The sequence below is a fragment of the Muntiacus reevesi genome, chromosome 1 (assembly GCF_963930625.1).
Source record: "Muntiacus reevesi chromosome 1, mMunRee1.1, whole genome shotgun sequence".
Classification (NCBI taxonomy): Eukaryota; Metazoa; Chordata; class Mammalia; order Artiodactyla; family Cervidae; genus Muntiacus; species Muntiacus reevesi.
This window is the reverse complement of record NC_089249.1, coordinates 44,263,961-44,330,898: the sequence shown is the minus strand read 5'-3', so window position 1 is coordinate 44,330,898 and position 66,938 is coordinate 44,263,961. Positions and strand designations below refer to the sequence as shown.

Sequence of the window (66,938 nt, the reverse complement as noted above, 5' to 3'; positions counted from 1 at the left end):
TGTTTTTCTCTTTCTGACTTACTTTGATCTATATGATAGTCTTTAGAGACATGGATGGAATGAGAGTAATTTAGATGGCATGATCACCCAAGTACAGACATGGGCCAGTCATGTACCTCTTAACTTTCATTTTCTCATGTTTAAAAATATGGTAACACCCATCATATACCTCACAGTCCTACAACCTAAAATAAAACCTCAGAGCATTAATTATATCAGAAATGCCATGAAAGCAAGCACAATGTTGTTCCTAATTTTTATTCTATGCATTCAAGCATATGAAGCTCCTGGCTCATAAAAAGCAAAAATATTTGCTTCTCATTGTTTGAGACAATTCCTTAGAAAGCACAGCAATCAGTAAAACACTATACAAATATATAATTTCTATTCCAAGTCTACCTCTGGTAAGACTCAATAGCAATAATGTTCTGTCCAAGAGAAGAAAAAGTTTGCAAGAAAAAAATGGGACTTGAAAATGAGTAAATGCAAATTTCCCAGGCTAGTTGAACAGCAAGCACAAATACTTTATCTAGTTCTTTTCCTGACAGTCCTATGTTTGGTTTTTGCTGAGTAATTCATGCAATATTTATAGATATGTGGAGAGAGAGGCACCCTTTAACAGGATAACAGGCAAAATTTTCATCTCTTTTCAGAGTTTCTCTAAAGGTACTCTTTCCTCTTAAATTTGTGGTATTAAAATTTATGAGCATGATTCTCAAAATCTCAGCTAAGGTGCTTGTTAAAACATGCAGGAGTTCAAACGCAAATAGTTATGGTAGGCAGTGGGAAGGCTTAGAAGAAAGAGTCCCGTTTCTTGTTTTGTTTTATTGGAGAACACTTGCTTTACAATGTGGTATTAGTTTCTGCTGCACAGTGAAGTGAATTAGCTGTATGTATTCCCTCCCTCTTGAGCCTCCCTCCCATCCAGTTTCACTCATCTGTTATATGGAACAGAGAACTCAGCTTGGTGCTCTGTGATAACCCAGAGTCCTATGTTTTTAATAAGTGTTCCAACTTGATTCTGATACAAATATCCTTTAACACATCTTGAGAAACACTACTGTACAACTTATTCCCTGTCTGCCTTTTGATAAATTGGTTAGTCTCTTTAAAACTCAGTTTAATCATCCATGAAATGAGTTTAATATTATTACCCTACTTATAAGGTAATTGTGAGGATCACTTAACATAGTGTGTAAAGCATTGAGCAGAGTACCAAGCATATAATTAATACTCAACAAATATGTGTAAGTCTTATAGCGCTCACCACCGACATCCAAAGACACTTGACTGTTTTGCTTTAAACAATCAATAAACAAGCAGATTTGGCAGGGGGAGGGACACTGAGGAAAAAGAGAAATACTAAGGACTCTGCTGCTACTTCAAATATCTTGAGATTTGGCTTTGGAGCATAACGTAATTATTTTCCTCTTTTCACTTGTCCATTTAGAGAGTACAAATTGGAACTAATAATTTAGAAAACCAAATTATTAGTTCCAAAGATCAGCCACATCTCTGCAATTTAGTGTTTTATCTCTCCCCAATGGAAAAGCACAGATTTTATATCACTATATATGACTGAATTGTAAAGAATAATATTTTAGTGGATGGAAAAATTATAATTAAAAAATGTAAACCAATAAAACCATACCTACAAAGATTCTTTGTATCTGATACTCATACCACATTTATCTTTACATGAAGTCAGAATAGCTTGGATTTTAGTAGCACAGTTTCTGTGATCAGCTCACCTAGTTTATATACTAACTCTTCCACTTAATGCATGAATGAATTTGGGTAAATATTTTGACTTGTCCAAGCCTCTACTTGCAGTTTAGTTGCAACATACTAGTAATAGTAACTATTTCACAGAGCTGTTGTGAAAATCAAAGTAATGCATGTAAAAGACCTTCAAAACAGTACTTGGAACAATAAATAAGACAGTATGATTAAAAACATTAAAAGTAATAAAAGTAGCATATTAATCTTTGGTTAAGAGAGCCCAGTGTTTTTCCCAAAGAGATTTATCAGAGAATATACCATATTGGGAACAAACTAGATCTGATATTTAGTGAAGATAAAATTTGAGAGCCCCTGGAAATTAGTGTCTGTCACTGAAGTTTCATTTCTTCATTCCTGACATGACTCTTAATGCATATTTTTTATATTTATTGTTTCTTCCTCTTTGTTACCTCAAGATAGAAACTACCCCATTGAAAAGATGGAAGGGAGTTAAATCACATTATTTTCTATGTCAGAATCTCAGGTCACATAAAAATCATACGAAATATTTGGAGAATTTGCTGAATATTCTCCTTTTGCTCTGGAGATGCTCTTGGTCCCATCATACACCTTGGGAGGCAGAGCTCAAATATACAGTAATATCTGGGCGAACTTGGCCTCTGATTTACAGTTAATTCAACTTTTGGGAGGTACTAGCAATGTTCATCCCCATTCCAGTGTTATTGCCTGGAGAATCCCAGGGACGGGGGAAGCCTGGTGGGCAGCAGTCCATGGGGTTGCTAAGAGTCGGACACGACTGAGCGACTTCACTTTCACTTTTCACTTTCAATCATTGGGGAAGGAAATAGCAACCCACTCCAGTGTTCTTGCCTGGAGAATCCCAGGAACGGGGGAAGCCTGGTGGGTTGCCCTCTATGGGGTCGCACAGAGTCGGACTCGACCGAAGTGACTTAGCAGCAGCAATGTTCATGGGCTGAAAGGGGAGAATGATCCTGGTGTTTATTCCACTGGCTTTCTCCTATCATGCTGTGGTTTGGCAAAGGCTGCACATTCTATATCTTAGGCCGTGACCTTATCAGATAGGTCACAAAGTTCCAACAAACACCCTTTCCTTAATCTTTTGGGCCCAGGAATGATCATAACTCACCAATGTATATTTCACCCCCGTTTTTGGTTCCCTTGTTGCTGTGGTTTTTCAGCCACTAAATCGTGTCTGACTCTTTGCGATCCATGAACTGCAGCACTCCAGGCTTCCCAATCCTTCATTATCTCTCTGAGTTTGCTCAAACTCATGTCCATTGAGCCAGTGATGCCATCCAACCATCTCATCCTCTGTTGCCCTCTTCTCTTGCTTTCAGTCATTTCCAGGATCAGGGTCTTTTCTAATGAGTCCCTTAATCCTTCCCAAAACTTTATAAAAGTGTCCTTGCTAACTGCCCTTAGATGACCCCTGGAGTGTGCCCTTTAGTTTCTTCTGTTACAGAGATCAATGATTGATCCAGTGAGACACTGAAACAAAAGAGAATTTTGCAGATAGTTGGGATTTGCAGACTGTAAATTACTAAGACATGACTTTTGGCCATGAGGACAAATGGCCAATATACGAATGATGATGAAAGTATCAAGTTTCTCAATACCAATACTGTAGTCACAGGATGTGGCAGAAACAACCCTCCATCCATTAAATAATTCATGCTTCCCTTCTGCAATGAAGTTACTACAGAAATCTTGCCAGCCAGGCAAAAATTATGTTGATCTGGCCCAACCTTTAGAACCAAACACGGACATTATTAGTGGATGTGAATGTGATACCCAGTACTTCAAGGTCGTGACTTTTAAGAAGTGGTTGTACATTTTCCAGCTTCTCCTTTTCTATCCAATGGCTAGAAGTAGGACAGTTAAATCACTCACAAGATGGAAGGAGCAGGGCTACATTCAGAAGAAAACTACCCATTAACTAGGATTTGTCGTTGTTCGATCACTAAGTCGTGTCTGACTCTTTGTGATCCCATGGACTATAGTAACCAGGCTCCTCTGTCCATTGGGTTTTTCAGGTAAGAATACTGGATGGGTTGCCATTTTCTTCTGCAGGGGATCTTCCTGGATGAGGGGTCAAACCCGCATCTCCTGTGTCTCCTGCATTGGCAAGTGGGTTCTTTACCACTGAGTCACCTGGGAAGCCCATTAACCAGGATTACTGGAGCTAAAATTGCTACAGGGGAGATTTTACTCCATGCCAGATCTGTTATCTTTTACTTTAACCTTTGCTTCCTGTTGTTTTGTTCACTAAAAGGATACCTTTTTTTTTTTCCAAGAATAATGTATTCTCTTTCTCTGTTTCCCCCCACCCCTTTGCTGAATTTTTTTTTACTTTTTAAAATATTTAAAAAATTTTTATGATGTTGTGTTGGTTTCTGCCATACAACAATGCCAATCAACCATACACATATCTCCTCCTTCCCTAGCCTCCCTCTCCTCCACAGGGAAACAACTGAAATAGCACAATAGTAAATGCATATGTTTGTTGAGTCTAAGATTAAAATAGCAATGATCAAAGACAAAAAAAAGGATACTATTTTAGTAGGTAAAGTACTATTACCTACACATAATAACCTGCCTTGGGGAACCCTGCCCCTCTGCCTAAAAGTTAAACCAAAATACCTTTGTTCGGGACCCTGTCCACCTGTGAATGACTACAGGAAGGAAGAAATTAACACACCCCCCACGCTCACTCCACAGAGACTGGCCATTCCAGGAAATGTTTGTAAGATTGATGGCCTTTTCTATTTTACCTCCTCATCCCCATCCCATCTGTTCTATAAAATAACCTGGTATTAAGTCCCCATAAGATGGTTATTTTGAGACATTTGTCTGCCATCTTCTCCTATTCATTGCCTCGATACTTCATCTCTCATTTAATAGGCCTGTTGTGTGGTGAGCAGAGTGAGCTTGGACTAGGCAACAAAATATTATGTAAGTGAGAAGTAAACTTTGTGTTAAACAATAATTATTTTGAGGTTTACTTGTCACAGCAACTGCATCACCCCAACTAATATATAGTGTGTACATTTATTTTAGGGATTAAATCCCTTCCCAGCTTCCTTGTTTAAAAACATACAGTAATGTACAACTCTTTCCATGCTGGTTTGCCCAATGTGAGTTAACCTCATTCTTTGCTATCAAGGTCATCCTCATCTTCACATTCTAACCCAAATATAAGCTCATTCTCTGTCCTTTTCATCTTGACAATAATCCAGTACTATTACCTTCAACATCTGCTACATTGTAGAAACCAGAGCAATAATCTATTCTGTAACTGGCCATATTGGTTCAGTTTCTTTCTCATTTCCTTCTTTACCAAGTTATGCTTTGGCTAAAACTTCATAAACTTCTACTTTCTGAATGAAGATGCATCTATTCTATTCCTTAAACTCAACTTGTTTTCCCAAGGGTGTGAAAAGGTAGCTAATTTCAGTTCTTGCATTAATCTGCTCCTGACTACAAAACAAGAATTTATCTCAGCCTCTCATGTGGATTGCCTTATCCATCAAAGCATCCCAGACATGCAGGAGGATGAAACATACACCTCTCTTCAGTGGGATACTCCAACATCAAACCCTTATCAGAAACATTTGTCTTCCACCAAAAATTCAGGTAACCAGTTCTAACTATTTACACTAAGACTTTGTGGTTTATGGGTTTTCTTCTTTCCTGTTCTATGATGAGCCCAAGGTGATATTTATAATCTGAGATAACCCACTTAAAAGTATAATAATATGCAAAATATGCTAATATTAAAAATGATAAAAAGTGGAGGAGGATTAAGTAGAGTTGAAAAAGGAAAAGAGAAATGGACTTGACAAATATGTAGTACATTGGGTTTCTCTCTCTCTCCCTCTCTTGCTGGAAAGACAAAGAATTCCTGGGTTTGGAAAAGAAGTGAAAGAACTCACATAGTTTGTGTAATTTTAACTCCCACATAAAAAGCATCCTGTAAATTATCTGAATACTAAGAAATAAAAGAGAAAACATAGGTTGAGAAAAGTGGCAAACACTTATCAGTCTGGGTCAGCTCCGCCTTTAATATAAAATATTTATATCAGTTTCCTTTTGCTTAGGTAGTAAATTACCACAGATTTAGGGGCATAATACAACATAGCTTTATTTTCTTCTAGTCCTAGAGATCAGAAGTCCAAAGTGGATTCTGCTGGATTGAAACCAAGGTGTTGTGGGGCTACCTTCCATAGAGAGGCTCTAGGGGAGGGGTCCCCAAGTTCTAGGAACTAATGACTGATGATTTGAACTGGAGCTGATACAATAATAATAGAAATAAAGTGCACAACAAATGTAATGAACTTGAATCATCCCAAAACCATCCCCACTTTCTTGGTCCATGGAAAAACTGTTTTCCATGAAGCCAGTCCCTGGGGCCAAAAGATTGGGGAACACTACTACTCTAGGGGACAAACCATTTCCCGTCTTCTCCAATTTCTAGAGTTGCATCCTTGCTTTCCTTAACCTGTGGCTCCTTTTCCATCTTCAGCTACAGCGGCACATCTTCAAATGTGTCTTGGCTTCCTTTATTACATGGTAGTCTGTTCTTCTGATCTATGTCTCATTTATAAGGGCCAGATAAAATAGGATGATCTCCCCATTCAAAGATCCTTTACTTAATTATACATTTAAAGTCTCCTTCTCCTCATAAGGAAACATTTATCGGTTCCAGAGATTAGAATATAGGCATTTTGGGCATTTTGAGCAGAATCATTATTCAGCCTATGCCATTATCCAGAGGTAAATTGTATGCTTTTTTTCCTCTCACTAGCATTAAGAATATAACAAATCGCTCATTCATTTTCCCTCCCTGAATTGTTGCAAAATTAATTTTAAAACGTTCCTTATCCAAAATCATACGTTCAAAGGGAAATACCTTTGAATCAATCATGCTCAGATGACACCGACCAAAGATGAGGAGATTGGAGACAGCTTTTTAAAATTAATTACTTTATTTATTTATTTACTATCTGGTTTGGGTCTTCCTTGCTGCACGTGGACTTTGTCCCGCTGTGACGAGTGGGAGCTGCTTTCTCCTTGCGGTGTGCGGGCTTCTCACTGCAGTGGTTTCTCTTGTGGAGCCCGGGCTCTAGGGCACAGCCTCAGGAATTGCCGTGTGGAGTTTAGTTGCTCCGTGGCATGTGGGATCTTCCCAGACCAGGGGTCGAACCTGTGTCCCCTATATTGGCAAGAGGATGCTTAACCACTGAAATTGAAAGCATTAGTAGTTCAGTCGTGTTTGACTCTTTAAGACCCCATAGACTGTAGCCCACCAGGCTCCTCTGTCCAGGGAATTCTTCAGGCAAGAATACTGGAGGGGGTTGCCATTCCTTTCTCCAGAGGATCTTCCTGACCCAGCGATCGAATCTGGGCCTCCCGCATTTGCCTCTGAACCACCAGAGAAGCCCTCTGAACCCCTAAACTGCCAAGAAGTCCTGGAAACAGCCCTTTTACTGTCAAAAATTAAAGCCTACTGCCTAATTTGCCATCGTCTCTAAAAGACTGTTGGAAGAGAATCCATCTACCAAGGTACTGAGCTGGTGGTGTCATACAAGGATAAGAGAAGATGTCGTGAAAGCTGTCCAAGCTGGCATTTTTCCACGTTATGACTTGCATTTCAAAGAGTTTGAGTTCACCTTTTTCTGTTATACACATTTACAATGTTACCTCCTCATTTTACTCAGTTTAGTCCTTTCTTGACCCACTTCTTTCCCCTACTTTCTCTAAATCAATTTCATTGCCTCTATTCCTTGTTTAGGAGTATGGTGTCTTGTGATGGTGATCTTGTGTATATTCTGCATTGGCTCATTAGCAGCCTCCATTTTCTTGGGCATCAAATGTAAGTATAAAAAGATATCTTCAAAATAATCTATAGATAGATAAGTTACATACTACATGTAGCATTACATAGAAGTATGCATATCTTTTTAACTGGAACTTCATAACCTATAAATTGATAAATAAATCAATTAGAAATGCCTAAATGCACCAGCCCCTAACACCCTGTATCATGCATCGAGCCTGGACTGGTGATTCATTTCACATATGATAGTATACATGTTTCAATGCTGTTCTCCCAAATCACCCCACACTCACCCTCTCCCACAGAGTCCAAAAGACTGTTCTATACATCTCTGTCTCTTTTGCTGTCTCGCATACAGGGTTATTGTTACCATCTTTCTAAATTCCATATATATGCATTAGTATACCCTATTGGTGTTTTTCTTTCTGGCTTACTTCACTCTGTATAATGGGCTCCAGTTTCATCCACCTCGTTAGAACTGATTCAAATGTATTCTTTTTAATGGCTGAGTAACATTCCATTGTGTATATGTACCACAGCTTTCTTATCCATTCATCTGCTGATGGGTTGCTTCCAGGTCCTGGCTATTATAAACAATGCTGTGATGAACATTGGGGTGCACGTGTCTCTTTCAAGAGGGATGAGATGGGGAGGGAGGTGGGAGGGGGTTCAGGATGGGGAACACATGTACACCAGTTTCAAGTCAATGTATGGCAAAACCAATACAATATTGTAAAGTAACTAGCCTCCAATTAAAATAAATAAATTAAAAAAAAGAAACACCTAAATGAATATAAATGATATAAAATAATGACTTCCTTATTTAAGTTATGGAACATTCATTAGCTATAACTCTCTAAAGCACTCGGATGCCACTGATAACTTTTAACGTTCAACGGCAAGCTGTTTATCTCAAATCTAATACCATAGTTCTCTTTGGGAAAAACTATGCAAATAATTGCTTATATTATGATCCCATTTATGAATTATGTCAATATGCCAAAGCATGCAATTTGACGGTTTTCAGTACTATGCTCTTCCTTTTCTAATATACATTGATTCTAAATTATACAGATTATTTTATTATGAACTTTTCAGTTTATATTAGACAAGGTACAATGTAGTATGTTTAAGACAAATGTGACAACTTTACTTGGGCCAATATTTTGCCACATTTCTTTTTCTCTTTCAGTTCAAAGTGAAGATATGCTTTTATATACAGCAAATGAATTTTTTATAAAATGTAACAATTACAGAACCACAGGTTCCAGAAAAAAGACCAAGAACCTTTATTGTCACTTATGCTAGCACAAAGAATATACTTGGAAAGACAGTGATGAAGAGTAATTGTCTAGATAATTCTTATGTATTGTATGCCTTGTCAAATCATTTCTCCATCTAGGCGGAATTAGCTGGTGATGAACTAACTGCTGTAGCAAATGAACAGAACCCAGGAGGGAGTCATGAAAACTTCTGATTTGTAGCCAAATCAAAAAGAAGTCATGTTAACCTGGGGATCTACTACTTGCATTAGCATTTGAGGTGGGGAGCAGTCTTTGGGACTGAGCTCTCAACCTCTGGAAACTGACGCTATTTCAAGGAAGATAGTGTCAGAATTAAATCAAATTATAGGACACCCAACTGGTGTTGTGGAGCAGGGCAAGGGGGTGGGGTGGAATGGGAACAATAAATTTGGTGAACAGAAGTGTCAGAATTGTGAGTGTGGTAGTAATGTAAAAGTCAAGGAGATTCAAACATATGCAACTTGCATCAGGATACATGGAAGGCAATTTGGAAATATCTAATGCAATGTAAATGCACAAAACTTTGACCTATTAACTTATCTTAAAAATACACTTACACAAATGATAACAATCTTTTTACATGGTTTTTCGGTTTTCATTTGATCACTTAAAATGTATTTTTGACATGATACTATGTTAGTACATAAAGAGCTTTCTCATTTCTCATATATTTTTCTGTTTCTGACTATGTATAACTAAGGTTCCTCATTACAATATTTCTTTCTACAATAACAAAAGATTACAAAAAGACAATCAAGCACTATTAAAATAAATCATGATATATCCATATAATAGAATCCAATATAAAAAAGAATGAGAAAGCTCTTTATGTACTAACATAGAGTAGAAAAAATTACAATTTGTATGTAACTACAAAAGACCCTAAGTAGCCAAAGCAATCTTGAGAAGGAAAAATGGAGCTGGAGGAATCAGACTCCCTGACTTCAGACTGTACCACAAAGCTGCAGTCATCAATAGAGTATGGTACTGGCACAAAAACAGAAATATAGATCAATGGATAGAAAGCCCAGAGATAAACCCATGAACCTATGGTCACCTAATCTATGATAAAGGAGGCAAAAATATACACTAGAGAAAAGACAGTCTTTTCAATAAGTGGCACTGAGAAAACCAGACAGCTATGTGTAAAAGAATGAAATAAGAGCATACTCTAACACCATACACAAAAATAAACTCAAAATGGATTAAAGACCTAAATGTATGGCTGGACAATGTAAAACTTAGAGGAAGACATTGGCAAAAACAGTCTTTGACATAGACCATAAGATCTTTTTTGACCCACCTTCTAAAGTAATGAAAATAAAAACAAAAATAAACAGAGGAGATTTAAAAGCTTTTGCACAGCAAAGAAAGACATATATGAGACTAAAAGACAGCCCTAAGAATGGGAGAAAATATTTGCAAATCAAGCAACCAATAAGGGGATTGATCTTCAAAATATACAAATAGCTCACGTAGCTCAACATCAAAAAGTGAACAACACAATAAAAAATGGGCAGAACACCTAAATAGACATCCTTTGTAGCTTTTAATCATAAATATAATGAGTAATATGTAGTTCTCTTCAGTCTGCATTAAAGGTTTATTTTGTTATGTGTCAGTATTTTATCAGAAATGGTTGTTATTGTTTGAAGTGTTTCAGATGTCCACTACTATAATGAAGCAGCAAGAAAAGCTCATCCAACAGGAGAGAGCACTGCTCAACTTCACAGAGTGGAAGAGAAGCCCCAACCTACAGATGACATATTGCCAAACCTTAATGCAGAATTCTTTCAGTTCAGGTAATTGATATAAAATCAATTTTCCCTGTGCAGATACCAATGTATACACCAGTTCCTCAAAATAACAACAGCAAATCAAAAAACAAAAAACCTACACAACAGATATTTCTCTATAAATTATAGTCAAGATTTCATCAAAAACAGGAGAGAGATACTCTTGATCTGCTCTTCAGTTCAATGTCATTTATACATACATCAATGCTAAGTAACTTCAGTGGTGTCCAATTCTTTGTGACTGCATGGACTTTAGCCCGCCAGACTCCTCTGTCCATGGGATTCTTCAAGCAAGAATACTGGAGTGGGTTGCCATTCCCTCGTCCAGAGGAATCTTCCTGACTCAGGGTTTGAACTCACTTCTGCATCTGTTGCATTGTAGGCTAATTCTTTACCACTAACACCACCTGGGAAGCCCACATTACATTAATAGTATGTGGAAAATACTGAGGTTCCACGAAATAGAAAAAAAGGAAAATATACAGTCAAATGTCAAAACATAATGTGTGAGATGAATAGGAAAGATTAAACAAAAAAAGCAGCATTTTATGTTTCATCCAATCATTCAAATTTGTGTGAATCTCCAGTATTCTTGCCTGGAGAATTCTATGGACAGAGGAGCCTGGTGAGCTGCAGTCCATGGGTTCACAAAGAGTCGGGTACAACTGAACACACATTCTTACACCTACACATAAAATTTAGAAAATTAACTTCTCTGTAGTGGCTATCATTTTAGTAATTGTCAGTAAGCCAGGTAGTTCCTTCTAATTGAGATTTAGTCAAGTAAATGTTTTAAAAAAATGCAGCATTTTAGGGACTGCTGAAAGCACGGATTAGGCCCGCCTCTGAATCATCAACCTTACTTAATCAGCGTTGTTGTAGTGTAGTTGCTCAGTCACATGATCACTTAAATCAGTGACAAAATCCATTTTGGAGATTAATTCAAATCCAGCATGTTCTCAGCCTTTCAACTGCCATTGTCAGCACTGCTTATGCTATAACTTTAGTAATATTCAGGATACTGATTAGAGTTGTTCTCAAAGGATATTGAAGAAGAACCCTAAATAATTTGACATCTGGGCCATGGAAACTGACAATGAACTATTTGTGACCCTAAGTAGAAGGCTTTTCCCCGGAGACTACAGTTCTGAAAGTATCAGAGTCTGTCCTTCTATAAAATTGTGCTAGAAACACTTGGTCAAAGTCTTGCTCTTTGGTTCCCCTTTTATACATCTGAGCATCCTTCTTTCATGAATACATTTTTTCTTAAGTTCTGTAAAACTGGTAAAACTTTAAGACTTACTTCTTAGTTATATCAAAGTCCTAAATGAAACCTGTTAGTCACTTGTTCAATTTTCCTCACCTACATATTTTAAAATCACTCCTCAAGGTGCACTGTTTGTTCTCTCCATTATATGAGAAACATTTTCATGCTTGACTCTCAGAATTTAAACATCAACTTGAGGCTTATTACTCTACTCACCTAACGGCTCAGTACATTCTCAACTAAATTGAGCCAATAATATTAATGAACACAAAACAATAAGCAAACAAGTGAAGATTATAAATGATGCAAGGTTAAAAGGAGGAAAGATACCTAAAAATAAAATAATCAGATCAATTATTATAGAAGAGAAACAATCTGGGCAAAATATTCCTAAATTAATTTTATCTTAAACTCTTAGAGATCTATTGCATTTGGAAGTAATTATACAAATCTTAAAGTATTCAGCTTCAAAGGAGTTTAAATTGCTGAGAACTGCATCATATGAGCCATTGGGTTAAAGCAGGGGTCCCCAACCTATGGGATCTAATGTCTGATGATCTGAGCAGGAGTTGATGTAATAATAATAAAAATAAAGTGCATAATAAATGTAATGTGCTTGAATCACCCTGAAACCATGCCTTACTCCCAGGTCCATGGAAAAATTGCCTTCCACGAAACCGATTCCTGGTGCCAAAAAAGTTGGGGACCATTGGAAAGAATTCAGCCTCACTGGAAATAATACAAGGGGTTCTTTTGCAGAGATGTGCTACCAATATTTTTGCAATAACTTTAATGAAATGTTTATATTTGAAGCCTATAACTGCAGCCCTTGTCCAAGCAACTGGATTCAGAATGGAGAAAGTTGTTACTATGTCTTTGAAAGCTGGAAATTTTGGCACACTAGTAGAGAGGATTGTTGGAAGAAGGGCTCTGATCTTCTGCAAATAGAGAGCAAAGAAGAAATGGTAAACACTGCTTTATGATTTCATATCATTCTGAAAATACCTATGAAATGAAAAGACTGATTCTCATAGAATTCCTTAATACTCTGTAACAATGGTATATTTGTTGGGGAAAAATAAGGTTTAACATTCAAAGTAGGAATTGGCATGGCTTGTTTTCCTTTTAATTGGAGAAGCAAAATACAGGATGGTTATTCAGAAATCAGAGAGAAAATGTTTGTTCTATGTTATTTGTTAATTAAAAAGGGGAGGGAGCAAGAGAAATTCCATTTTGTAACATGCTAATCCACTCCCAGATATGCACACATTATGATTGTACATATTTTTAATTTTTTTTAATTTAAAATTTCAATACTCTAGGGAGGTATACTAAACTATAATAATTATATAATTATCAAGAAAAGTAGAAGAACAAAAAGTGAGGTGACATCATGAAATGGAGAGATCTGTGAAGATAAACATTTGTTAAATGAACTGTTTAATTGACATTAAACCTAATTTACTAATATTTTAATGAGTAAGATGTTTCCTTGAAATTGTTATACCCATATATTATGTGTGAAGTAGAAAGCACAGTTATACATTTCTGAATTTATTAAAAATGTATGTCTGCTATATTCAGTAATTAGTCAAAGCTCATTTTTATAAGAATAATAGAGCAATTTGTTAAGGATATGTAATAAACCAAAGCAACTTGGACTAACTAATGACAGTTATGGGTTTGCACTATTTTTCTGTGCAAATTAAGTGACAAAAGTTAGAAGCATTTATTCCTACAAAATATGCCTGCTGTTAAGTTACTTCTGGAGTCTTCTAAACTATTTCTCACACTGACGTATCTTGGAAAAGACATATATATACTATCTGCCAAATTCTGAATCCATTAAAATTATCTTGATATCTGATGCCTATTTTTTTCATAGTTTTTAACACCACCTTGATCATTTAGCAATAAGGGGGAAAGTATGCTTTCTTTAAAGTCTCTCTCTTTCTAGCCTTCAAATTCCAGTTACATTTGTAGAGGCAAAATACCACACTTCTATTTCACGGTAGTTTATTAGCCTTTTGTTCGTTCTGGAGTACCACTCCAACCTTGGTTCATTGTTCAAGTCTTGTTTCTTATAGAACTTTATCATGGGCAGCCTGAAGAAGATCAAAAGAAACTATGACTACTGGGTAGGACTGTCACAGAACGGGCCCGACCAACCTTGGCTTTGGCAGGATGGCTCCTCTCCTTCCGCTGACCTGTAAGTTTCTAAGGGAAATGTTCCCAGAATTAGACACAGGCGGGAAATTAGCCATTCATTTTATCTTATACCTTACATTTCCTCCGGGAGGCATAATGAGCATGATAATTTCATAGGCTTCTGATTGGAAACCAAGCCAAGATAAAGAGTAGCTACGTGGCTTCTAAATAGTTCTTCTCAGCCCCACGCGAGCACATTCACATTAAAATCTGAAAGTCTGAATGAATGATATGTGATTATCAAGTACATATCCTTTGTATCATTGAATGGAGAGGTGCTAATTAAGCAATTCCCACAGTAAGATTTCAGAAAGAACTGGGGAGACTGGTCAGCAGTGCCTTCATATTTTGAAAATTAAGAGTCAGAAAAGAGATTTGAAATTAGAGCCTATCTTTGTGTATTCAAGCATTTTTAAAAATATGCTGCTCTTTGAAATAATATTTGCACATATTATTTTGAGAAAATAGCTGTTATTGAATAAGGAGGGAAAAACTACCACAAGAGGATGACAGATTAAAACAAAAAGCTGTGCATCTCTCATTTTATTGCCCAAAGAACATCTCTGTGAGCCCACACCTAACCTCAGATACACTGACTTGCCACTCCAGGTTGCCAAGACAGAGATCCCAGTCAACTAATCAGGTCTGTGGATACCTCAGAGACAACGACCTTTCTTCTGCAAACTGCAGCATTTGGAAATATTTCATCTGTGAGAAGTATGCACTAAGATCTTACACCTGAAAGAAATTTTGCTTAAAGTGATCACTCCATTATGATTATATTTGCAACAGATCCTTCAAAAACCTGTAATAATGAACCTAAGAGCCAGCGCAGAACTAAACCAGTGCAAGGGCTGTAAAACCAGCTACCTGGGACACAAAACCTATCTTGCCTTTACACTTGGTAATATCCCTCAATGCTTTCCAGATGTTTCTTTGACACTGTTCAAATTAATTACCAAGGATAAAATTGGTTTAGAGCAACAGAGGACAAAACTGTAAAGAGTGGAGAACAAGCTGAAGAAAAATCATTTCCATTTGTCTTTTTTTTTCTTTCTCTCTCTGTCTATTTTTTTTTTTAATTTAGAGTGACTGTAAACTCTACAGAAAAATCAATAAATCACTGGCGAGATGATGCAATTTTAGCAAACTGATATCTTTTTTTAATAAATGAATAAATGTGATCTCACTGTTTGCAAAATCTTTCTATGCATTTGCTGGGCTTGCCAGGCATTATGTTATCGACTGGTAGGATGGAAAGACAGTGACATGGATTTTCAAATTGGAAGGATAATAGGCTGCTATCTGCTGCCTATAAGACAAAGCCGTTCTTAGGACTGCAGAATTTTACTGGAGAGAAGAACAGCCAGAGCTACATGTATGTGGAAGGAACAGTCAGGCTGGCACGGCAGCATGTCTCCAGTAAAGAAGAGCTGTGACCCATGTGTGAAATAAGACAGTGGTGGGAAGTTGCTGTGTAAACAGGGAGCTCAACCTGGCGCTCGGTGAAAACCTAGAGAGGTAGGATAGGATGAGGTGGGTGGGAGGAAGGTTCAGGTTCACATATGCTTGTGGCTGATTCATGTTGTTGTATGGCAGAAATCAACACAACACTGTAAAACAATTATCCTTCAATTAAAAATGTTTTTAAAAAAACTACAAAAATAAAAGAACTGTGATTCCTTTCTACCTCTTACTGACCATCCCCACTGCTCACAAATCAAATGACTCATGACCTGTATGACAGACTCCAGGTTCATCCACACTACTACAGATGACTCAATTTCATTCCTTTCTATGGCTGAATAATATTCCTTTGTATGTACATACCACATCTTTATCCATTCATCTGTTGATGGACATCTAGTTTGCTTCCTTGTCCTGGCTAAAATAGTTGCTGCAGTGAACTGTTATATACAGTGAAGTAAGTCAGAAAGAGAAAATCAAATAACCGATATTAATGCATGCATATGGAATCTAGAAAACTGATACTGCTGAAGCTATTTGCAGGGTAGGAAGGAATAGAGACACAGGTGTAGAAAACAAACTTGTGGACACAGGGTTGAAAAGGAGAGGGTGGGAGGAACTGAGAGAGTAGTATTGACATATCTGCACTACCATGAGTCAAACGGTGTCTAGTGGGAAGCTACTGTGTAACACGAGGAGCTCTGCTTGAGGCTCTGTAATGACCTAGTTGGGTGAAATGGGGGGTGGGGTGGGAGGAAGGCTCAAAGGGGCAAGGATATATGTGTACATGTGGCTGAGTCACCTCACTGTACAGCAGAAACTAACCCAACTTTCTAAAGCTATTACACTCCAATTTTAAGAGAAAGAAAAAAAAAGACTCATGATCTGGATCCCTGAGACTAACACTCCAGCACTTTTAACTACATCTCTCAGTGCCTCAATTTCCTCCTTGAAACTAATCATAGAATTTGCTTCAAAATATTGTTTGAGGATGAGATTATCCATGTATGTAAATTTGCTGAGAATAGCATCTTACATGGAATTTAACACTCTACTTGTGCTTGCTGTTGTTGTCTGGGTAAATCCCCAGTCATCTCTAGACCTCAACCTCTTTTGTGTACTCCAGATAAAAACAACCCCTTTACTACTCATGTTATAAGGATATCAAGAAGACAAAGTTCACAGGTAAATGTCACCAAGTTTCTGGAGAGGATACTTGTCTTAAACCTGGTGAATCTAAAGACAATCTCTGTCCTAGGTCTGCAAATTCCCTGAAATGTGGACTAGCTTGTTCCCTAGAGACAATGGATGTGAAAGTGTCTTGGGACTTACAGGAAGGAAATTTTCACTAATTATTATTATATTACTTTTCTACCACTTATCTACCATTCCTAGAACAACATGTTACCATAAAGCAGACTCTCATCAAATACATGCTAAGTTAAAAATACTTTTACTTAATCTCTCATTTCTGACAAAAAGGAGCTGAGACATGTAAGATTCTTATCGTTCTGTCCTTATAACAAAGACCCCACTTAGAGTAAAATGAAATCTAATTTACTGTGACAGCAGAAATCATTTGCCTCCTATACAATTTCAGGAACTTCTGTTCTTCGTTCTTCAGGCACTCTGTCTATCAGATTTAATCCCCTGAATCTATTTCTCACCTCCACTGTATGCAAAAAGGCAAAATGGTTGTCTGAGGAGGCCTTGCAAATAGCTGTGAAAACAAGAGAAAAGAAAGGCAAAGGAGAAAAGGGAAGATATACCCATTTGAATGCAGAGTTCCAAAGAATAGCGAGGAGAGATAAGAAAGCCTTCCTCAGTGATCAGTGCAAAGAAATAGAGGAAAACAATAGAATGGGAAAGACTAGAGGTCTCTTCAAGAAAATTAGAGATACCAAGGGACCATTTCATGCAAAGATGAACACAATAAAGGTAAACCTAATCAGAAGCAGAAGATTTTAAGAAGAGGTGGCAAGAATACACAGAAGAACTGTACAAAAAAGATCTTCATGACCCAGATGACCACAATGATATGATTACTCACCTAGAGCCAGACATCCTAGAATTCGAAGTCAAGTGGGCCTTAGGAAGGCCCTATGAACAAAACTTGTGGAGGTGATGGAATTCCAGTTGAGCTATTTCAAATCCTAAAAGATGATACTGTGAAAGTGCTTCACTCAACATGCCAGCAAATTTGGAAGACTCAGTAGTGGCCACAGAACTGGAAAATATCAGTTTTAATTCCAATCCCAAAGAAAGGCAATGCCAGAGAATGCTCAAACTACCGCACAATTGCAATCACACTTAGCAGCAGCAGCGGCACATGCTAGTTAAGTAATGCTCAAAATTCTCCAAGCCAGGCTTCAACAGTACATGAACCATGAACTTCCAGATGACTAAGCTGGTTTTAGAAAAGGCAGAGAAACCAGAGATCAAATTGCCAACATCTGCTAGATCATCGAAAAAGCAAGAGAGTTCCAGAAAAAACATCTATTTCTGCTTTATTGACTATGTGAAAGCCATTGACTGTGTGGATCACAACAAACTGTGGAAAATTCTTAAAGATATGGGAATACCAGACCACCTGACCTGCCTCTTGAGAAATCTGTATGCAGGTCAGGAAGCAACAGTTAGGACTAGACATGGAACAACAGACTGGTTCTAAATAGGAAAAGGAGTACATCAAGGCTGTATATTGTCACCCTGCTTACTAACTTATATGCAGAGTACATCATGAGAAACGCTGGGCTGGAGGAAGCACAAGCTGGAATCAAGTTTCCCCGGGGAAATATCAATAACGTCAGACATGCAGATAACATCACCCTTATGGCAGAGAGCAAAGAAGAACTAAAGAGCCTCTTGATGAAAGTGAAAGAGAAGAGTGAAAAATTTGACTTAAAACTCAGCATTCAGGAAACTAAGATCATGGCATCTGGTCCCATCACCTCATGGGAAGTAGATGGGGAAACAGTGGAAACAGTGAAAGACTATTTTCGTGGACTTCAAAATCACTGCAGATGGTGACTGCTGCCATGAAATTAAAAGACACTTGCTTCTTGGAAGAAAAGTTGTGAAAACCTAGACAGCATATTAAAAAGCAGAGACATTACTTTGTCAACAAAGGTCTATCTAGTCAAAGCTATTGTTTTTCCAGTGGTCATGTACGAATGTGAGAGTTGCATTATAAAGAAAGCTGAGTGCCGAATAACTGATGCTTTTGAACTGTGGTGTTGGAGAAGACTCTTGAGAGTCCCTTGGATTGCAAGGAGATCCAACCTGTCCATCCGAAAGGAAATCAGTCTTGAATATTCATTGGAAAGACTGATGCTGAAGCTGAAACTCCAATACTTTGGCCACCTGATGCGGAGAGCTGACTCATTGGAAAAGACCCTGATGCTGGGAAAGATTGAAGGCAGGAGGAGAAGGGGACCACAGAGGATGAGATAGCTGGATGGCAACACTTACTCAATGGACATGAGTTTGAGTAAACTGCAGGAGTTGGTGATGGACAGGCAGGCCTGGCGTGCTGCGATTCATGGGGTCGCAAAGATTTGGACATGACTGAGAGACTGAACTGAACTGAGAAATCATTTAAATGAACCTGGAAGTCTCTTGTAAAAGATGACCTCAGAAGGAAAAGCTCCTTTAAGAGTGAGATGAGTGTGTTTTTGCATTTGTTTCTTTATTTACCCTTGACTTGGAGTTTAAATGGGAATTTCAATAAAACGGACTTTTCTCTAGTTTTCTGCTGAACCCATAAAAGGAGAATAGCAAAGAAAACATAAGCTGTCTCTTCTGGTTTGCACAGCTGGCAGCTGGCAGTTCAATATAATAACCTGGAATAAAGGAGAAACAATGGCAAATTTTAGTAGGAAAGACTGTTTGTCTTCAAGACTCTTCAAAGTATTGTCATGGAGTTGTGTTTAGAGAAAGGATAGGAAGCATTTAATAACTCTTTTGAGAACAAGTACAATGAAGCCAGAGGCAAACATCCTTCAGCTGACATCATCCGTCAGCATGTGATGCAGTATTTGCAAGTCTGAGTTTTATCTCCAGAGCAGCTGGCATAAACCTCTACAGATTTCCTCAGTGGCGATATTGCTTTCTACACAGATAGCACGGGTGGAAGATTTTTCCTTGCAATTTTCTTTTGGCCCAGAACAACAAGGCTTTTTCAACACAATGGTAAGATATTGGACCTTAGCACCAGGATAATCAAGTTTATACCCTCAGTTCAGTTTAGTCGCTCAGCTGTGTCTGACTCTTTGCGACCCCATGGAAGCACTCCAGGCTTCTCTGTCCATCACCAACTCCCGGAGTCTACTCAAAATCATGTCCATTGCGTCGGTGATGCCCAGGAAATAATGAACTGGGTATCTGATCCATCACATTGAGTTCCAGATTAGTTCTTTTTAGATTTATTTTTAATTAGAGGATTACTTTACAGTGTTGTTTCTGCTGGACAGCAACATGAATCAGCTATAAGTATACATGTATCCCCTTCCTCTTTAGTCTCCCTCACACAACCCACATCCCACTCTGCTGGCTCATCCCAGAGCACTGAGCTGAGCTCCCTGAGTTATATAGCAGCTTCCCACTAGCTGTCTATTTTACACATAGTGGTTTAGATATGTCAGCGCTGCCCTCTCAATTCATCTCACCCTCTTCTTCCCCGGCTACGTCCAGAAGTCCGTCCTCTACATGTGCTCCGCTATGCCTGCCCTGGAAATAGGTTCATCAGTACCATTTTTCAGATTAGTTTTTAAAAAGTAAAAGGATAGGAAAAATAACACCTTATCCTGCAAATGTAACGAGGCTTTTTTAACATGCTTTATTCAAAGGCCATTAAATGTATGGAAAGAAAACCTTTTTTAGTAACATTGAAAGAATAATAATACATTAGATTCCAAATGTCTGTTCATACAACGAAACTTGTACCAGAAGTTATGTACACCTTAAATCAGATTATGCTGCTTTTTGTATTCTTCAAAAACTATTAAGAATTTCATTAGAAAGTATCTTACTTCCAAATATTGAGGCCAACCCTGAGACAGCCTTCTAGACCTTCCTACATATTTCACAATTGGCTACTATCTCTAAAGCACAAGTTCCCAGCACACTTCTCACATTTCCTGCTGCTACAGGGCTCCTGACCTGTTTCCTGTTGATAAGTTTTTAAGAGCGGTTCAATATCCTCAGGAAAAGAAACAGCTCATTGTGTACCCTGGGGAACTCAGATCTACCAGGAAAGGTCATGTTCCTCACTTGACTTTTCCCTGCAATTTCTTCAGAATTACCTAAGTGCACAAGAATCCAGAAAATAAGCCTTCTCGTGTTGGAAAACCCATTCACAGAGGGCTGCCCTCTCTGATTTTCGATAGAAAATTGTTCTCAGAAAATCATATTTTCAAAGTCATGTTACGATTATTTCCTATTTTTAAAATTAAAAAAAAGAAAGAGAGAAGTTTCTGGAAAGACTAATGTGTCATATTTCTTTCTGTTCTTTTAAAATATTTTACTCACATTGTGATCAGTATTGTGGATTTTGTTAGGCTGAGAAGGAATCGAGGGAAGGATTGGAGAGGAATCGGCTCAAGAATTAGTAGAATTAGTTTCATGTGAAATTCTCCAGGCCAAAATACTGGAGTGGGTAACCATTTCCTTCTCCAGGGGAATTTTCCCAACCCAGGGATCCAACCCAGGTCTCCTGCATTGCAGGCAGATTCTTTACCAGCTGAACTACCAGGGAAGCTCTTTAATCTATTAATAAATGTTAAATGAAAGCTATTCAGTGAATTGAAGTCATTGTTGTAGCAACACATACAATTGTTGACTTCCTGGTGGCTCAGAAGGTACAGCATCTGCCTGCAAAGCAGGAGACCTGGGTTGGATCCCTGGGTTGAGACGCTCCCCTGGAAAAGGGAATGGCAACCCACTCCATTATTCTTGTCTGGAGAATTCAATGGACAGAGAAGCCTGCTGGGCTAAAGTCCATGGGGTCGCAACAAGTCACACACGACTGAGCTGAGTGAGTAACACACTCTCAGTTAAGATTTAAGAATATTTTCTATCTCATATAATCAGTGAAGTTTTAACAGTATTTTCTATCTTATATAATATGCATTTTATTAAACAAATCTGTTTGCTTTGCACATTTAGTGCTAGAAGTTTGGAAAATGCAGAGAAATAAAGTGTGGTTTCTTTTTTTCCAAAAATAAATAAATAAATGCTATTATTTTTCCTTCTTCCTCATCTAAAATGACACTTCCCCTTAGGCTGCAGATTTGGAGAGAAAACACTGTTCATTACCCACTAACCAAGCAGCTAGGCCCACTAAAGCAATGACATTTAGAGACATTTGTCATCCACGCTGAACCAGTCTGTAGTTGTGTAAGATGCCAGGGGTTTAAACCGAATATGTGCTAATTTTACTCAGTTCACAAAATCACCTGACTTTTTCATGAGGCAAGGCTTGAATAATACTTAATTGTTTAACTAAAAGCCTAATCCCTGTCTCTTGTTATATGCTTATTATATTAACCATGTTCATTAAACATCTGTACTTATCATAGAAAATATTTTTTAATATCCACAGGTCCCCAGTGTAGGGATCTCTGCAATTTGTTCACGAAAGAAAGGTGTTTTTTGCTTGCTTTCACTCACCCATTTTTTAAAATTAAATCCCTTCTCTGCTTTGCAACATATTTTTAATATCCCTTACATTATATATTACAATGTAGATTATGAAACTAATTTCACATGTACCTCATTTCATCTATCAGTAACACCCTGAGAAAACTGTAAATATGCCCACTTTATGCCTAATGAAATAAGCTTTGTGAAGTAAAGGGATTTGTTTGATAATAAATTACAATAAGGGGTTTTTAACTCTCATTTTATGGCCACAGATGTAGTTCTTTCTGCACGACACAATAGATTAATGCAAAATTTGTTCAACAGTGAAGAAATTTCCTAGCTAGCCAATGGAAAACTGAAGGGAAAATTCGTAAGGAAGAAATCTACAAGCAATGATTGATAAGTGGCACAGTATTAGGGGAATAAACACAACCATCTTCTCTTTATTGTGTATTTGCTAATTTTATGTCATTTCACCATGAGATAGATGTTTATGAAAAATAAAAGTGAAGCATCTCAACCTCCACTGTTGAAAAACAAAGAATGATAACAGATTATCCCTTCTACTGTTAAACCCCTAAAATTGACTTCTCTCTAAGCCAGTGAAGTCAGGGTGTCGTGCTGATGTCATTTGGAATTTCTGCTACATGTGTGCATACTGTTATTCTGAGCAGGGGACACCTGCACAAGAAGCCAGCTGTGTGTATCGATGTCACAGTGTCCCTTTCATTTGCCACGATCTGATTAGATAACTTACCCTATCACAATTCAGTTGACTCATCCTTAGCCATATGCTGAAGACATACGCATAACTAAGATTTAAAATACAGAATGTTAAAACTATCCTCCTGAAGACAGCATGCCTCTCCCAGACTTTGTAATTTCCTCAAATAATGAAATAATCAGTACTATTGCAAAAGCAACTATAAACTCTCAATAAGACACATATAACCACAACATTGACTGCTATCATATTTTGTGGGAGAGCACCCTGAAGTTGAGCTTTTCCCTAAATCACAAGTCCATTCTAAAATCGCCAACACTCTCCATTATTTATATTCATTATTATTAAATCTTCAGTACCTGGGAGAGTACACGACTTAGCGACTAAACCACAGCACCACCTGGAAGGCATTCAGTTCAGTTCAGTTCAGTCACTCAGTCATGTCTGATTCTTTGCGACCCCATGAATCGCAGCACACCAGGCCTCCCTGTCCATCACCAACTCCCGGAGTTTACTCAAACCCATGTCCATTGAGTTCGTGATGCCATCCAACCATCTCATCCTCTGTCGCCCCCTTCTCCTCCTGCCCTCAATCCCTCCCAGCATCAGGGCTTTTTCCAGTGAGTCAACTCTTCGCATGAGGTGGCCAAAGTACTGGAGTTTCAGCTTCAGCATCAGTCCTTCCAATGAACACCCAGGACTGATCTCCTTTAGGATGGACTGGTTGGATCTCCTTGCAGTCCAAGGGACTCTCAAGAGTCTTCTCCAACACCATAGTTCAAAGGCATCAATTTTTCGGTATTCAGCTTTCTTTATATAACAGGGACTAAATGAACAGAAACAGGAACTGGACCCACACTAGGCCAGGTGCATATAGAGTCTAGAGTTGTGTTCTGCAGAGCAGAAGCTTCCAGCTCTCTGAAGGGGGCCTGCAGTTGCGGTTGTAGCTGGAGAACCGTTCACCTCCACCTCCGGCTCAGAGGCTCATGGAGACTCTGCACCTTCACCATGGCTGCAGCTTTTTCACAGGCGCATCGTCTGAGCTCTCTGCAGTCCTTGGAAAAAGCCTTCCCATTGAGGATGGTCACACAGTCCCTGCTTCTCAGGTTGGTCAAATCTATCATAACCTCAAACCTCAAAAAAGAAAGAAAAAAGTTATTTTATCATAGTTTATTTCTAAAATAAGGAAAGTACATAGAGAGGGTCCTAAGCTAGAAGAGGTTAAAGAATAGACACCCAGAATGAGTTTACTGAAAAGATGGGGTCACCAGCCTCTTTCCTCTCAGCCCCTCAACTTCCACATACATTCCAGGGGCATCAGGTCACTCAAAAAAACAAGAACTATTTCTGACTAAAATTAAAATACATGTTGTCATCCAACGTATCATATGATTTTACTGCCATCCAAAAAATTATCTATCTTTTCTGTGACTCAGTTTATTTAACCGTAGAATAAAAAATAATCACATTGAATATGTACTCTCTCCTGGAAAAATAAATCTTATATAGGTATATTGGGGTTTCCCTGGCAGCTCTGATGGTAAGGAATCTGTATGCCATGCAGGAAACCCGGGTTCGATCCCTGGGTTGGGAAGACCCCCTGAAGAAGGGAATGGCAGCCCACTCCAGTATTCTTGCCTGGAGAATTCCACGGACAGTGGGGCCTGAGGGGCCACAGTCCATGGGGTTGCGAATAGTCAGACATGACTGAGCGACTAACACTTTTCGCTATAGTTATACAGAAAGGTGTCTGCTCAAACATGGCTTTAAATTGTTATATATTTTTAAATTAATTTTTACTGGAGTAAAGTTGCTTTACAACGTTGTGTTAGTTTCTACTGCACAGCAAAGTGAAATCAGCTACACATGCGTGCGTGCTAAGTCGCTTCAGTCACGTCCGACTCTCTGCAACTCCATGGACTGCAGCCTGCCGGGCTCTGCTGTCCATGGGGATTCTTCAGGCAAGAACACTGGAGTGGGTTGCCATGCCCTCCTCTAGGGGATCTTCCCAACCCAGGGATCGAACCCACATCTCTTACACTGCCTGCACTGGCAAGCATGTACTTTACCCACTGAGCCACCTGGGAAGACCAAATCAGCTATATGCATATCTATATCCTTTCTTTTTGGATTTCCTTCCCATTTAAGTCACCACAGAGCATTGAGTAGAGTTCCCTGTGCTATACAGTAGGTTTTCATTAGTTATCTATTTTATACATTAGTATCAGTAGTGTATATATGTCAATCCTAATCTCCCAATTCATCCCAAGTCACCCCTCCCGTTCCCCCTTGATATCCATATATTTGTTTTCTATGTCTGTTTCTCTATTTCTGCTTTGCAAATAAGATCATCTATACCATATTTTTAGATTGCACATATATGCATTAACATATGATATTTGTAATATATTTTGATGATATAGATATTACATTTACCAATCTCGAAGAATATACCATACTCATTCCTATCTAAATGCACATATAAGTAAAACTAATTTTTGATAATATAATTGTTTATATTGTAAATCCTCAGAGACTGTATTTTGAAAAATGTGCTCCCCATTTCATTGCACAGAAAACCAAGAGATCCAAGGTTTTACTTTATCTCTAGGTATTGACAAGTTGTAGAGTTGTGTGACCTTACATAGGTCACCATTACAACCTGGGCTTCAGTTTATTCATCTATAACAGAGCTTCCTCTCTCTCCCTCTCTTTCTTGCTCTCTCTGTGTCAATGAATCCCACTGGGCCTCTCTCACTGATTTATGAGCCATTCAGAGAGTAAGTACTATATTCTGTATATATCTTTGATGTCCTCCTACACAGTATCTTGTCATTCAAGCAAAATCTATTAAATGCCTTTCCCACGAAATGTGCTAAAGGCTTACAGTTTGGAGGAGTAAGGGGTTCCGTCCATCCACAGCCAGGCCTTGCCGCTGCCGTTTCGGGATAGCCCTGTCCAATAAGAGTAGAAAAACTCAGAGTAGCTCTGAGGCATGGCAAACTCCTGTGAAAGGCACACAAGAAAACCTTTAGCTTTAGAGATGTTGTAATATATACATGGAGATGTGTATATATTGGCTGGCTTGCACTTTGAATACAAGAACAACACATGAGTCCTGCCTGCGTAACTAATAAGACATTTACAAAAAACAGTGTTCATCCTGAAGTCAGCGAATTTGCCCAAGTTAAAGAATTATTTTGTCTTAGTAAGCATGGACTGAATACTGATGTGCTGAAGCCAAGAATCACATCAGCCAAGATTTAGAAATGATCCACTGTTTTCAAGTCACAGGATTAAATAGGATTGATATGAAAAAATGCAGGAGACAGATTTGGAGACATCTGGGAAATGGAAGAATCTGGAGGGAAAAGTGCAGGAATGTGAAGTAATCTTCGCAAATATATGTGACGGGGACTGACCAGGAAGGAGAAAAGAATGATGCAAAAAGAAATAGGTAAACGAGGAATTTGTAAGGATGATTTATGTCTCAGATGAAGAAGAAAAATGTTTCATATATTTGTATATACATTTTTGTGTATTTACATATATAGAATTCCTTTTCTACTGTCCATATTGAAAAATGTTTGATTATTTCCCTCTATCTATTCTCATTCTTTAACATGGAGCTTATCTAAATCTATTATAATTATACATTTTTATGTCTTTCTTTTCCACAATACTATGAATTCTTTAAGGACATACACTTCATTTTACTTATTTTCACATTCTTAACCTCTCAGATAATTAATGGCACATAATGGTTCAATAAAAGATTATCAGAAATATAAATGAAGTTATTGCTAAGCAACAGTCATAGAATAGGCATATCAAAGGAACTGTAGTTGAAAATATTATCACCAAATAAATCGTGACCCCTTTATGTTAAAATTTCTATAAATAAATCATATGAAAGTGATTTAAATATATATAAATATACAAATTACATGAGAGAAAATTACTATATAACTTTCATAATAATATTTCCAACCACTGAATATAGTGTTCTTCAGTGGTATAACTGAATCCTTAGTATATGCTGGAGGTGGAGGAAACGAAGAGAATAAGAAAAATTAACAGCGTTTATGCCAGCTTACACTGGTTTGGTCAAATAAATTGCCTCATTTTCTGCCTAAACTAAGCCATCAAGAAAGGATGAAAAAGATTATTTTAATAGATGAGAGAGACTGCAGAGTTTCATTCATCACAGATTTCAGGAAATGGAAAGGAATTAAGATGCAACTAGAAAGACATTCTTCCCCAATGGCTCAGAGGGTAAAGAATCCGCCTGCAATGCAGGAGGATACCTGGGTTCAATCCCTAGGTCGGGTAGATCCCCTGGAGAAGGACATGGCAACCCACTCCAGTCTTCTTGCCTAGAAAATCCCATGGACAGAGGAACCTGGTGGGCTACAGTCCTTGGGAGTGCAAAGAGTTGTAATTGACTGAGCATGATGCACAAAGACAAGTTTACAGAAAGATGTTAAGAGTTTACAGACTTAGTTGAGTATTAATTTTAATTAAATAACTCTGTTGATAAACTACTCTGTGCCATGATCCCTGTTGAAACAACGATAGATAAATAATGGTCATACTGCTTGAGGAATTTAATTCAAAGTCAATAACAAATGTAAGAGAAATGGGAACAACCACAGCATTTTAATAGTGAACTTGATTTGTATGTACCTATCAATAAATGCCAATTTTATTTTCATATATTCTTTGACCACTCTATGTTAGGATATAAACCCCCAGAAGGCAAGATATTTATTTGCAGATTATGGAAATGATTTAATTACATGGTTTTCAATCAAAAGTTTTGTCACTTTCACAGAAAGACAGGAAGTGCTATCTTCATTCCTCTGGTATGGCACCAATATTGCTCCCTTCTTGCTGCTAAGTCACTTCAGTAATATCTGACTCTGCGACCCCATAGACGTCAGCCCGCCAGGCTCCCCCATCCCTGGGATTCTCCAGGGAAGAACACTGGAGTGGGTTGCCATTTCTTTCTCCAATGCGTGAAAGTGAAAAGTGAAAATGAAGTTACTCAGTTGTGTCTGACTCTTAGCAACTCTATGGACCGCAGCCTACCAGGCTCCTCCATCCATGGAATTTTCCAGGCAAGAGCACTGGAGTGGGGTGCCATTGCCTCTTACATAAACCAAAAGAGGTTAAGAAATTGAGACATTCTTTATTTGAGTCCTGACTGATGGTGAGTTTGAAGGACTTTTTTTCATGTTTCTAAGGGGTGGATATTTGTGGAGATCGTTCCACAAATGATAACCACAGAGGATCACTCAAAGCAATAAAAATAAGATTAAGCCTTGATTACAATAAATGAGAGAATCTGTGGACCTTGATTGCTTAGAATCTTTTTATTAAATTAATTTTTATTGGAGTATAGTTGATTTACAATATTGCATTAGTTTCAGGCGTACAGCAAAGTGAATCAGTTATACATATATCCACTTTTTTCTTTTTTTAGATTCTTTTCCCATATAGGTCATTACAGAGTACTGAATAGAGTTTCCTGTGCTATAGAGGGATTTTTTTATATAAGAGTGTGTATATGTTATTTATTTTATCTCCCAGTACCTCTTTCTGAGAATACTTCAAACACTCACCAAGCCTCAGGACCTTACCAGCGCTTCCTGTGTGTTTATCTTCAGCATAGTCGAGTTCTCAGCAATGCAGAAATATTCACAGCCCTGCCAACTCTTACTTTCTTTATAGAATTGGTAGCATTTGTCCCCATGCCATTTCCATTTTTCTGGGCAAGGGCTACATCTGTGTTCTTAAAAAGAAACCAAATTGAGTGAGTTACTTTCTGCCCTGTCTTCCTTCTCTTAAAATCACATAATATCTGATGACCCAAGAAGCAATTGATTCTTTCTCTCTCTTAGATATTTAATTGCCCAGGCAATGATAATTGCAAATGTTTACTGAATACCCACTGTACACCAAGAATTATAGTTGGGTTTACAGTAGGAACAAAAACAATATAGTGGGAATTAGAACAGACATGATCTGCTTTCATGGGCAATGGACTCTAGTTATAAATGGTTAGAACTTCAAATTTCTTGCCCTGTGTAATTCAGCATAAAGAAAGTATATTCAATTCATAAAGAAACTTTTCATCTGTTCAGAAACTCAATATGCATTGGATTTGAGAAACCATTGAAGTTTCTATCATTTTCTTCCTCAATATCCTCTTATACAGTAGTACAAGGATTTGTTAATGAAATATATAGCAATTGGATATGGATTATTTTCTCACTCAAATATAAGTAAGTAAAATTTTAGAAAAAGACCACATAAATACTAAGCCAAGCATGAATTAAACCAGCAAATCTCCATGGGTCAGAAGTTAAGATGGACATCAAAGTCAGAGAAGTTAAGTGCACAGACCAAGGGTGAGATGAACTGAGTCGGTAGTGACTCAGAGCCATGGTCTAACACTTATGTGGGCACATGGTCCTAGGCCTTTAAGAGTTGGGTGCCTGAAACTAAGTCCCTTGTGGGTATGCAGTGAGATGAAAATCCCACCATTCCACAAAAATATCTTTACTTTAAAAGCAATCCAGTGTCAAAATGTTGACATCTTAAAATCTAAGGTCAACACGCAAATGGTTATTATATTCTTGTTTGTATTTTTCTATTTGAAATATTTCATAAGGTAACCCTGTATTTTATTTACTTGTAGTGTTATTTTGGTTATTCAAAGTTAACTGTACTTATTATTTAAAAATGTCTGAACTTGATGAATCCCATCCTATACTGTAACACAGATACAGTTGAACTACATGATCTTGATAACTAGGGATGACCTGGCTGTTCAAATCCTTTATTAAGTTTGCCAGATGACTTGCTGAATAATACACGCTTCCCAGGTACACTGAAGGGAGAATCAGCTCTGTATGGATAGATGTGCTGAGAACAGAGAGAAGCTCAGTGATCAGGACTCACCTCCAGTTTTGTTATAGAGCTCACGACAGAGTTTCTCAGCCACGTGATGCAGAGTTTCTGCAAGTTTCCTGTTTTGGGTTCGAAGAGATTGCAGCTGTCGGGAGAGATTCCCCAATCTTTCCTCCTTTTGCAAAATGCTGTCTTGCTGAGTATTGGAGAGCTGGTAGAACTGAAAAACTAAACCAAATTACCAAGTGAGGCGGGACAGCTTATTTCTTCACTTTTATTTCTATTGTCTACACCTGGGGAAATCAAAACAGTACATTGTTTGAGATCCCAGGCTCTGAGATCTCATATTGCCTACATTCAGGTTTGGACTCTATAATAAATTGCATTGCCCTGGGCAAATGAATTTCTCTATTTCCTTATCTGAAAATGTAGAGTTATAATAACTGTTCCCAGCTTCAGGGATAAATTCCTTAAACATATTTACTGTTCAATAAATCTTTCTGTGTATACTGTCAAACCATTACTCAACCTAAAAGTACAAATAATTTATCTAGTAATCATTATATTGAGCATTGACAATGTACCATATGTTTTTATCACATTCATAGTAATATTATCATTTTTATATTTTATAACTTTGTAAACTGGGCTCAGTGAGAACAAGTAATTTTCTCAATATGACTAGGCTAGAAAATTTCAACTTAGCTTTAAATTTCAAGTTTCTAAATCTAAGTAGAAACATCCTTCATGAATCATGAGAGTCGCTTTATATCACTGAAAAGAATATTGTTTGCAAAACAACAGTTGTATCAAAATTGGGGAGCCAGGGTAGAAACATTAAAATTAACATTAACTTTAAAATTAACATAAAATTGACATTAAAATCTGCTTTTATTGTTAACCACTTTCTTCAACTGTTCAGGACATATTGTTGTAGGGTCCCATCTGTTGAAATAAATTTATCCCCTTTCTTTGTTGAGTTTTAAACTTTATTCTTACTAGTTTGAAAATTAAAGACTTTTATACATGAATTCTTCTTTATTTGATTTCCACAAGTCTCTGCAAAATGATTCTATAACTTTTTGGACTTCTTCATTACAATAGTGTGTGTGTGTGTGTGTGTGTGTGTTAGTCAGTTGCGTCTGACTCTTTGCAACTCCATGGACTATAGCCCACCAGGCTCCTCTGTCCATGGAATTTTCCAGGAAAGAATACTGAAGTATTCTAGGCAATAGGTTGCCATTCCCTTCTCCAGAGGATCTTCCCGATCCAGGGATCAAATCCAGGTCTCTGGCATTGCAGGCAGATTTTTTACCATCTGAGCCACCAGGGAAGTCCCCCCTTTTTAAAATAATATTTAATATTAAATATTATAGTGATTAAAGACTTGGTCTATTCTCTGTACCTTGAGGAGGTTGGATATAAATTAAATCTTTCCCTCTGCATGGCCCACCGAGCCATAAATGCCAGAAACAAAAATCACTGCAGCTGTAGTCTTTTGTGGAATGGAAAAGGGCTGATGTGTACATTCATTAAAAATTGCTGATGTTAAATATCGATAAATGAACAGACAAAAACCTTCTTATCGCACAGAGAATGTAAACGTTTAGCTGGAACGTGATTGTCGTATTTTAATGCTTCTTCCACTGGACTCATCATTTACAGGGTTTCATCCGAATAAGGACTTACTCACAGGCTCCAGAATCAAAATTAAAAAAAAAAATGATAAATATTTCTTATCCTAGACAAACCTTGAAACCAGGATCCTCCCCCAAGTCAGAGTGCGGACTTACACACAAGCCCCAGCGCGGCCAGGCCAATCAGCAGCCCCAGACAGAGAGTCAGCAGGATCAGGGCCGCTGGGCGCCAAGCCGAAGAGGGACGCCGGCGCTCTGCAGGGAACGGAAGCAAAGACAGGGTTTCACTTTTTCTTCCTTTTGCATCTACATCAGTAGCAAGGGAGCAAGAGGACTTGGTTCTGACAGGTTTCAGGGTCTAGATACCATTCCCTCGGTCCTCGGAAATAGTAACAGGGCTCCAAGCCAGGCCTGACCTATTCTCTGCTAGATTCTTTCACAAGCCCCGCCCACTTCTACCTTCCTCCTCCACTCAGTCCTATTTTGCATTGAATCAATCTATGCATTACTGTTAACCTTCTTTTTGTCAGAATTAAAGTCGCAAAAGACAATCACGAAAATGCCTTAACAAAGAACAATTTTTCACATCATCAGAGAAGAAGTGTTGTTACTTTTTGCAAAAGACTCCCTTTCCCAGTTCGAATTATTCCCAGTTCGAATAAGCAAATTGCCTATCAGTAATGAGGCACTATTGGTAAAGAATCCTCCTGCCAACGCAAGAAAAGCGAGTCTGATCGCTGGGTTAGGAAGATTCCCTGGAGGAGGAAATGGCACCCTACTCCAGTCTTCTTGCTTGGAAAATGCCATGGGCTGAGAAGCCTGATGAGCTAGTCTTTGGGGCAGCAAAGAGTCAGACACAACTGAGCTACCCACGATAAGAAGTTATTGTTTTACTGTTTCTTTTTGGAATTTCTTTGTTGAAAGTCCTTCTTATTTTGCTTGTTCATTCATTTGAATTAATAGCTCCAAAAATAGATGATAAATGCAACATGATCATCAGTTTTTCAATGATGGATTTAAGTAATCTCCACCTTGTACCCATTAAGGAATGGGGGGGAAAAAAAAACTCTAGCCAGCATCTTTCCCTTGCCCACATCCCACAAGCTTGCCTTCTCGTGATTGCATAGGTTCTGCTGAGTCAGGGATAAGCTCATAACCTTGTGAGGTCAGCTATCATTCTGAATAACTAGCAATATCTGACTAGGAAGACCCACAGTCAGATGCAAATATCCTCTTGCATTGTGATAAAAATTAAAGGGCAAACTCTCAAACCCTGGTCTCTTTGTGACCTGTCAGTTTCACTTCATTGGGAATTCAATTTAGGTTCAAAGCAGAAAGATTAAAAACATATACATTCATTTCCTCTTTAGCAAAGTCCTCTGCATGATAAATTTCAGATACAGAGATCTGTACTATGCATTATTTCCAAGTGGGTAATGATAATTATTAATAGCAAAGACAGTATAGAAGTAGAAAATGTGATCAATATCCTCTGAGACTTATCACCAAACAGGGAAAATAAAAATCAGGATCCAGACATTGATATATTTTAAAATGTGAATCTTATTTTAATTTTATAATCATATCTTTTCACAAAAACTTTCAATGGTGTGCATTATTTTTAGGATAAAATCCATTATCACTTTTCCTAAAGATAGATGGCTCTTTTTAAAAAGTGGGCATTTTATTATTGTACTTCTCAACTTAAAAACTGCCAATAGGGGGAATTCCCTGGTGGTCCAGTGGTTAAGAATCTGTCTGCCAATGCAGAGGACACGGGTTTGATCCCTGGTCCAGGAAGAGCCCACGTAAGTGGGGCAACTAAGCCTGAGAGTGTGGCAACTACTGAAGCCTGGCATGCCCTAGAGAGCCTGTGCTCTGCAACAAGAGAGGCCACCACAGTGAAAAGCCCATGCACCACAAGTCAAGAGTAGCTCCTGTTCACTTCAATCAGAGAAAGCCAACACCCACCCAGCAATGAAGACCCAGCACCAGTCAAAATAAATAAAAAATTAAAAAAAAAACACCTGCCAATAGCTTTATTGCACTTATAATAAAATTCTACAAGCATCTTTTTCATCTGGAGACTATCTAGGTCTCTCATCCATTTCTGAACTATCCTCCTCTCACTCAAACAGTCTAGTCACAGTGACCTTCTGTTTATCCTTGATCCAAACCACTGTGTCCCTGCCTTAGTACCTTTGTATTAGCTCTGTTTATGCTCCTGCATTAGTCAATCCTCAGGTGGGTTACTGGTAGCCTACTTGCAATCCAGCTTCCCATTTAAATGGTGCATCCTTCTAAGATGTCATTGGGAGTTCATCTCTAGCATATCATCACATTATGTATTATGTCAAAAAAAAAAAAAGATTACTAAGTGCTATTCCGTGGCCTTTCTTTTCTTTTGTCTATTTCCTCTGCTTGAATGTCCATTGCATTAAAACAGTGTTCTTGTCAGGACTTCCCTGGTGGTCCAATGGTTAAGAATCCATCTTGCAGTACAGGGCACACAGGTTTGATCTCTGGTCAGGGAACTAGGATCCCACACGCTACATGATGCCTGGGTGCCACAACTAATACTTGAAGCATCCAAATAAATAAGATAATACAAATGATAAAAACAATGATCTTTTCTATCTTGTTCACCAGTGTATTTCCAGCACTGAAAATAGTGCCTGGCCACATAAGGGCTGAATACATATTTGAGGGCTTCCCTCACAGCTCAGTCCATAAAGAATCTACCTGCAATGCAGGAGATCCAGGTTCGATCCCTTGGTCAGGAAGATCCCCTGGAGAAGGAAATGGCAACCCACTCCAGTATTCTTACCTGGAGAATCCCATGGATAAAGGAGCCTAGCAGGCTACAGTCCCTGGGGTTGTAAGAGTCAAGACACGACTTAGCGACGAAACCACCACCACCACATATTTGAAGGAGCAAATGCATGAAGGATGAAATTATGAAAAACTAATATTACCTAAACTATGTAATTTTTACAGAGGCACAGAGCATTGTCTATCATTAAGCTTTACAAGTTGATATTTTATTTTTTTAATCTATTGACTTTTCAGCAATATTTCTGTCAGCAGAGGGCAGACTCAGCTAAATTCATCTCCTGGCCAGACTGGTTTCTAGACACTGACTTAAGTGACATTCTGAAGCATAAGCAGATATAGCAGAGATTTGCTTTCTCCTCTGTTTCCTTCAAGCGGCCGGTCTATCTGGTTTGGTCTAATTTTTTCTGGAAATTGCTAGTTACTCATGACAGCATCCTTAAGGATACCTCAAATCAGCAGAACATGAAAGAGACTGAAGACAGCTTGAGCTAAACATTCTCCTGCAAACCCTATGTCTCTTTAAAGTTCTATATAGCCTATATAGCTCAAGAAAATTAACTAGATGGATATTTCTAGATTCCAAAGGTAAGTATATATGTAGACCCACCACTATGGTAGCTTTATTTTTCTCTCTTATCTATTCAGTTTAGTCATGTCCGACTCTTTATGACCCCATGGACTGCAGCACGCCAGGCTTTCCTACCATCAAAAATACTATATATCCTACTTACTTGGGGTAGCGAGGAGGAACTGTGGGAGAAGAACTGACCCAGCACTAGGAAACCAGGCTTCCATGATGGAGAGATTACAGTATTGAAAGTTTTACTTATTTCTTTTCTTTGAAGTTATTTTTCCCTCTAGGTACTTTTCTTTTCTAACTGAATTTAATTTTCCCGAGTTTTGTTCCAAGTGCCCTGATCATAATGAAGTCTCTCTCTCTGAGGACCACTCCCACACTAAAATAAGAAAAATAAGCTGCCTGGAGGTGCTTCAGTTTGGCTTGGCTTTATTGGCTTTATTTCTTGGAAGACAACTCCGATGCTGTCTCCTGAGGCATGTTTAGAAAAAGGTGTGGTCAGGCCAAGGAATGATACCAAACATCCCTAGGAATAATAAAATATATATAGAAAAAAACACCTCTTTCCTGTAACCTATAATATGCTATAAAAGGCTGTAGTGCTAAGGTCACGTTTTGAATAAAAATCCCTTTGTAGTTATAAGAAATTTTATGGATGAAAGCAGTTGCCTTACTTGAACAACTGCCCTTCATCAGCCATCAAGGAAGAGTTTGTACACCTCCTCTCCCAGGGCCTCCAAGAAATAAAATAACGTTGCTGAATGTAGACTTTTTAAATGCTTCTGAAATAAGAAGGGTCCTAAAAGCTTGAAAAGACACAAATAATTGAAATAATTTGCATAAAGTCACATTGTAAACTGGGCTTCCCAGGTGGCTCAGTGGTAAAGAACCCGCCTGACAATGCATGAGATGCCCGTTCGATCCCTGGGTTTGGAAGATCCCCTGGAGAAGGAAATGTGAATCCATTCCAGTATTCTTGCCTGGAAAATGCCATGGACAGAGGAGCTTGATGGGCTACAGTCCATGGGGTCACAAAAGTCAGACATGACTTAAACATTAAACAACAATTTATATGTCCAATCGAGTTTCGTTTCTGAAATGTATTTCAAAGATAATATTACTATTAATGACATTGCTAACATTTCTTGAGTTACTGAGATAAATACTGTATACAAATTAATATGATCCATCCTTACAACTACATTGTGAGGTAGATACTGTTATCATCTCAGTGTTACAGATAGGCAGCTGAGTCCAAGTTAGTAAGCCAATTAATTAGTTAGAGGCTAGTAAGGCAAGGGGCTTCTCTGGTGGCTGAGAGGTTATTGAAGTGTCTGCCTGCAATGCGGGAGACCTGGGTTTGATCCCTGGGTCGGGAAGATCCCCTGGAGAAGGAACTGGCAACCCACTTCAGTATTCTTGCCTGGAGAATCCCATGGACGGAGAAGCCTGGTGGGCTACAGTCCACGGGGTCGCAAAGAGTCGAACACGACTGGGTGACTTCACTTTCTTTCACTTTCAAGGCAAGAATACACAGCTACTGATAATAGTACTTATTGAGTGTGTTATATATATTTTAGTGTTTCATTTGAATCTTCCGATAATTATTCAAGAGGGCGCTACTTTAAACTTTTATTTGGATAAGAAAATTGCAGTGCCCAAGAGCTGCTTAATTTTCTTACGGTTGCACAGCTAGTAAATGATGGAGCCAGATATGCTATCCAAGCATTCATTCTAGAGCTGAATGATTTTAAAAGTGATTTTATTTTGTTATTTATTTATTGGCCAAGCAGCATGTACGATCCTAGTTCCCTGACCAGGGGTTGAACTTGTGTCCCCTAGAACTGGAAACACAGAGTCCTAACCACTGGATCACCAGGGAAGTCCCGGAGCTGAATATTTTAAATCATTTCCCAATCCTCCCAACAAACCCCACATTAATATTTCCCTTTATAAGGGAGTTCCATATGGAATTACAGAAACCCTAGCATTTCACCACTTGCAACTTTTCACGTCTGTGTTGTGAATATCTTAATAAGAGTCACCTTAAATTCATATATTCTCTACTCTACCACCAAGGTGAGCTTACTAAATTTAAGTCTCCCTTGAAGTTAAAATGTTCCTCGGCTATAAAAGGTCCTGCATAGAAGCATCCTTCAGCCTCAGTTGTCCCAACACACTGCCCCCCATTACTCCCTCCCTTTGAGGACCACACATTCTTCAGACCAACAGTCTACCTTGCCATCCTGTTTGACTCTGCTGATGATTCCCAAAATTGTCTGGATCTAAATTCCAATCTGACATCTAAGCCTGATCTCTTCCCTCTGTAGTTTTGTCTTCCTTCTTTTTCCCATGAATATCCTGCACCGAGCTAGCTCTTATCTCTGTGCTTGTCTTTCCACATGTGGTCGTCACTCTGGAAAGGCCACCCAGGGCCAGAGTTGCTCTTCCTGGAAAATCTGAACTTAGACTTACAGACTAGATCAAATGTCACCTCGTTCAAAGATACCCACATGTGTAAACACTGTCAGTAACTTATTCATTCCTCTTTGCTTATGTGACTTCCTACATATGTTCAGTAGCAGTACATGACATGCTCTTCTAATTAGCAATTGAGATCATTCCTTCCACTTCTCCAAGCACCTAAAAATAGAGTCTCCCCAGTGCCTACCATAATGTTTGACTTTTAGTAGGCATGAATTAAAGATGTTTGAAACAATTAGAAGTGGTTTATGCCATGACTCTTTTTCTACACAGTTTTTTCTTTTATTTATGTTATCATGGGATAACATATGGGATCTTTTATTTATGTTATCATGGAGTTCTTTGCTTTTTTGGGGGGGAGGGAAGCTGCAGAGCATATGGGATCTTAGTTTCCCAACCAGGGATGGAACTCAAGCACCCTGCATTGGAAGAGCGGAGTCTTAACCACTGGAATGCCAGAGAGGTTCCTATGCCATGTCTCTTGAATGAAAGGTTTGTGCTGTGCTTGAGGAAATGAAGCTAAAAATCTTGGAAAAATTTAAAAAACATTATAATTAATATGAGTAAGGGAAAAGTGGAACCTGAATTTAATAAAGGTTCTCTTCTTACTATTATTTTCCCCTTAAACACAGATACGTTTTCACATTTTTTGATAAGATTATATTTAGTCTGGAAATCTGACCCATAGTTATTTAATTCTCTCTTTCTGGTACATTATTACTGGGAAGTGCTGTAGTTGCACCTCTTTCCAATCTGTGGTTGAGTTAGAATCTCCTACACTGTAAAAAATAATTTTAGAAAGCACTCATACAACCCCACAACACATTAGCCCTAACATTTTACCTTTTCTATTTACAGTCAGGCTCCTCAAAACAGAAGACAGAAAGGGGGAATAAAAAGGAATGAAGAGAAAATTACTTAAATTGTGTATTTTCTTTCTTAACTACCAGTTCTTTTCAAACCCCTGCTATGAAAAATGACCAATAATCCATTTTGCTTCCTATTTCTAATAAATTTGTTTTTAACCTTCCTCTTGCTTGAACTCTCTGCCCTAATGTTTATTATTTTTTAAAATTTGCTATTTATTACCATTGGCTTGTCCATTTCTCTCACAGTTAGTGTCTCTTGGCCTCGTAGAAGCCTCTCTCTCCTGCTCCACATCCATTACTGTCTATCACTCATTGTTAGTGGGTCCTACTGGGTCTCTTTCTCAGCCTACCCTTCAACTATATTCCCCAAGATTCTCTCCTTGGCACTCTTCTGTGTTTTGTCTTACTTTGTTTTCATTTTACATTCCTCATTGATCTCAGAAAGTTTAATCCCTGCCTAAAAGCCATCAATTCTCACGTGTGTTGGGTTGGCCAAAATGTTGGAGTTCTTCTGTAATATCTTATGGAAGAACTCAAATGAACTTTTTGGCCAAGCCTATGGGCTTCCCTTGTGGCTCAGTTGGGAAAGAATCCAAGATCCCCTGGAGAGGGGAAAGGCTACCCACTCCAGTGTTCTGGCCTGGAGAATTCCATGGACTGTATAGTCCATGGGGTCACAAAGAGTCAGATACCACTGAGCGACTTTCACTTCACTTCATACATGTAGCTCAGAATCCTTACCTCAGACCCACATGCCATACATACAAGTGCCTATAGGCAACTCCAACTGCTTGTGCCTTCTCTTACAAGCATGTCACACTCACACTGAATCCATCATCTTTCCTAGTCCTTCTGTAGCTTTCTTAGTTAATGGGAGCACCATCTACATAATGTCAGATGGAACCCAGTCAGCCCATGTTCTCCTCTTCCTTGCCTTCCCCCTGTGTAACCGGTCACCAATACTTTAAACACTCACTTCTCAATATCTTTCATATCTAATTCCTCCTCCTCATTCCCACACTACTTTAGCTCAGGTTCTTCTCACCTCACCTTACTTTAGACTAAAGTAAAAGCTGGATATTAGCTCATCCAGCTTCATATTCCTTCGAAACATCCCCCTCCAACTCTACCCCTTAACCATAATATATTTCATTCTCTGTAATACACAGTTTCATAAGACTGCCATGGCTTTCCTCTTATGTGTCTGGCTGCCTGTAGTAACCCCTGCCCCTGCCCCTTAAACCCTCCCATTTCTGTTCCCATATCACGAGAAATTTCTTAAAGTCCATTCAATGGTCACTCCCTCTTTCAAATCTTTCCTGATCTCCACCCTTACCAGACAGAAATGACCAATTCCTCTAGGAGAGCATGCCCCATCACAGCACTGCATCACACTTGCTGTTCACTTCACAACTTTCTTATTCTTTAAATTTCCTCATAAGCAGGGATCATATCATATTTGAAATTATATCCTCAGTACTTTGCAACATGCTTGGCTTGACACGGACCTCAAGCATAAGTTTAGGGAAAGGAGGTCTGAGAGTGTTGTCTTTCACTTTTATTTTGTATCCTTTGAATTATTTGGCATGTTTTAAACACAAATGTAAATTTTATATCAAAAATTGAAAACTAGAAAATAAGTTAATATGTATACTTAATTTTATTCATTCTAAAGAAAATATTAAATTTTCCCAGGCATAATTGTGTCACAATCTTAAATTGAATCTGAATCTTCTGCATTTCTGAAAAACTCCCAGAGTAGTTGTTACTGTTATTTTTAGCAGCAAAATGATATCAGATCTGTTTTTCTAGTAAATAATGAGGCTTCTATTGTGACATTCCTCTAAATACTTGCATTATCATGAGATGGAAACAAAATATCAGACATGTAGGGTAAGACAACTATTATCAGATGTTTGCCTGCAAGACACTTTGACCTCCACTCCTCCTGCTTCAATTGCCATTCTTACAAAAAGGCTGCCAGATGTTTCAGTTGGGTGTTTTATCCTGCTCCACCCCTCTCTCCACCCTCTAACCTCAGCAGAACTTACTGGTACACCCTGTCCCTGATTATGCTGATCACTAAGCCTTGTGCAAGTTCCCAGCTCTAGTCAAAGGTGAAAATGAAGCTGTATACAAGCGACTTGAAACCACAGTCTTGAGAGCTGATTCTTCACAGGATTTGTTGGAGGAACATACCATATCCTATTACGCATATCCGGTGGCTACAGAAATTGACATCCCAAAGTTATCAGTTTGTTTCATATCAAGGAGGCTGGAAATTTCCAGGATCTAGTACCAGAAACTAGATACTTTAGTATAAATAAATCAATGAATAAAATCTAAAAAGCTGCCACAAGAATCCCAGGTGGCACAGTGGTAAAGAATCCACCTACCAAGGCAGGAGACATGGGTTCAAACCCTGGGTCAGGAAGATCCCCTGGAGAAGGAAATGGCAAACCAGTCCAGTATTCTTGCCTGGAAAATCCCATGGACAGAGGAGCCTGGCAGGCTAGAGTCCAAGGGGTTGCAAAGGAGTCAGATATGACTGAGTGGCTAAATAACACCTTGCGGTATTAGAACCTAATCCTATCTCTACTACAGTTTGAGATCTTTTTACCAGAACTCAGGTCACATTTCTGCCTTGGATTGTCTGAGTTTTCTAGGAAATAGAATCCTTCTTCTCCGGACTGAGAAAAACATATATGTATAAATGTGTGCGTGCTAAGTCGCTTTAGTTGTGTCTGACTTTGTGTGACTGCATGGGCTGTAGCCTGCTAGGCTCCTCTGTCCATAGGCATCTCCAGGCAAGAGTACTGGAGTGGATTGCCATTTCCTTCTCCAAGTGATCTTCCTGACCCAGGGGATCGAACCCACATCTTATGTCTCCTGCATTGGTAGGCAGGTTTTTTACCACTAGCGCCACTTGGGAAGCCCATATGTATATATAGTTACATATAAATGCAAATATAAATATATATATGTATATATATATATATATACATTATGTGAAAAAGTGAATTATCAGAAATAGCATAAGATATGACTAAAATTACTTTCACAATTTAATCCAATCATTTCAATAATATTCTAGGAGTCAAGAGAACAAAAGGGGATGAGATGGGATATAATTGCAACTTCGGTCATTATTTATATCACCAAATCATGGAATTTCAGAGGTGAGGGGATATTAGAAAGCATTTGTTTTGATCCCCTCTCATTTCACAGATAATAAAACCAAACCCGTGATGTTGGTGTGACTCTCCCTGGGCCTCACAACTTCAAGAAGCAGAGTTATTACAACAAATTATCAGGGTTAGCGTACCTGCTTGGAAACGCCTCTCTAAAGCCATGAGTTCAAAACTAGCAGAAAGATAGCCTTTATCAATCTAAATTCAGATCAGATCACAGATGGCAACTAAAACAGCATCGAATCTGACCTTCACTGGGAACACAGGAAGGAGAAAAGACATTGCTCTAACTGTCCATTCAATCTCACATTTCCCTGTGTGCTACACAAAATGGTAAAAGCAACACACTCAAGTGCAAACCACTCTGCCAGAGACAGACTCTTAGAAAAACCTCTGTGCATATACTGAGTTTCATTTTTTCATGTGTTCATATATGTGGCATACAAGTTGTAGTTAAGTGCACAGATATGCACCATTGTAAATCACAGAAACATTTTCTCTTTTTCCTCCACTTCGTACCCTCCTAGGCTAGGAAGCTGGTACCCTGGCTCATCTCGTGCATTTCTCAAGGGTCTGACCAACGTGGACGACGGGTTACCTGTATGGCCAAGCCCTGGCCGCTGGGATGTAGCGGAGGCTTGAGAATGCAGGCTCATCGTGGTGTCTCCATCAGCGTCCAGCATGTCCCGCGTGCTGCTGTACTTGGTCGGCATCTGGATTCCTGCCCGGGTGACCGTGGGCTGCGGCTGGATTTCCCCAAGTGAGACGGTTCAGAGGCCGAGGCACTGAAAGGCATGCCTGGGGTTCTCCTCCGGGAGCGAATAGTAGGGAAGCCTCCGACTCCAGTTCCTGCCGCCAGAGGCCCGGCCCCTGTCCGGTGAACTTGAACTCTGATTGCCAAATCCGTCAGGCCGAGGGGAAACAGCGTGTGTTTTCTATTTGGGCGGTCTCCGTCTGAACAATCATCCGAGGGGGTGCCCTTCTCGGCTCTCTTTTGTTTATTTGTTAGTACTTCCTGTGTTACTACAACCTAAAAAAGCGGGCAAGAATTTACAATCGCCAGCAGGAAGGTTCCCAGCAATAATCCCAGAGGGACCTCACAGGGCTCTTATTATCCATCACACACTCCCTGAGTTACTCAAATCTAGTTGAGTCTGCCTGTGCCTTTGTGAAAAGAAATTATTGGACTGGCCTCTTCCTTTCTCTGAGGGCATAAGGTAAAACAGGGTCCCCAACCTGTGAGCATGGACTGGTACCTGCTGTCAGATCAGCCTTGGCATTAGGTTAGAAGTAAAGTACACACGTGCTCTTCCATCCCTGGATATGTTCCTATATCTCCCAGTTTATTGTCTATGGGAACTTGAATAGAATTTGTATCCTACTGTTGTGTGAAAAGTATATAAATCTTAATTATGCCGAATTGGTTCATAGTGTTTTTCAGGTTTACTATATCCTTCTACTTCTCTGTATATTCATGCTATTAATTTTTGAGAGTTTGATATTGAAACTCCAACTAAAAATCTTAATTTATCTACTTAAAAATAACTGCAATATATGACCTTCTCTTATATTTTCCAAGTCTCCTGTAAATGTGTTATCATATTTTCATAATTTAGAAAAGAAAAAAGAAAGAAAATAGTAAAATGATTTTAAAAAATAAGTAAAGTGCACAATAAACGTAATGCACTTGAATCATCCTGAAACTACCCCCTGCACCCCTGGTTCATGGAAAAATTATCGTCCACAAAATTGGTCTCTGGTACCAAAAAGGTTAGTGTGGGAATCAGTGTGTACATGGAAAATGAGGAGACTTCACCCTATAGGCTTTATATGGTAAAGCATCAAATACAGGGAATGTCAGCCTAAGAGAATCTTTTCGTTGTTGCTGTTTTAGTCGCTGTTGCGACCCCATGGACTGTAGCCCGCTAGGCTCCTCTGTCCATGGGATTTCCCAGGGAAGAATACCGGAATAGGTTGCCATTTCTTTCTCCACAGGATCTTCTTGACCCAGAGATCAAATGCGTGTCTCCTGCATTGGCAGGCAGATTCAAGGAGATCTTAATAATTCTTACCAAAGAACCTACATTAACATTTTTACTACTTGTACTTAAATACTATTTTTTTTTCAATCATGACAAAGATTCTTACTTCATTGTAGGTTCTATTCTCAGATTCTGAGGCACATCAGTGGAAAACAAAACTCTCTGTACTTTTAGAGCCTACATTATACGGAGGAAGTCAGATGCTATACAAGAAAGATAGTAAGTTAACTGTTGAATATATTACACTATGATTAAAGTTATGGAAAAATACAGAAAGTGAGGAGGATTAAGAACATACAAGGACTTCCCTGGTGTTCCAGTGGCTGAAACTCTGTGCTCCCAATGCAGGGAATCTGGGTCCTATTCCTGGTCAGTTTCCCACATGCCTCAGTGAAGACTTGAGAGCCACAACTAAGACCCAGCATAGCCAAAATAAATAAATGTTAAAAAGAAAATAGAATGTACAGAAAAGGAGTTGGAAATTTTCAATAAGGTAGTCAGTGTCAGACTCATTAAGGTATGCTACTTGCACACAGACTTGAAAGAGTCTGCAGAAATCTAGGGTAAGAATAGTTCCAGTAAAGGGACCAGGAATCTCAAAGGCCCTGAGAGGCAAGCATGCTGGCTGTGACTGAGAAACTGTAAGGAAACCATTGTCATAAATCGAATAAGTGATGAGAAGAGACCCTCAGCTTGAAGGAGTACATTTCTTTTAAAGTAATACTCAGTTATTTTTATTTAATATTGTTGATGCATTAAATATTCAGTCTCTGGGTAAAAATAAAATCTATATATAAGACAAAAGACATAAGAAGACATGGCCACCTAAGCTCAATAAAGATTTAATAGCAAAGAACATTGGATTATTCTTGCCTGGAGAATTCCATGGACCAAGGAGTCTGGCAGACTACAGTCCATGGGTTGTAAAAAGTCAGATATGACTGGGAGACTAACACCCTCCTTTCAATCAAGATTATGGCGTGCTATACTGGCCAGCAATTGTCTTGGTCAATATACAATTGTAAAGGTCATTAGTTTTTTGGTTAGTTTTGTTTATTTGTTTATTTTTAGATAAGTGGGAAGTGAAGGAGAGTTTTAGTAGAGGGCTGGCATGACTTGTTTAAACTGAAACTCCAATACTTTGGCCACCTGATATGATGAGCCCACTCATTAGAAAACACCCTGATGCTGGGAAAGATTGAAGGCAGGAGGAGAAGAGGATGATTGGATGGTATCACTGACTCAATGAACTTGAGTTTGAGCAAACTCCAGGAGATGGTGAAGGACAGGGAGGCCAGGCGTGCTGCAGTCCATGGGATTGCAATGAGTCAGACACGACTTAGCGACTACAACTGCTATGTAGGTGCTAGAAGACTACTTTGAAAATTATTGCAATAACTCAGGCAAGAGGAGATGGTGATCCTTGAAGAGGTAAGTGTTTTCTGTAGCATGATCATTCCTCATCTTGAATTATCCTTTAGACATAAGGTCTACTAGCTGCTCTTTTCACTTTTCTGTCACTTGGAAAAGCGTGGATGTTTTCTGTTCATTCTCATGCACAATTCCACATTGGCTGTAGTATTAACAAGGGATGTATGATAAATTTTGGACAGCCTAGAGCACTCTGACTTTACATCATCACTTCTTGTTAAAATCATGCTTTTAGTTCTCACTTATAGGTTATTGTTGCCTAGCCCGTCTGTTCTAGGTAAGTACAGCTGGACATTCAACATACAGACCTATTTTCTTGGATTATCATGATTTCTTCAACTCATGCACTCCATTTTAAGGTTGCAGGAGAAAAAACTTAAACCAAAAACAAAATCAAAATACATGATATCTTTTCAAAATCCCACTTTATGCCTTAATTTAACTCAGCTTTAATAACTTTTTCATTTCCACATTTCTTTCCAGATAGTGACAACCCAAGTTAGTGTATTAGAAAAGTAATAGTCACTTCACCAAAATTTTTTCTCTGTCTTTTAGATTTTTAAATATTTAAGATCTAAAATTTATTCTTCAACACAAAACTACCTGCTATACTACTTCCTCCCCAGGGTCAAATTCATCCTCATTTTTAGGGAGAGGGCAAACAATAATAGTGCTAATTATACATGGCACATAATTGAAATGCCAAAGATTCTTTAATTAAAATTTTTTATTAAACTGAAATCGCATAACAGTAACGATTTTAAAGTGAAAAATTCAGTGAGCTTGACACGATTTCTGTTCACATATTAATAAACCCTAGAAGGCTGTGAATATCCCTCCAGTAATTATGGAAATCCCCACTGGAAATATAAATAACATCAATGGGAAAGTTTAAAAGAAAATAAGAAAGAGACAAATCATCATATGAGGAAACTTATTTATGTTCCAATAATACCTTTTACAGTAATTTCTGAGGAATTGCTGAAAAGTGCAAAACAGTCATCATAGAAATAATAAAACATGTTTTGCATTACTAAATGTTAATACCTTAGCCAATAGGGCAGGTTATGTTTTTATATTTATTAATCAGATCTTTTTTTGATTGATAGTATTTAAAAAGAGAAATGTTTCTTACCAAAGTAGATTCCCTATAATTTCACATTATACAAGATTCTCTTAGCGATATAGCAGGCATATTCTCTTGGTTATTTAGTTAAAGGAAAAAAAGATGCAATTGATGGTTTTTATGATGCTTTTGATCATAATCATGACCATATTGATGAATAAAATAACAAAATGATTCTGATTTTAATAAAGCATTCTTTTCCTCTTTATCATTTAGCTATTCAAAATATATTTCTATCTATATCTGATACACTGCTAAAAGTGGAAGAATAAGTAGTGGAAACACAGCACATGAACTCCAGTGGCAGATTTTAGGACAAAATACAACTCTGGTATAGTCAGAAATTAAGATCTCCTGAAACACCAAGAATTCACAGCTAATCCCAGATAAATAGAATGGCAGAATGAAAATTCTACTGATAGAATGAAAATTCAAGGCCAGGTGTTCTGACTCTATTTCTAGGACTTTAATAATTAGAACACAATACTGATTACCCAATAGACTTGGGGAGTATGGAAATCACAGCCTTCCATCTTGTTTCTCAGCTAAGATTAAAGTTGGCTGAGCTCTCTTGATATTTTTTTCAGCAATTATTTTGACCTCAAATATGTCTCTTTTCTCTTTGGATTTATACCGTCCTTAATATCTTACATACTTCTCTCTGATCCTCTGCCATTATACTAACAACTTCTTCTCACAAATACTATATGAATGCACACTACAGAGCTGGTCGTAAATGTCTGACACATGGATCCATACACAGTTGTGAGATGAGTCTTTTTCAGTAACTGTGCTTCTGATTTGAAACCTGTTAAAATAAAACACAGTATAATAATTAGAACAAACATAGGGAATACTATTAATATCAATTGTCTCCACAATACTGGCATATCTGGTAAAGATACTGGTGAAAACAGTTTCCAAAGTGCATATTATTGAAAAAGAAAACTTGAATTTAAATTCAATTTTTTCCAAATGGTAGCAAAACAACCTTCGCTATTAAGGCATAAAAAGGACTCAAAAAATTTCTAAGAAATACTACTAGTTGAAAATAAAAAAAGAAAGACCATTTAATACTTTATAATATTAAATTATAATACATAATAATTCTTTACTTATCTTTCAACGTTTTACCTAGAGGTATACTTTTTGAATAAAGTAGCAGTTTAGTAAAATTATTATTGGGTACATTTAGCGAGTAGACAAAGTAGAAGAGTTCTTGCTGACAGTGACTGAGAACTAAGTGAAGAATCACAGATATCAAGGCCATTGAAAAGCAATTCAAACAACTCTGTATATTTTAAAAAATGCTTATTATTTTATTTATTTGGCTGCTCCAAGTCTTAGTTGTGGCACACAGTCTATTTGCTTGCAACACGTGAAGTCTTAGTTGCTACATATCTAGTTCTTTGACCAGGGATTGAACCCGGGGCCCCTGCACTGGGAATGTAGAGTCTTAGCCACTGGACCACAAGGGAAGTCCCAAACAACCCTATATTTTTTAATGAATCCTGAAGATTGTATTGTACTGCAACATAATAATAGATAATTATGAGAATTACCATGAATAAACAGAAGCATGGCTCTGTTCTATTTGTCCTTAGTTTCTTAAAGGAGGAGTGTCAGTTATTTAGCCAAGCTCCAAGGGCATCCCTGAGCCTCAGTGTAAAAGCCAAGGTCTGGTACTCTTCATCCTGTACATCTATCTCTTCTTGGTCCTGAGGATGGAGGAGTGAGAGAATTCTTCTGTTGAAATAATTAGGCCAAGGTCATGAAACAACTTTGATCCAGCCTCAGGGAGAATTCTGGCCAGTGTTCTTCTCCAAAATATCTTTTTGACATCTAAGAGATTTTAGAGAATGTACAGAGCCAGATTAAAATGACTGTCACTGATGAGTAGTTACATATCAAAATGTTAATTTGGACCTACTCTTATGACTTTCGGGAGTCCACTAGTCAGTTTTTAAAATAGCAAATGAAAACTCAACACAAACAAGTGCTATGGAGAAGTAAGATATATATTTTGTCAAGATCGTTCATTAATAAATTCAATGTGCTTGGCCAAAGTGAGATAGTTCAGTGGTATAAAATCAAAGCGTGATCATACTCAGCAGTTTGTACTATTCACACCCAACAGTGCTTGCCAGAAGCAAATGAAAAGCCACTCTGCAAAATTCAAATTAATTCTACAAAAGTTTAAGATATGGTAAGTGCATTAACAACAACAACAAAAACCTCAGGCATAGACGAAAACAAATAAATAAATGAATAAAAATTAGAAGAAAAATGCAACTTTCCCAGTGGTCCACGGGTTAAGCCTCCACGCTCTCAATACAAGGACCCCAGATTCGATTCCTGTTTGAGAAACTAGACCCAGCATGCCGCAACTAAGTGTTCACATGCATACTGTAACTAAAAAGAACCTTCATGTCACAATGAAGACCCCACCCAATCAAATAAATAAATGTTTTTAATTAGAAGAAAAAGATAACAGAAATAGATACATATGAGTGTAAAACACTAGGTTATCAAACACAAATATTAAAGCAACTATACAGCGTATTCTGGGAGTTAAAAGGCAATATTGAGAATGTTTTGGAAAAGCCAAGAATTATTAATTGCAACTGGATAGATTTGAGAAATTATAAAACTGAAAAATTCATTAAACAAAGTTAAAAGTTTAATTGAGGCTTTTAACAGCAGTTTAACTGAAGAAGAGGAAAAGCAATGAAACTGAAAGATGTATGAGAGGTAAATAGGTTAAAGAAAAAAGACAAAACTATAGGAAAAAGTAAATGAGGCATATAGGATATTGTGAATGGGTCTATAATACATTTAATTGGAATTCTAGAAGAAGGGTAGAAAGTCAGGAAAGAGCAACATTTGAAGTAATTATGGCTGAAAACTTCAAAGCTGAAAAAAGACTTGAGATTTAAAACATATTGCTTTCAAATAATTGACATTTCAAAAACAACAATAAAAATAGAATACACTATAATGATATCTTTGAATGCCTAAGAGAAAAAAGCTACAGATGTCTAATTTTATACTCAAAATATTTTTAGAAAAGTTGAAATAAAGAGTTTTAGACAAGCACAGAGAACTCAGCCATAAAATTTCAACTCTAAAGGAAATACTCAAATGTATTCTTCAGATTTAAGAAAATGATTCAAAATGAAGGTAGGAGAGGCAGAGAGGAATAAGAAGCAATGAAAAGCATGAATCTGTGGGAAAAATCTAATAAACTGCATAAATCTCTATTGTTTTCTAGGGCTATATTTTTATTGACTCCGAGATGCCATCAATTGTTGGTTGCCATTTATTTAATTTAATACTATGAAATAAATGCATCCGAAATGAGAATTTAGCAGAAAACCCTGCAGAAGCTGAAAACAAAGGACTATTTTGGTGCAGGAGTAAATGAAAAAAACCCTGCAAAACAGAAAAGAGTAACAAATGAAATGTGCATTTCTCAATCTTGCCACGAGGTGGAGTGTTGTTGCCAGTGTTAATCACTCAGTTGTGTCTGACTGCCACACCACGGCCTGTAGCCCGCCAGGATCCTCTGTCCATGGAATTTCCCAAGCAAGAAATACTGGAGTGGGTTGCCATTTCCTTCTGCAGGGGAGCTTCCCCACCCAGGGATCGAAGCCGGTCTCCTGCACTGCAGGTAGATTCTTTTACCATCTGAGCCACCAGGGAAGGTGGAAGGCGGGAGGAAAAAGTTATATCCCCAGGATGTTGAACCACAAGCTGCTGCTCACAGTTTCTCTATCTGAACCCTTGATAAAAGCATGTGCCAGACACTGTGCCAAGTGATTTTACTTTTATCTCAAAATCTTTAGGGGTAGGAATTATTTTTATTCTCCTTTACAGATTTGGAAAGATTAAGCAACTTATCCAGTTCCACACAGTGAGTGGACCAGACTTAAGCTGAAAACTGACTTCAAAGCCCTGTTCTTAACCACAGTTTTACACTGAGTGATTGCTCCTTCCTGGGAAGCTTCAAACACATGCCCTCCTGGTAAGAAAGCTGAGGGAGCACTTGTGTTGATATCTTGAAGTGACCACTCAGCACTTTTTGACCTGTCAGTCCTTCTCTATCCTCTTATTTTGCTTTTTTATTCCTGGCTCAGTGTCTCTTCCCATCACTGTGTTTCTTTTTCTCTCTCTTCCTTATTATGGCCAACAGATTGGATCCTTAACTGTGTGACATGCTCTTGCCTCCCTGAGAGAAGGTATGAAGCTTTGTCTCTGGATACTTACAGGTTAGACAACAAGGTGGAGCCATCCTCCCAGAGCCACGGTTCTTCTGTCCGAAGGCGAGAAAGCCCTATCCAAAATGAATGATCAGGTTGGGAGGACACTTGCCTTGATATAAATTCCTGTAAGGAAGCATAAATACAAGTCAAGGAGAGAGAAAGAGAGACAGTGAAGGACAGAGATGATAGAGACAGAGAAGATACAGAGAAAGACCGTTAGGAGATTTTGAGAGACAGAGATTGAATCACCTTGATGGAGGATGCATGCATATGCTGGCGTCAACCTGGATAGACGTGCCAGTGCTTGAATGCCACTCACTGTCTCAAAAAGCATATCTCATTTTTTCAGAGTCCTTATCATTTAATTTTCCAACAAAGAATAGATCCTTTTTTTATGTATAGCTGTCCAGCTTTCCCAGAACGGCTTATTGAAAAGATTGTCTTCTCTGCATTGTATATTCCTGGCTCTTTTGTCATAGATTAGGTGACCTTAGGTGCATGGGTTTATTTCTGGGCTTTTCATCCTATTCCATTGATCTACATTTTTGCTTTGATGCCAGCACTGTATTATCTTGATGACTGTATAGTCTGAAGTCAGGGAGCCTGATTCCTCCTGCTGTTTTTTCTTCTCAAGATTGCTTTGGCTATTTGGGGTCTTTTGTGTTTCCATACAAATTGCAAAAATCTTCTAATTTTGTGAAAAATGCTATTTATAATTTAATAGGAAAATTTCATTGAATCTGTAGATTATTTTGGGTAGTATAGTTATGTTCACAGTACTAGTCTTCCAATTCAAGAACATGGTGTGTCTTTCCATCTGTTTGTATCATCTTTGATTTCTTTCATCAGTGTCTTATAGTTTGCTGAGTACAGGTTTTTTGCCTCCATAGGTAGGTTTATTCTGAGGTATTATCCTTTCTGTTGCAATGGTAAATGAAATTAGAACATTCCCTAACTCTACACATAAAAATAAACTCAAAATGGATTAAAAACTTGAATGTAAGGCTGAACACTGTAAAAGTCTTACAGAAAAGCATAGGCAGAACACTCTTTCACATAAATAGCAGCAAAATCTTTTTTGACCCACCTTCTAGAGTAATGAAAATAAAAGTATATGAAAATAGATAACAAATGAGACCTAATTAAACTTAAAGCTTTTGCACCACAAAGGAAGCCATAAGCAAGACAAAAAGACAATCCTTAGAATGGTATTTCCAAACAAAACAACTGACAAGGGATTGATTTCCAATATACAAACAGCTTGTGCAACTCAATATCAAAACAACAGACAACAAAATAAAATGGGCATAAAACCTAAAGAAACATTTCTCCAAAGAAGACATACAAATGGCCAACAAATTCATGTAAAGATGTTCAGCATCACTATTAGAGAAATACAATTCAAAACTACAGTGAGGCATCACCAGTCAGAGGTGACACCAATCAGAAGGGCCATCATCAAAAAACTACAAACAATAAATTCTAGAGAGGTTGTGGAGAGAATGGAACCCTCCTACACGGTTGGTAGGAATGTAAATTGGTACAACCACTATGGAGAACAGTATGGAAGTTTCTCAAAAAGCTTGAAGTAGAACTACCATATAACCCAGCAATACCAACGCTGGACATATACCCAGAAAAAACTGTAATTCGAAATGACACATGCACCTCAATGTTCATTGCAGCACTATTTGGAATAGCCAGGACATAATGGCAACCTAAGTTTCCATCAACAGAGAAATGGATAAAGAAGATGTGGTACATTAAAACAATGGCATATCACTCAGCTATAAAGATGAATGAAATAGTGCCATTGGCAGAGACATGGATGGACTTAGAGACTGTCAGAGACAGTGAAGTCAGAAAGAGAAAAACAAATATCATATAATGTTGTTTACATGGGGAATCTGGACAAGGTGATACAGATAAACTTATGTGCAAAGAAGAAGTAGAGACACAGACATAGAGAACAAATTTAAGAATACCAAGGGGGAAAGGAGAATGGGATGAATTGGAAGATTGGGATTGATATATATATATATATATATACAAGTAAGTAAGTGTTAGTCACTCAGTCGTGCCTGGCTCTTTGTGACCCCATGGACTGCAGCCCATCAGGTTCCTCTGTCCATGAGATTTTCCAGGTAAGGATACTGGAGTGGGTTGTCATTTCCTTCTCCAGGGGATCTTCCCAACCCAGGGATCGAACCCGGGTCTCCTGCACTGCAGGCGGACTCTTTACCGACTGAGCTACAAGGGAAGCCCTATATATAAATATACACACACACACACACTCGTGTTCGGTGCTCGTGCTCACTCAGTCATGTCCGTCTCTTTGCGACCCCATGGACTGTAGCTTGCTGAGCTCCTCTGCCCATGGGAGTCTCCAGGCAAGAATACTGGAGTGGGTGGCCATACCCTTCTCCAGAGGATCTTCCCAGCCCAGGGAACCCGGGTCTCCTGCATCTTCGGCGTCCCAGGCAGATTCTTTAGCACTGAACCACCAGGGGAGTCCCATACATACACTCCTGTGTATAAAACAGATAACTAACGAGAACCTACGTATAGCACAGGGAACTCTACTCAATGCTCTGTGATGATCTAAATGGGGAGGAAATCTCAAAAAAAGGAGACTCTGTTAGTTTCATAGCAGAAACTAACACAGCATCCTAAAGCAACTATACTCCAATAAAATGTAATGTAAATAAATCCTTGATGTCAAAATTGTGCTGCCTGCATTCAATCTACCAGAATAAATCCAAGAACGACAGAGTCTGTAGGCCATGTTCATGGATGACAGGCTACTATCATCTCCATAATTTTAATTGATAATAAAAGTTTACATAACCTTTGTCAAGAAATGCTTCTCAGAGTTAGATGACTATCAAACAGTTTAGTTCTACCTCATGGTTTATAAATAAGTAACCTAGGGGTTAATGATCATATTTGAATTGTTGAAAAATGTAGCTCAACAAAGTGGCAATTACAGGAAGGTCTAAAGGTCAGACATACTTCCAGTCCCATGCCCTTTTTTTTTTTTTTCCCCATACATCTATTTCCATTAACTTTTATGTCAACTACAACTATGGGAAAAACAAAACAGAAAAGCAAAAAATGAGAGTAGTAAAAGTAAATATAAAAGATGTAGGTTGTTTAGATTTGTATTGTAGAATGTTTCCTGCCTATTAGCTCCTCCTCACAGCTCATCTGAGTTCTATCCTTCATGCAAGACGTGTTGTAAGCTGCTCTTTTTCTGTGCAACTTTTATGTCTACAGGAATTTCTCTGTCTGAATTTCTATGGCATTTGGTGCCAATATGAGATATTTAACTTTTAACAGCTGTTGAATTGTTTCTATTTTCTTAAAAACTATTTGAGCATTGCTAAAACTTTACTTTTAAACCTCTTTGCCTTTCCCACTACCTTGAAAGGAATAAATTATTTATAAATGTATATTATCATAGCTTGGTAATTATGGTGATAAGGGGAAGAAACTTCTATTTCACTGTACCACATTTAAAACCTAAAATCCAAATCCATAAAAATGATTGTGGCTTGATTATTAGAGTCAACTTGGAGTTGTGTTTAAAGGATTTATTTTAAAGCGAAATGTACTGGAGTGGGTTGTCATTTCCTTCCCGATCCAGGGATCAAACCTGGGTCTCCTGCATTACAGGTGAATTCTTTGCCAATTGAGCTAACAGGGAAACCCAAAATGTGTTCATATTTTAATTAATTAAAAAGAAAAGCATGTATTATATACTTTACTCAATATATGCTATTATTATAATTATGGAGAATATGTAAAATTACTTTCTCTTAGGAAAATAGTTCTCTGGAACCTACCTCTACTTTTCTGCTCAGTATAGACCACAGATATTATAACCACAATCTACACTTACCAACTCTTTTGAGCTGTCTATCTTCAGGAGATTAGAGCCCAGTTGAAAGCATCGTCTTTTACTGTTATCCCAGGAATCTAATAGTGTGCTAAATAGATAACAGCTATCCTCATGTGTGATCCAGGTAGGGGGACAAGAGCTAGAGAAAACTCCTGGAAATAAAAGATAAATACAATGAGGTTCATACTATGAATGGTACTTCAGTACAGGTACCATTCATCCTAAGGACATAATAATCAATGAATTGCCATGAATATATTTCATTTTCAATTCGAACGATACAGATATGACCTTACAGAAGGGATCATATTAAAACCCCTTTTTCATTTATAGCTAAAAAATAACTGAGTGACTACAATGTTTTAGACTATCAACTCTCCTTTCTTTCTTGTCTTGTCTTCCATGCCTTCACAGTCAGCTCAGAACTCCTTTTCTCTATGATAACTCTCAAAACAAATCAATGCAATATCAGTCATTGAGATATACAGTAATTTCATGTTGACTTATTTTACAGGTGTGACATCTATTTCAGAAAGCAATTCGCCAAATAAGAAAAGTGTAAGAGCATGCATTCACATTACAGAGTAATGTGATAAAGACAGTGAAGATATATGTGTCCAGAGATGGAAAATTGAAGTCCAAATATTGTCATAATCAATAATGGTGCAATTAGAAATTAAAGTCTAGTGTATACAAAATTGTAATTAAATCAATTAATTTGTATGATTAAAGAAAAACAACTGGTTTTCAGAAATATATTTATTAGGTTTATAGATATTAAACATATCTATGAATCTTTAAATTCTTAGCAACACTCTCCCTTCTTTCCTTTTTCTATTCCTTTTTTTTTTTTAACCTTTTCTGGTGTCCTATTTCCTATTTTAACTATACCACTTTAAAATGTCTGTTCCCTATGGTGTGAGAACACATTATGTTCCTTCAAATCAAATTACATAAACCTCTAAAAGCTTAAGTATGTGAAAAATTAGTGATTTGAGAAAAATCCAACTAAGCTGGAGTTTCAACTAAGTTCATAAGGTATTTATGCTATCATTTTATAATCTGGATCTCCTGCATTGCCGGCAGATACTTTACTATCTGAGCCCCCAGGGAAGCCCTTGTATATTACAGAGGACTTATTTTACTGAGGTAATATAGCTGTGGGCTTTATTTGAATGCAAAATCACCACATGTAAAAATACTTTCTTCATCCCCTGCTCCAAGCCTTAGTACCAAAAATTAACCCTTCTGAATCAAGGATCTTATTAATCCTTAATTCTGCCCTTGCCTGTGGTCATGAGAGCCTTGGTAGATATCACACTATCTTCTAAAGATGATTGTGTGGGTTGACTCTGGTTGTCTTTATTTCTTGATGGAAAGCTGTCACTCTTCAACAGGTTGTTCCCTGAACTGGATCTCCATATACCTTCATATACCAACAACAATAGTAATGACAGGAAAAAAAAAAAAAAGTCATTTACTATGTTTGAGAATTAAAATCCAAAAACCTACATTTTTGTTGGAATATAAAGGGATGCATTCTTGATTAGTGATAAATAGATAATACATTACTGATGGAGAGGTGGAGATAGATGGCAGATAGATAGGTGCTAGCTTGAATAGATTGAATAGATGGAAAAAAGAAGAATCTACTTCCATGAAGAAGATGAAGTGCAAAAGAGAGAAATGAAGTAGATAGGAGGATGGGGGGAAAGTAAGAGGCAAATGGAATATAGTCCCTTGGTACCATGATAGATTTGAAATAGTAATAAATCATCTTTATTATATTATTTTAAAAATGAGAGTTCCTTGAGAACCTGCCAGGTGTCTATAACATAGAATGTATTCAATAAACACATGACTAGTTAAGAAATCTTTCATACTTTCATATACCCTCTTCAAAGGCACAATAATACCTTATCCAAAATGGAATGCATGAACGGTAAAATCTAAGGAAATGTATTCATCTATTACAAAATAACTACTTATAATTTCATAAGTGCTTTGAGTATTTCCTGATATTATCCAAAGGAGTTTAAAGATGAGGTGTAAAACAATTTCCTTAAATTATGAGATGTAAAAAAAATAGCTTAAATTCTTTAGGGAATTTATCTCTTAGAAAGATAAGCACCAATTGCATTTCCTTCACCTCCACTGGTTTCCTTTCATTAATTTATCCTAGGAATTCCACAGCTTTGAAACCAACTATTCAAGGAGATCTCGCAGATAAGAGTATGAGTTATTAAGACAGATTGCCTGAATTTTTAATCATGGTCCTAATGTTAACTAGTTTATGACCCTAGAAATAAAGTTAGAACTAATAGTATCAATTCAAAGCGTCTGTATTCAGATCCGGTTAGATTATATTATGCTCTTAAGAGTGTCTGGGGGACTTCCCTGGTAGTCCAGAGAGGTTAAGACTTCACTTTACAATGTAGGGGGTATGAGTTCTATCCCTGGTCTGGGAACTAAGATCCCACATGCCTTAGGGCCAAAAAACCAAAACATAAAACAGAAGCAACATTGTAACAAATTGAATAAAGACTTCAAAAATGGTCCACATTAAAAAAAAAAAAAATCTTTCCTTAAAAGTGTGCCTGAAACATCATAAATGTTTGTTAAATGTCTGCTGCTGTTCATCTTCCCCACCACTACTTACCTGAGGTACTCAGGACCACAATTATCACCAGCATCACTGAGCATAAAATGCCCAGAGTCACAGCAATCAGACGGCAATGAGAGGATACAGCACAAAGTCCTACAAAGTCAAAGGGAGCAGAAACTGAATCAAGAAATAGGATGATAAATCACTGAGCACTTCAGTTCTACAGTTCATCAAAATCTGACACCCAGATAACCTACTCATCTAGGGTTAGTCTGAATTCTTCTCCCTCTTTAGTGTACCTCTTCAGGGTCAGCAACTGTAATTTGAGCACAGTGCCTTGAGAGCTGTGCACTCCTAATTTCAGCTCCACGTTGATATCTATAGGTCTTGACACTACCAGGATTCCCATCCATTCTTAGAAGAGACAGCTTAATGTAGCAGAAATAACACTGGTTAGGAAGGGTAATCTTCCTCTTTCACTTATTTCTTGCCTGTCGTTGGGCAAATTACTTCCTCCATTTTCCCATTTCTCTTTGTGAAAAATTAGGGTAATGGTACATCAAATAATGACTGTGGGAATTAACACAAGTAAAAGCTCCTAGTTTAGAGACTAGCACCGTATAGGCAACTCACAGTTTGTCCACACACACCTAAAATCACACACATGCCTTCCTATCTCTTGCTTCACCATGATTTTCCATTTTCCCCAATAGGTTGCCCAAGAAAACAAAACAGTGTGACAAGAGGAAAATAATTGCGCAATGGGAATGACCAGAAAGCAGAAGAGAGCAAATGCTGATGTCAAAACCTGTGAATAATCTCTTTCTTGATAACAGGAAGCTCACTTTATATTAATATCACCACATCAAGACTGAGGATAAACAATAAGAGCATTTCAGGGAACTGTCAAATAGAAGAATCATAGAGGAGATTAAATTGCTCACTCAGTGAAGAGAGAAATCTTTTAATGCCCTTCTCCAGATTTCACTTTTTTTACATAATGTCTAAGATTCATGTCCCGATAATGGAATCTTTTATCTAACTCATATATATATGAGTTATACACTGTATAACAGTTCACTGTTATACAAAGAACATTTTTAGTTTAAAATTTTTTTTCCAAATCAATCTCATGATACAGATAAAAAAATCAGATTTGGGATTCTAAACCATATGACTTATTTCATTTTTAATTAAACTTTTTATTTTGTATTGGAGTATGGCTTCCCTGGTGGCTCAGTGGTAAAGAATCTGCCTGCAATGCAGGAGCCATGGGAGACAGGGGTTCGATCTCTGAGTGGGGAGTATTCTTGTCTGGGAAATCCCATGGACATAGGAGCTTGGTGGGCTACAGTCCATGGAGGTGCAAAGAATGGGATACCACTGAGCGACCAAGCACAAAAAAAAATGAAGTATGTTGAAGTATAGTCGATTAACAATGTTGTGATATTTTAGGTGGACAGCAAAGAGGCTAAGCGATACTTACATACGTATCCATTCTCCCCTGAACTCCCTCCAGTCCAGGCTTCCACATAACACTGAACAGAGTTCCCTGTGCCATAAAGTAGGTTCTTATTATCTAAACCCTGGCTTCTGACTTCCCTTTGGCCTTTTTCAAAAATCCTAAGTTGTTGTTCCTGTCTTCTTTCTTTTCTTTTCTAACTCCAATATCCTGATGCTGTTCATATGCACTTCTTTAAGTTTCCTTAACCTTCATTCTACAGTTCACTATTTTCTATCAAACAAGTCACTCCTATTGAAATTTCTTCATCTTTGCATTGCATCACATTTATCACCAACTCCTTACTTTTGAAGTGTCTGTCTCTATAGAACAGAGAAAGTGTGGGTATTTTCTATCATCATTATAATTAGCTTCAATGCAGTTGATCTCCACTCCAGTACTCTTGCCTGGAAAATTCCTTGGATGGAGAAGCATGGTAGGCTACAAGTCCATGGTGTTTCAAAGAGTCTGACACGACTGAGCCACTTCAGGGGCACTGACCCTCCCCACAGTCAAAAATCCCCCCATACCTTATAGTTGGTCCTCTATATCTGCAGTTTGTCCATATCCACAGTTTGACATCCCTGGATTCAACCAACTACAGATTGTCTAGTAGTGTATTTACTTTTGAAAAACATTCATGTATAAGCAAATCTGTGCGGTTCAAACCCGTGTTATCCAAGGATCAACTGTGCTAGTGATTAGCCATTGAATGGCTGCCCAGAGAACAGTCTTAGTGCCCATTCAAATTATCTTCAGTGACTTCTGAAAACCTTTTAAAGTAAAAGCCTGGAAAACCAGAAGTCTGTCCAATTTTTTCCACTTCTAATTTTAGTTACAAGAGTGTGAATGTTGAGGTCAGAAAGAAAAAGATATACCTTTCTCTGAGACTACAGATCTCCTGGTGATGTTGTGAGAGCTGAAGTCTAATTGAGTATATCCATCTTCATCCAAATTTTCTACCGAAGATTGGTATTCCATTGTTCTACTGAGTTCCTGAATTGACACAGCATCTGAAAGCTTTCTTCTCTCTCCTAAGACAACTGCCTGTGGACAAAAGAGGATCTGTGAGTCAAGTCATGTGGGAGACTCATTTACTAGGCTTAAACAAGTTGAGCTAAAGTAGTCCAACCAGATACCCAAATCAGGAAATGAAAAACTATACTGTGGTAATTTCCCATTGGTACCTTTAGATCCTGTTTCAGAGACTGATGACTCTTCAGAAGATTATAAGGTAGGACTTCCCTAGTGGCTCAGTGGTAAAGAATCCACCTGCCAATGCAGGAGACATGGGTTCGATCCCTGATCCAGGAAGATTCCACATGCTAAGGAGCAACTAAGCCCATCTATCATAACTGTTGAACCTGTGCTCTAGAGCCCGTGCTCTGCAGCAAGAGAAGCCACTGCAATGAGAAGCCCGCACACAGCAACTAGAGAGTAGTCTCTGCTCTCTGCAACTAGAGAAAAGCCTGTGCAGCCATGAAGACCCAGTGTAGCTAAAAATAAATAAAGTAAAATAAAATTTTAATTATTTAAAAAATCATAAGGTAGCACAATAGATAGATCTTTGTTTCAGACCAATAAAAAAATAAAACCAATTAATGTTTTATGCTGCTTTCACTATCCTCACATCTGAATTGGACATCATTAAAGGATTTGGCCTGTGTAAACCTAAAACAATTTTAGTTCCTTGAATGCACCAATACTGTATTATAACCATTCATTCATTCATGTACTGGCTCTATCAATAAACATTTATCAAATGTCCATATTTTAAATTGACAGTAGCTGGGGGTAAAAGGATCAATGACACCTGTGAAGAAGCTCCCTGAGTAATAGAGCAAGCCCACAAATGGGTGTATGGAGGATACCACAGATGGGTATATGGAGGATGCCATAAGGAGGTACATTGTTGTAACAACAGAGAGAGGAAGCAAATCTCTTCAGCGCTTGTCAGAGGTTAATGATACAAAGTAGAAAATTACTTATTCAATAATGAGCTTAATACTATCCATTGCACATGTGTTCTTATACAATCTCAGTTTTCCAATAAGTCTAGGAGGTAGGCACCTATAAACTAGTCCTATTTTCTTTTTTTAAAAGCATAGTTGATTTACAATGTTGTGTTAGTTTATCATTTACAACAATGTGACTCAGCTTTATATATATATATATATATAAGATATGCATATATGTTATTTTTCATAATATTTTCCATTACTGTTTATTACAAGATATTGAAGATACTTCCCTGAGCTATACAGTAAGACCTTGTTGTTCAGTCTTCTTTTCAAAACTGAGACATAGAAATTTTAGTCCCTTGTTTAGTTTTAAGAAGCTAATACAAATATCGATGCAAGGAATCACACCAAACTTTACTCTTCCTGCAAAACTCATGATCTTTCCTGTTATGCTACACTGCCCCCTTCACCATTCTGTACACTTGTATTGCAAGTAACAGCTTATGGAGAATTCAGGAAATGAAATATTGTGTTACATGCTTAATGTTTCCTCTTTTCCAGTTTCCACAGAAATGCCCAAGTTAATGAGATATGGAAAACACTTGTCATTGCTAGAAACTAGAGAGAGGTACCATCTGTTCACAAGAGTTGGAGGCAGGCAGAAAGAAGGAGACATCTGGTTGTTATCAAAGATAAAGCCAGACTTCATTAAAGCAGTTAGGACAGTAATTATTTCAATAGTACATTTACAACAGAGAAGAGGGCCCACAATAAACTGAATTCAACTTCCCCAAAACAGAAGACAAGAGACTTTTTAAAGGCTGGAGTGTGCTAAGGGAAAGGCTCTCAGGGTTAATCCATGTGACTAGACCATTCAGATTTGTTAATTGCTGCTTCTTCAGAAGAGAAACAAACTTCCCTTTCTGACAGGAAACAGTGGTTGGTGTTGAAGCAAGGTGGTGCCTCTACCCAAGTTAGACACTTTCCTCCCTCCCATGGGAACTGGGCGTGTTCTCTTCCTAACTCGCTGGACGTTTGCTTTCAGAGATGGCTGTCAGGACTCTGAAGAACGTTTTAGGTGGTAGTTTTACATCTCAAAGGGCAGATAGAGGACTTTAATTGCAGGATTTCTGAAGTAACTGCTCTACAAGGGGTTTCGGGGGTCTCCCTGCTAATCACCAAGTTTTGACTGGAACAAGCAGTAAATTCTCCTGGAAACATTGAGTTTTCTCAGGCAGGCATTTAAAAGGGACCTGGGATCATTCCAGGACACAGCCTTAAACTGCTGGAAGCCGTTAGAGTCTGTCAAATCCCTTAGTGCAGAGGTTTGGTAGAATTGTTCTATTTTAAGAGTTCTACAGTTCTCATCAATACATAGCAAAATGGAAGAGAGGTCAATGGAAAAAGGAAAAAGAGAGAGACATTTCTCCCTTGTACCTACCTGCCTTAAAAGTTTTACTAACTTTTCACAGACACATTGCAAAGTAGTGGGATGGAGCTAATCTCAAAGTCCATCAGATGTTCAGCTCCATGATGCAGCCCTTGAGAAAACAGAGGAGAGCTGGAGAACAGAAGATTTTTCTGAGTGAATACATTGGTTCAAGGAAGAAAGTTCAGTTCACTAAGTAGAACTAGAGAATAGAAATGAGGAGAGAATCTTCTAGACAGTAACAAAAAGATTTTACTATTGATTCCAACACCCACCCCCGCATGCCACACACACACTCAATGGGAGAATCTTTACAGATTAGCTTTTAGATTCTATGACTGCTACTCTCTATTCAGTCACAATCCTACAAAAACAATTGACTTTCTAAGTTGTCAAAGAAAATTTTCCATAAATGCAAGTGTTAGTCTTTTCGTTTGTCTGCGACTGAAACAATTGAACAGTGAATACACAAATCATTGACAAATTAGGAAAAAATAATCCCTCAGCATTTCAAAAGGCAGAAGGGGAATTCCCTGGCAGTTCAGTGGTTAGTATTCAGAGCTTTCACTGCCATGGCCTGATAGGTTAGCTAAGATCCTGCAAGTTGCAAGTCATGGCCAAATTAAAAAAAAAAAAAAAGCAGGAGAGAGTAAGAGAGTCAGTTGGCATGTGTTGTGTTTTAGTGGCTCCGTCGAGTCCAACTCTCAGCCGTGCACTCCTCCGGGGATCTTCCCAAATGAGGGCTCAAACACAGGTCTCACACATTGCAGGCAGATTCATCACTGAGTCACAGAGAAGCCCGAGAGTTTGCATATTCAGAGAAAAATGCCCCTGGTCCCCTGGTTAAACTTTAATGTAAGAAACAGGTTAAACATTAATGTAACAAAGCACCTAACCAATAAACAAACAAAGCCCAGTAAATAACAACGATCTTAGTGAGAGTTAATGAAAAACTGTATTTATACAGCAAGTTTTTCCTTTGAAGAAAAGTGAAAAATCTGAGATAAGCTCTTAGAAGTGAAAATATATTTTATAAACTAAAAATACAATTATTTGAATCAAGTCAAATTGACTACTGCACCAAGAAAACAACATAAAGAACTACATTCAGTACAGTTGAGTTAGCCTGGGAATGGCAACCCACTCCAGTATTCTTGCCTGGAGAAGCCCGTGGACAGAGGAGCCTAGCCGACTACAGTCTATGGAGTCACACAGAGTTGGACACAACTGAATCGACTTAGCGTGCATGAGAAGTTCTCTCATTTCTACATATGTTAAACTGTTGTTAACCCTAGTGTTTGCTCTCAGAACTAAATCTCGAAAATAGTAACCTTCCTAAAGTAGTACCTATTTTGATAGGTTTACCAGAATGAGTGTTATGTCAGGAAAAGGAAACATAGGAGATCCTCAGGCATAAGTCCAAAGTGACTTTTTAGAAATTTTATATAAATAAATGAGTAAAGAGAAATAAATATAAATATATATATAAATAAATGAGTTATATAGAAAACAAAATTATTCAAAATAAACTAGGCATTCACTTAAGAACCATTGTAGAAGAAGAAAATATGTCTTCAGGACACATTACAAATAATTTACCTATCACAAATTAAAAAAAAAAGTTCTCAAATTTCACCTCTAGTTTGAATGCTAACTTGGGTCTCCTTCTTCCCTTCCTTCCTCCATTCATCCACTAGCAATTAAACATGAACTAAGCATTTACCATATTCTCAGTAGCCAGGATACAAAGAAGCATAAGCCCCAATCTCCATCCTAACTGGTTTTAGATTATATCTGGAGGGTGAAGACCTAAAAAGAAGTTACTTAAATTAGTTAAGAATGCCCTGGTTTGGGCAGACCACAAAAATCACTTAACTTTATTCACAACACTCTTTCCAGTGTTAAATTTATGCTTACTTCAGAATAACAGAGAATGCTTTCTAGATTCCTTAAATGTTTTAATTGGGGCAAAACTCTGTCTTTTTTTTAACTGGTATATAATCTCTTTACAATGCTGTGTTAGTTTCTGCTGCACAACAAAGGGGATCTGCTACATGTATACGGATATCCCTCCCTGAAATAGAATGAGGCCCTGTGGTCCTTGTTCCACGTGTCTTCAGCCTGCCTTTTGTCTGTGGAAAAACTTTAGCCATAGAGTAAGTTTAATCAGAGAAGTGAAAACACGCAGAAACAAAAGAAACAATCAAAGAGACCAAACGATAATAATTCAGTCTGTGAGCAAAGGCAAGGACTTTTAGTTCCTTTTCAAGGACTATAGATAATATTCTGAGCCATATCCCATGAAATGTCTTATATAATAAATCCTGAAACTCCCACCACGTGAAGAAATTAACTACATAATGATCAGACTGTAACCATGACACAAGCTTCCACAATTCCTAGAACTGGCCTCAAGGAAATGCGAACAAACCTAAAACAACCATGATACTGGTCAGACTACCAATTACCAGTTTCAAGATTGGTCTGTCTGAGCTGACCGAGCCATTTCTGCATGTAGCCCCCTCCCTCAGCCTATAAAAGCTCTTGCCCGCTGGTTGTGGCCGAAGACTTCTGGACAGATATCTGTCTCACCCCCCTGCCACCCACCAACCCACAATTGCTGGCATCCAAAATAAGGCAAACTTACCTTTCCCCCAAACTGACCTCTTCATTAGCTTTTGGCCAGCAAGCAACCAGACTCTACTTTCGGTTATAAATTTGTTGATTAAAATATTGTGTCTAGACACTCAGAGGAAACTAATCTTGTGTTTCCCTGGAAACAATGGTTGTTCAGTGCTCTCTGTGGCTCTATACAACATAACAACCATGAATAATAAGAACTGTGTAGATAAATAGATAAACGGAAAGCTAAAATTCACCTGTTATCACCATAATTGTTTAAAACTTTGGGCAATCAAAGACATTTTCATGCAATATTTTATCACTGATGTTGTTTAGTGTTGCTGACACATGACAATTATAAAAAGCAAAGTGACTTCTAGAAAATGTTATTATTTTAATTCTCCTCAGACAATTGACCACCTCCTTATTGCCTGCTGAACACTCATTGGCTTTATCTTCTCTTTTCTATAAGGGTCTAAATAATCTGATGACTGGCTAGCTTTTTAACTTCATGTCCTCATTAACCATGGTCTTGAAATACTGGCTTTAAAAAAAAAATAAGTATAGTTGATTTACAATGCTGTGTTAATTTCAGGCGTATAGCAAAATGATGTATTTGGTTTTTTATTCTTTACCATTACAGATTATTACAATATATTGAATATAGTTCCTTGTGCTTTACAGTAAGTCCTTGTTGTTTATCTATTTTATATATGATAGTATGGATCTTTTAATCCCATATTCCCAATTTGTCCTTCCCCTATCCTTTCCCTTTTGGAAGCCATAAGTTTTTTTTCTATGTCCATGAGTCTGTCTCTGTTTTTTAAATGAATTCATTTGTGGTATTTTTTAGGTTCCACATGCAAGTGATCATACAAATATATCAAGGTCAGGGACTTTGCACATACATGTTGGCTGATATGCTTTGCCTTGAGTACATTGCATGGTGAGGTTTTTCTTGATAATGAAGCAGAAAACAGTCAGAGCACCTTCCTTTTACTCTTAAACACAACATATAGCTTTTCTTTTTCTCTTCAAAGTACTTACCAATGTTTGAATATTTCTCATCTGTTTATACTTAGACTCTCCATGTCCACATGTTTGTAAGCCCCATGACTTAGGATTTTGTTTGTTTTGTTTTGGCCACACCACACAGCCTGTGATCTTAGCTTCCTGACCAGGAATTGAAACCTCATCCCCTGCATTGGAAGGCAGTCTTAAGCACCACACCACTGGAGAAGTCCCCATGAATTAGAAATCTGCTTGTCTCATTCATACATATATTCCAAGAAACTAGACTCCTTTCTGATTCACTGTAGGTTATCAATAAATATATGTATAAAAGATTACGAAGGGGAGGGTGGGACGAATTGGGAACATAGCACTGACACACACACACACATATATATCACCACTTGTAAAATAGATAGCTAATGGGAGCCTGATGAATAGCACAAGGAGCTCAGCTCAGTGCTCTGTGATGACCTAAAAGGGTGTGTGTGGGGGGGGGTGGGGGTGGGGTCCAAGAGGGAGGGGATATATGCATACATAAAGCTGATTCACTTCATTGTACAGCAGAAGCTAACACAACATTGTAAAGCAATTATACTCCAATAAAAAAGATCATAAGTAAACAAAAATACTTTAAAAATACTAAAACATGTACAAACATATACAAGTGCCTTCATATGCTCTAGTCTAAAGTTACGCATATAAACCCCAAAAAGATAAGCATTCTGTCTCCATCTGTGTTCTGTGTCCATTTTCTAAGCCAGTGTCTTAACGGTCCTGTCTATTGGGGGAAATAGATAAGAAAGCTAGCAATTATGCTTCTTATGAACTAAGACCTCAGCTATTGGTGATTCCAGTTCCAAACCCCAAATCACAATCAAGTTGTCTTTAAATTGCCTTTGGAGAGCAAGGAAAAACAAAGTATGAGGGGTATTATTTTCAAGTGGGTGGTTTTCCTTGTGTGTGTATATGTTTGCTTGTGTGTTTTATGTACATGTGGCATTCTCTCTCTTTTTTTCTACCCACTGTGGCTCTTATTTCTCCATTGTATTTGCTTTTGTTGCTGTACGGGCCATTAATGTTTTGGTTAACTATGTTTACTATATTTTCTTTTTTTCCTATACCTTTAAACTCAGTATCATCTTTAAAAAGAAGAGAAATATAGCAAAATGTGATGTAATACAAGTCAAATAGGAAAACGTCTAGACTGCCCCAGTACCTCCACAAACAGAACATCTCTGATTTTATTGTTTTATATTTGGAAAGTTACTATATAATTTTATCTAGTACAAAAAGCAATTGAACCCGTCAAATATTTGGAAGTTCTTCATCTGTTATATGGGCCTTCCAGGTAGCTCAGTGGTAAAGAATGCAGGGGGTACAGGAGACTCAGGTTCAATCCCTGGGTCGGGAATTTCCCCTGGAAGAGAAAATGGCAATCCACGCCAGTATTCTTGCCTGGGAAACCCCCATGGACAAAGGACAAACTGTGGCAGGCTATAGTACGTGGAATCGCAAGAGTTAGACAGGA

At 37.9% G+C, this 66,938-nt stretch overlaps 3 protein-coding genes across 8 annotated transcripts; 1 reads left to right on the top strand and 2 right to left on the bottom strand.

Annotated features, from left to right (window-relative positions):
* Window positions 1–5,276: 5,276 nt before the first annotated feature.
* On the top strand, window positions 5,277–15,412 carry CLEC9A (C-type lectin domain containing 9A). Its single transcript, XM_065922700.1, has 6 exons — window positions 5,277–5,397; window positions 7,556–7,636; window positions 10,560–10,706; window positions 12,781–12,932; window positions 14,055–14,176; window positions 14,785–15,412. Exons 1-6 carry the CDS (start codon window positions 5,307–5,309, stop codon window positions 14,915–14,917), a joined length of 726 nt encoding a protein of 241 aa, XP_065778772.1. The 5' UTR covers window positions 5,277–5,306; the 3' UTR covers window positions 14,918–15,412.
* A 7,293-nt stretch (window positions 15,413–22,705) lies between these two features.
* On the bottom strand, window positions 22,706–42,400 carry CLEC1A (C-type lectin domain family 1 member A). Of its 2 annotated transcripts, XM_065941406.1 has the most exons (6): window positions 42,115–42,396; window positions 31,717–31,815; window positions 29,975–30,151; window positions 28,651–28,802; window positions 25,896–26,014; window positions 22,706–24,142 (listed from the first exon to the last, which is right to left on the bottom strand). In XM_065941406.1, exons 1-6 carry the CDS (start codon window positions 42,227–42,229, stop codon window positions 23,968–23,970), a joined length of 837 nt encoding a protein of 278 aa, XP_065797478.1. In that variant the 5' UTR covers window positions 42,230–42,396; the 3' UTR covers window positions 22,706–23,967. The 2 variants fall into 2 exon arrangements, with proteins under 2 accessions (XP_065797478.1, XP_065797486.1); XM_065941414.1 differs by lacking the exon at window positions 31,717–31,815 and having other exon boundaries at window positions 42,115–42,400.
* Window positions 42,401–42,426: 26 nt separating this feature from the next.
* Window positions 42,427–59,471, bottom strand: CLEC7A (C-type lectin domain containing 7A). 5 transcript variants are annotated; one of them, XM_065941435.1, is made up of 6 exons: window positions 59,263–59,471; window positions 56,938–57,036; window positions 54,279–54,430; window positions 50,382–50,500; window positions 46,771–46,923; window positions 42,427–42,546 (listed from the first exon to the last, which is right to left on the bottom strand). In XM_065941435.1, the coding sequence occupies exons 1-5, from the start codon at window positions 59,363–59,365 to the stop codon at window positions 46,791–46,793; spliced, it is 606 nt and encodes a 201-aa protein (XP_065797507.1). In that variant the 5' UTR covers window positions 59,366–59,471; the 3' UTR covers window positions 42,427–42,546; window positions 46,771–46,790. The 5 variants fall into 5 exon arrangements, 4 of the variants coding, with proteins under 4 accessions (XP_065797507.1, XP_065797527.1, XP_065797498.1 ...); XM_065941455.1 differs by lacking the exon at window positions 42,427–42,546 and adding an exon at window positions 55,567–55,704 and having other exon boundaries at window positions 45,655–46,923; XR_010663983.1 differs by lacking the exon at window positions 42,427–42,546 and adding an exon at window positions 47,678–47,861 and having other exon boundaries at window positions 46,868–46,923.
* Between the last annotated feature and the right edge of the window lie 7,467 nt (window positions 59,472–66,938).

Excerpts from the sequence above, each read along its gene's own strand:
- CLEC9A (XM_065922700.1), top strand. The coding sequence starts at position 5,307 with ATGCAGGAGGATGAAACATACACCTCTCTTCAGTGGGATACTCCAACA. Across the intron at positions 7,637-10,559 it reads CATTTTCTTGGGCATCAAAT|TGTTTCAGATGTCCACTACT; the intron begins GTAAGTATAAAA and ends TATTGTTTGAAG. Across the intron at positions 10,707-12,780 it reads GCAGAATTCTTTCAGTTCAG|CCTATAACTGCAGCCCTTGT; the intron begins GTAATTGATATA and ends TTATATTTGAAG.
- CLEC1A (XM_065941406.1), bottom strand. The coding sequence starts at position 42,229 with ATGCCGACCAAGTACAGCAGCACGCGGGACATGCTGGACGCTGATGGA. Across the intron at positions 28,803-29,974 it reads GCTCTATAACAAAACTGGAG|AACACAGATGTAGCCCTTGC; the intron begins GTGAGTCCTGAT and ends TTTCTTTTTAAG. Across the intron at positions 26,015-28,650 it reads TAAACACACAGGAAGCGCTG|GAGTTTGCCATGCCTCAGAG; the intron begins GTAAGGTCCTGA and ends TGCCTTTCACAG.
- CLEC7A (XM_065941455.1), bottom strand. The coding sequence starts at position 59,365 with ATGGAATACCAATCTTCGGTAGAAAATTTGGATGAAGATGGATATACT. Across the intron at positions 50,501-54,278 it reads TAGACAGCTCAAAAGAGTTG|GAATTTATATCAAGGCAAGT; the intron begins GTAAGTGTAGAT and ends GCTTCCTTACAG. Across the intron at positions 46,924-50,381 it reads TCCACCTTGTTGTCTAACCT|GTTTCAAATCAGAAGCACAG; the intron begins GTAAGTATCCAG and ends TTATTTTAACAG.